Raw genomic sequence first — 60,948 nt, forward strand, 5'->3', positions numbered from 1 at the left:
TGTATCCTCAGGGGGCGGGACTTCTGTGCTATGAGAGAAGCATGCAGCCACAGAGAGTGGGGCCAGTATCGGCAGGGGGCGGAGCTGCTGTGCTATGAGACATATAGCTAACATAGACTGCTAACACCAAGCTTCACTGGAGTCTTGCATTGCAAGAGTTTGACTTTACCATCATCTCCTCCCACCCAGGGTTTAAGCTCGCCCCTCCCCACTGTCCAAGTAAGCAGGTTTTCTTTTCATGCAGCTGGTTGCGACGTTCAATACCAGGACCATCCTTCCCCTAATTATAGAGGTAAATAAGGATTTTAATCAGTTAGTGTTAGGACCTGCGATATTATGGTCATGCGTTGAAAGTGGCTCGCAGGCTGTTACGCTTTGGCCAAAGGGTTAACTAAATGACCCTTTTTCAAGAGATATATACTGTAGGTATTTCACTGTGTATTTTTGTCATATTGGATGTTGCTCTGGACTTCTTTGCTTCTTGTTCTTTACCATCCAGCACAAGAAAGGCAGTGAGCATGGCAATGCTGATGGGCTCTCCTGACAGGACATCCCTAGTGAGCCTAAAACCTCAAGAACATCCAGGCTTGTGGAGCCACCTGATGTGGTTACTGGCACAGAGCCTTCATCTTAAGGGGGGAGGTGTGACGGTGAGGGGGTAACCAGGCTCACAATAGAGGTTTAAGCCAGTTTGGTTACTTCTGATCCATGTATTGGGGTTCCAGAGTGTCAGCTCTTGAGCCCAGGGTTTGTACATGCATAACATGTAATGTGCGGTAATAAAGTATTTGATATGTTTTTACCTTTCCAGGAGTGCCAGCACGCAGAGATTGCTGGGGGGGGGGGGGGGGAGTGCCAGCACGCAGAGATTGCTGGGGGGGGGGGTGCCAGCGCGCAGAGATTGCTGTGGTAAGAGTTTCAAGGGGGGTTTTGTGGAGAAAGTGTTGTCAGAATGTGCCTAGGTAGCCGGGGTCCAGAGTTGCGTGATACCCCCAAAATCTACCCTGGAATCATTAGTAATTCCTGGATACATGTAGGTACATTGTCCCGGCAAAACCTCCCCTTGAAAACGCTTTCGCGATTCACCACTAAGGGTTCCCTGCTTCAGTACCGACCAGAAATGTAAAAGGGGCATAGGAATGTGAGGTGTCCCTGAAACAGTCAAGGGGTCCCTAGGTTAATGGGGATACCCAGTAAATGCCCAGGTCACCAAGAACCGGTATAGGGGTTCTGAGATGCTCCAACCATACATCTAAGGTTGTGAGGGGATTCTTAGAATCCATACTGAGAGCCTCATGCTACTGCACCGACACACTTTATTCGAGCAAATACCCAGTATGTACCTGGCAGATACCTGGAATGCGCCGCTCCTCACCTCTGACAAGCCCCGTTGTGTTTGCCTTCCCAGCCTGGGTTCATGCCTGGCTGACGGGCGGCTAATCTGTTAAATGATAATGATTAGGATTTAATAGGCTGCAATGCTTCGCGTGTCTACCAGATGGCATAAATTCATGAATTGTAATGCAGTATATATATATATACTGTGCAGTATTGCAGCCAGCGGGAATAAAATGCTTCAATCCCTGCTTGGAAAATACCTCAATGCACTCGGGCAGAAAACAGTCACAAACCTCAATACACCCGGGTATACCCGAATTCGTGGGACTAGCCGAGCTCGAATAAAGTGTGTCGCCAGTGTATAAGCAGCGATAAGCCCCTTATCGCCCGTTTATCGCCAAAAAAACCTACAGCGATTCAGTAAGCCCCAATAAGTTGACGATAAGAGCAAAAATCGTAAAAAATTTTGCCGGAAAAAAAAAAAACCGCCGCCAAACGCGCGGTAATGAGCCACTTATCGCCGGCCTCTCAAACACTCAATTTTAGTAGCCCAGATCAGCTTATCGAGACTGATCACCCGCTCTAGAATGGAGATTTCCTCTCCAAATCGTTCCGCCACAAAAAGTTGGCGTGAAGGTGGTGAGAAGCTGCCGATGAGCGGCGAGACGGCAATTAGAAAAAAAAATGCATTTTCCCTGCATGAAAAATGCATTCACAGGCAACTTCCTTACCGTAGAGGCTAACCGCCAAGGCAATGAAGGGGTTAACCACCATGCTTATTGTGAGTAGCGGAGGTGGGTGAGGGTGGTATTTGACCCTTGGTGGGTGTTTAGGCCTTGCAGGGGGCTTGCGGGTGGACATTTTTCATGCATCTGATTCATGCCGGAGACCTCCGGTAGTGATATTAATGGATATCAGCTCCGGAGTCTCCCGGCATGAATCCGATGCAGTAAGAATGCGTTATTTGTTCTAAGTGCCGTCTCGCCGGTACAGCTTCTCACCACCTTCCTGCCAACTTTTCCTGGCGAGGCGATTTGGAGAGGAAATCTCCATTCTAGAGGGGCCATTAGCCTCGATAAGCTAACCGGGGCTACTAGAATAGCGTGAGTTTGGCGATGTTTCGGCTTTATGGCTGCCGTCCTATCTGAGCAGAAACTGCCAGTACCCTCCTAGCGTAATTAATATTCACTTGCAACCCTTGCAGATTGCTGTAACAGCCGCGGGCGAGAGAAACTTGCTGCTAGGGAAATAGAGATTTTAATGCATTTCTAGACAGAGCGGTTTTAAAACGCAAAGTGAAACATCGGCCTGAAACTATGTCACAGGTAGAATAACAATGTGGGAACTGAAACGTGCTCGTGCTCAGCAGAGGGGATATTTTTAACATATCTCCATGTCACTAATGTCATTAGGTCACTTTGCTCCAACGTGGGACAGACTCTTTAACCCAGGTGTGCGCAACGTGGGGGGCGCGCACCCCAGGGGGCGGGAGTTTCCAGGGGGGGGGCGCGGCGGCTACAGAGGTCCTGCGCTCTCTCCCAAGGCATTTAAATTAAATGCCGGGGGTGGGGGGGTTGGGCGCACGAGGCCTCTGCAGCTTCTCCTACCTTGTCTTCTGCGACGCGTCGCCATGGTAACCTGGCGTAATTTGGCATTGCCATGGCAACGTGATGTCACATGACCCCGCAACTTCATTTGATGCCGGAGCCGAGCAGGAGGGGGTGGGGGGCGCAAAACTTTGCTCACCCCTGCTTTAACCCATTAAACATGTAACTGTCATTAGGTCACTTTGCCCCTTTGTGGGACTGGCCATTTAATACAAAGCAAATCAATGCCATCATATTAAAAAGGAAGCCATCATTTATAAGCCCCCCAAAAATCCTTCCCATCTCAGGCACTTTCCAAGCAAATAAAGATGAAACGAAACATTTACAGACAGTGCCTCTCGCAGGGAATGCGTTCCTGTGTTTCTCACTGGTCCGCTTCTTCATCATAAATACACAAATAAAATGAAAGTAACATGAACACGTGAGGACGGTTTGGGGGTCCTCTGTGTGCTATGAAAACGGAGGCCCCCGTTTCATGAATATGGTCGCGAAGTCCCTTTCTGGCAATCGAAGGGTTAATATACATTCACCCCCCCAATACAAGGCGAGGTAACGAAGTGCAGAAACACGGCGATTCGGGTTGCAGGAGCAGCGCCCCGTCCCGCTCCCCCCGTCCCCCGGATCGGGAACGTAACAAGGGGAACGAAAACGCAGCCCGCACCGCGCTGGAAGGGGGACGGGGTCTGGAGGAGAAACCCTTTACTCCCCGCTTACCTTCTCTCTGCCGCTGCTCCCTTATCTCTGGGAGCTCCGGAGAGATCAGTGGGAGCGTGTTCGGGCACGGAGGGAGCGGACACGCCCCCCGATTACCTAACGAAATAATCTGGGGCCGAAAGATACCAATCACGTCAGCATTGTGTGCGTGGAATCTGCCCGGCAAACGGAGGCGATTCCGAGGAGTACTCATTACTACTCACTACTACGGGTCACTTCAGCAGCGACTGCACCTTTAATGTAAGCAGGGTTGTGCAAACCGTGGGGCCGCGCAGCTCAAACTGGGGGGCCGCGCAGCTCAAACTGGGGGGCCGCGCAGCTCAAACTGGGGGGCCGCGCAGCTCAAACTGGGGGGCCGCGCAGCTCAAACTGGGGGGGCCGCGCAGCTCAAACTGGGGGGCCGCGCAGCTCAAACTGGGGGGCCGCGCAGCTCAAACTGGGGGGCCGCGCAGCTCAAACTGGGGGGCCGCGCAGCTCAAACTGGGGGGCCGCGCAGCTCAAACCGGGGGGCCGCGCAGCTCAAACTGGGGGGCCGCGCGGCGCATACAGATGCCACACGGCGCAAACCGGAGGGCCGCGCAGCTCAAACTGGGGGGCCGCGCGGCGCATACAGATGCCACACAGCGCAAACTGGGGGGGCCGCACGGCGTATACAGAGGCCACACTGTGCAAACCGGGGGGCGACGCGGCGCATACAGAGGCCACACGGCACAAACTGGGGGGCCGCACGGCGCATACAGAGGCCCCGCGCTCTTCCCCAAAACATTTCAATTAAGATTCCTTACCTGGTATCCGGCGACTTCATGGCAATGTGGCATCAAATGACGCCGCAATGTCAGAAACATTGGTGAGAAGGTAAGGGGGGAGCAATCAGGCAGGGGGGCGCAGACTAAAAAGTTTGCACACCCCTGGGTTAAAGGGTCAATCCCACGAAAGGAAGAAAGTGACCTAATGACAGGGACGTGTTTAATGGGTTAAAGGGTCAGTCCCACGAAAGGAACAAAGTGACCTAATGACAGGGACGTGTTTAATGGGTTAAAGGGTCAATCCCACGAAAGGAAGAAAGTGACCTAATGACAGGGACGTGTTTAATGGGTTAATGGGTCAGTCCCACGTAGGGGCAAAGTGATCTAATGACAGTGACGTGTTTAATGGGTTAAAGGGTTTGTGAATGTATGAGGTGATACACAAGCTCTGATGTGTGTCGCTGCTTAGATGACATTTTTCCGCTCTGCATCATGATTAATAATCACAGCCGCAGAGTCTCTAATAAGGTCCTGTCTGGGCTCAGCTGCTCTGGCTGATGTGTCCTAGATAATAATAATAACAGCAGTAATAGGAGCGTTTTATCTCAGGATATTACTGTTCTGTCCCTCTACAGCAGGGTTTCTCAGCCTTTTCCCCACACGGCCCCCCTATTGAAATGGTCCAATTTGTGGGGTCCCCCATCATTTTATCCATTGTCACATGTATTTAAGTTCCAATAAAACTAGGGAGAAAATGAAAAGTAGTTTCCGATTACAATACAATGTAACTTACAGTCACAGTGTTATCCAGGTGGTAACATTCAGATTTTCTGTTACATTAATGCAAAATCTTTCATCGGCAATAAATTCAGAAAACATTGCACCTTTGAGGTGAGAGACTAAAGGCAGATAATTAGTGTGTCCCCAGGGTACCATAAAAGTTGTGAGGACACCCTGGCTGAGAAACATTGCTCTTCTGTATCTCTGTCCCCTCTGTCTCCTCTATGTGACTGTCTCTCTTCTGTATCTCTGTCCCCTCCGTCTCCTTCTCTACTTTGTCTCTCTTCGGTATCTCTGTCCCCTCTCTTTCTCTATGTGACTGTCTCTTTTGTATATCCCTGTCCCCTCTGTCTCCTCTGTGACTGTCTCTTCTGCATATATGTCCCCTCTGCTTCTCTGTCACTGTCCCGTCTGTGTCTCCTGTGCTCCCTTCTCCCTGTCACTGTCCGTTGTCCCTGTCACTCTCCCTTCTCCCTGTCACTGTCCCTTCTCCCTGTCACTTCTCCCTGTCACTGTCCCTTCTTCCTGTCACTGTCCCTTCTCCCTGTCCCTTCTCCCTGTCACTGTCCCTTCTTCCTGTCACTGTCTCTTCTCCCTGTCACTGTCCCTTCTCCCTGTCACTGTCCCTTCTCCCTGTCACTGTCTCTTCTCTCTGTCACTGTCCCTTCTCCCTGTCATTGTCTCTTCTCCCTGTCATTGTCCCTTCTCCCTGTCACTGTCCCTTTCCCCTGTCACTTCTCCCTGTCACTGTCCCTTCTCTCTGTCCCTTCTCCCTGTCACCGTCCCTTCTCCCTGTCACCGTCCCTTTTCTGTCACTGTCCTTTTTCTGTCACTGTCCCTTCTCACTATCCTTTCTCCCTGACCCTTCTCTCTGTCACTGTCTCTTATCCCTATCACTGTCCCTTCTCCCTGACCCTTCTCTCTGTCACTGTCTCTTATCCCTATCACTGTCCCTTTTCTGTCACTGTCCCTTTTCTGTCACTGTCTTTTCTCCCTGTTACTGTCCCTTCTCCCTGTTAGAAAATCTCTTTCTATGTAATACTCAGGAATCAGGTTTCCAGTTCAAATCCAAAGTCTTTATTTCTTCAATCAGCTTCAGCGATTTTAACAAAGATACATATTAGATTGTTAGATGCTTCTATTCAATGTAGCAAGCCTCTGAAGAAGGTAGTGCTTATGCTATGTTCACAGTGATTCTTATACTCTCAGACCAAAGAGATATAAATCACATGTCTTAGCTAACTCGCTTTTGATGACTAAACATACTTCTTTCTAAGGAAGATAAGAAACGTGTAAGATTAAGTCCTGTGCCTTAGTCGCGCTACTGACGTCTAAGACAGGTTTAGTCTTACACAGTGCTCAGTATTGAAATACCTTTGACAAATTATTTACTAATGTTCAACTAGTTAGTTAAACTAAGACGTGGGCCAAATGAGGCAGCCACTAGCACCAGTTAGGACTTCATAGGATTAGAAACTATTCTTTAGATGTGACTCTAGCTCCGATAGGATCATTGTTACAATATGTGAGTAAACTTAATTTTTATTAAGCACTGATTATGCATGGATGGGCGTAGCTTTACATGGCATGGGAATAAGATTTCAGTTTTCCACTAGCATACCACTATGCTCCACTAGCTTTATAGATGAACTCACCTTTTCATCTGTCTTCCATGAAGTTACGATTGAGTCAGTTAAACTATGATGTGGGCCAAATCAAGCAGACACTAGCATTAGGCTAAGGCCCCACTCCCTCAGTCAGCACGCCCGCGCTGCAGACAGGCAGCGCGCTGAAAGGCAATTGACCGCGATATGCGGTCTGAGGGAACCGGAGCGGGAGGGGGGGCGGGAGTGAGAGGGGGGGTGGTAAAACTTTAAATCTGATCGTGAGGTAAAACTCTGATCGTGGTGCCGTGGTGCCGTCCACCCCCCACACACAACACATACATACATACAAACACACACACACACACACACACACATACATATACACTCACACACTTTTCCCCCGCAGCTTCTTCCCTGCTCCCGTCCCAAGCCGCCTCCCATCTAGCTCCTTCCCTCCCCTCCTTCCCTCATTGGCTGACTGCCGCACCACGTGACGCGTCAGAGCTGCAAATCACTAGGATCTTGCAGCATCGGCCGGCTGACGCGTCACAGCACGCAGTCAGCCAAGTCGGAAGGAGCCAGCGGGGACCTCCACACAGGAGGAAAAGGTCTGGTGGTCCGCTGCTGCGCGGCCGCGTGGGCCATCAGAAGCAGCGGGAATCAGGCCTAAGTCAGGACTCCTTACTATCATGCTATACCTCTCCTCTGATCATAGATGCAGCTTGTCAACAACTATACTAACACAGGTGGGGGTAGACATAGCCTTATAAGGCTTGGGAACAGTATACTCAGGTTTCCACTTAGTACCCACTGGGTGTGATTGTTAGTCTGTTAAATACAGACAAATTAGCATTGAATAGTTCTCATCAAGTCAGCAGGACTTTTCTTTTAGGAGATACCATACAACCTTGCATTGCCCCATCAGGGCATACAGGGAATAGTGAGTCCGGTGCTTCCTCATATCATATCAATAGGAGACAGGTGTTTCCTCTTGTCTATAGAACTGGCACAGCAGGGTCGCCATTGGGGCTACACCAGGGAAACGAGGAGACAAGGATAACAACATCAGATCTAGAAGCGCTATTCCAAAAAAACACCATAACTATTCAGCGCAAAATTCAAATGGCTGTAACAAACCTTAAACAAGAGGTAGCTGCCCTGGGGACTAGGACGGGAAATCTGGAAATCAAAATGGTGGAATCCAGTCAAAGACATTCCAACCTGGAAGAGGAGGTGCTAAGGATCTCTGAAGAATTCTCCCAGTTCAAAGATAACATAGAAGACCTAGAGAACAGGGAAAGATGTCAAAGTCTAAGAATCAGGAACATTCCTGAATCAGTCCCTTTGGAGGACTTACAGTCATATATCCGTGACTGTTCAAGACCCTGGTCCCAGACCTCAGAGAGGAGGTACTGTGACAGGGCTGCTTGTACTTTTGTAGAAGTTAAATGGATGTTTGCTTTCTGGCATCAAGTGCACCACTTTATCTTTCTTTCATTCTGTTTCTGTCTTTTTTTGCTGGGCCCAGCGATCTTTTTTTTGTTTCCTTTATCTGAAACTTTACTAACCTTTAATGTGGTGTCCTGAGGTCAGTCAGTACAATACAGGTCTGGTTGGAGTTAAACACAGTTTGATGTTACACAGCCATGGGCAGTCTCTGTTAAAAAGGAAAAGGGCGTTTCCTTCCTGCATACCATTCAGGGTGGATTATACCATGGTATGGAGGGGGGGGGGATTAAAGTAAGTGATACTGAATGTCATTTATTTTGCAGAGTAAAGACATGCATGGGATGTTTGTAAAAGGTACTGTTTTGGGGCTTGCTATAGAAAATTATATGTTGTGTGAAGTGTATTATGTTTGCAAATTGTGTAAGTTTTGGGGAGACAACTCCCCTGTGTGGTTTACTTCATTTGGTTGTGTCCTAATTAACCAGTAATAAAAGGGAGGGAGTTTCTTTCCCTGGGGCCTGCTGGACTCCTTGTTGCTGCTATGTGATATGAGGTTGTCTCTTTCTGCACTCCTTATTGCTGTTATGTGATATGAGCAGTGTTCGGCAAACCTATACATTTGCACGCCCCGGGCGAGTGGATTTAACATCGTGGCGAGCTCCTATTGGCCCAAGAAGCACACGTGTGGTACTAGGTGGCGAGTAGATTTTTTTGTTCGGCGAGTAGATTTTTTGGCGATTTGTCGACCACTGGATATGAGGATGTCTGTGGAACTTCAGTGAAAGGATGCAAACTTTCTAATGCAGATATTGCTGGCTATTCTGTGGCTGGAGACATCATGCTGGGAGAACTGGTTGTTGTACACCTGAATATGGAATCCCTAATAAAAAGAAGGTTCAGAGAACAGCAAAAGCCTCTTTCATTCTTCTCAGGGGCTGATGCTGCTGCTTCTTTAAATAAAGGCTGGGACACAACCTTTCACATATGGTGGCAGCGGTGGGATAATTGATGCTGAACCCAACTTCTAAACCCTATGGTCCCTGATGAAAAGGACCCAAAGGAAAGTAGCAGCTCGCCCTAACAGACGAAGATATCCAGGTGTCCTGACCAGACAAGGGCTGATCGAGCAGAAGAAATTGGTGCCGGGCGTGGAGGTAATTATGGAGGATGACGAGGGATTGGAGGCCACTGATGACACTGAGGACGTTGGAGCCAAGCCCAAGACCCATACAGTGGAAGCAGTTAAGACTGGAACGGAGGTTCACTATTTCTCAGTATAGGAGAGTAAAATTGCAGCACCCCTGTCTCTTACAAAAGTATGTTGGAGAAAAATCCTGACTGTTTTCCTCTTAAAGTGGGGGATATGTGACAGGGCTGCTTGTACTTTTGTAGAAGTTAAATGCATGTTTGCTTTCTGGCATCAAGTGCACTACTTTATCTTTCTTTCATTCTGTTTCTGTCTTTTTTTGCTGGGCCCAGCGATCTTTTTTTTGTTTCCTTAATCTGAAACATTACTAACCTTTAATGTGGTGTCCTGAGGTCAGTCAGTACAATACAGGTCTGGTTGGAGTTAAACACAGTTTGATGTTACACAGTGATACTGAATGTCATTTATTTTGAGTAAAGACATGCATGGGATGTTTGTAAAAGGTACTGTTTTGGGGCTTGTTATAGAAAATTGTATGTTGTGTGAAGTGTATTATGTTTGCAAATTGTGTAAGTTTTGGGGAGACAACTCCCCTGTGTGGTTTACTTCATTTGGTTGTGTCCTAATTAACCAGTAATAAAAGGGAGGGCGTTTCTTTCCCTGGGGGCTGCTGCAATCCTTGTTGCTGCTATGTGATATGAGGTTGTTCTCTTTCTGCACTCCTTGTTGCTGCTATGTGATATGAGGTTGTTCTCTTTCTGCACTCCTTGTTGCTGCTATGTGATATGTGGATGTCTGTGGAACTTCAGTGAAAGGATGCAAACTTTCTAATGCAGATATTGCTGGCTATTCTGTGGCTGGAGACATCACGCTGGGAGAACTGGTGGTTGTACACCTGAATGTGGAATCCCTAATAAAAAGAAGGTTCAGAGAACAGCAAAAGCCTCTTTCATTCTTCTCAGGGTCTGATGCTGCTGCTTCTTTAAATAAAGGCTGGGACTCAACCTTTCACAGGTACTAATGATGGACAGACATTAAACAAGAGATAGCTGCTCTGGGGACTAGGACGGGAAATCTTGAAATCAAAATGGTGGAATCCAGTCAAAGACATTCCAACCTGGAAGAGGAGGTGCTAAGGATCTCTGAAGAATTCTCCCAGTTCAAAGATAACATAGAAGAGCTAGAGAACAGGGAAAGACGTCAAAGTCTAAGAATCAGGAACATTCCCGAATCAGTCCCATTGGAGGACTTACAGTCATATATCTGTGACTGTTCAAGACCCTGGTCCCAGACCTCAGAGAGGAGGTACTAATGATGGACAGAGCCCATAGAGCCATAGCCCCGCGCAGCAACATCCCAAACAGAAACGCAATAATAAGAATGCACTATTTCACAATGAAGGAAATGATCCTGAATGCCTGCAGGGTGAGAGGAGGCACGCACATTATATTTGAAGGGACCCCTATCCAAATTTTCAGTGACTTAGCGAGAATTACAATTGAAAGAAAGAGGGCGATGAAACCGGTGACATCAGCCCTCAGAAGCAAGGGAATCCGATACAGGTGGGGGTTCCCCTTCCGCCTAATCATCATGGAAGAGGGCAAGCAGATTTCAATACGGTCTCCGGAAGAAGCGCAGGGGCCGATGGAGAGCCTGGGCTTTAGCCCAAGAAGAGGGAATCCCCAGCAACAAGATCAGAGGGAGACCCAAACTATAGAGTCAGACGACGGCACAGGAACCCTCCGAAATCCAATGAGCAGTTGGGTGAAAAGCCATAAAAGCAAATAACGAACTGTTAGAAATTAGGTTGAAGTAGTTAAAAGGTGTATCACCTTAGTTAAAAGGGTGGATAGGATTAAGTGGCTGAATAAAATTAAAAATAAAAATGCTGTGCCTAGAAAGCAGAAGGTCGAGGAGAGACGGAAGGGGATGACAATAATATGAGCCTTCAGTGGAGATAGGGGTACAAGTCCTCAGATATGGTCAAAGTCATGTTGCAATATTTAAGAGTTCTATGAACTCAGTTAAAAGGGTTGATAGGATTACGAGGGAGAATTTAGTAGAAAAATGTTGTTTAAAATTGGTAATATCTTGACAATATAAAACCTGACATGTTAGAAGTTGATATTCTTGGTTGGAGGCATAAAAGTAACAACTAGAAATGCATCCTAGGAGGGCAAGTTATACAAGTTTTACAATGTTATATTTAAATTTGGCTGGTCTGAGGAGGGGCGTGGGGAGGAGGCCCATTCTGGAGCCACGGCCTTCATGCCCCACTATAGAGCTCAGAGCTCGACACAACGGAAACAGAATCTGGTATGGCTATGGAGTGTAGGTACTAAAGGTGCCACCATGATTGTTCTCCTGTTTTGTGCATTTAAATGTGTTTGTCTTTTTCATGTGCCCAAACCCGCCCACCGCCGTCATCGAGGAAATACTGCTGCAGCCATCTAGGAACCGAGAGCTCACATCAAAAGGGTAATAAATGGCCGTAAACACTAAAATTAAAATTCTCAATGAATGTAAAGGGCTTGGACTCAAATTCTAAAAGGAAATTGGTCTTAATGGAGTTTAAGAGACAAAACGCAACATTGTAATGTTGCAAGAAACCCACTTTAGCTCACTGGACCCTCCTAATACATTTAAGAAAAATTTCCCAAGGGCCTACTCTGCCTCAGGCCAGGGTATGCAAAGTTTTTGGTGTGCGCCGCCCTGTCTGGGAGTCCCAGCGTTCGCACCCTCACTTAGAACCCAGCGTCAAATGAAATTGCGCATCATGTGACGTCACATGACCGCGCAGCGTCATTTGACGTGCGTTGTCATGAAGACACGGCTGGCAGCAGGTAAGGGACGTTACAGAGGCCTCACGCCTCCCCCGGCATTTCATTTAAATGCCTTGGGGAAGGATGCAAGGCCTTTGTAACCGCCGCGCCCCCGCTATCCGATGCCTCAGATAATACTAAAAAAAAGAGGTGTTGCAATCCTTATTAAAAATAATATCCCCTTCTTATAGAAGGAAGTGAGAAGAGATAGAGAGGGAAGATTCCAGGGGTGCAGGGAACACTGGCGGGGGTGGACATCACCCTAATAAATATCTACGCATCAAATAACCACCAAGTTGAATTTCTGGAGTCCACCCTGAAGGAACTGAAGAACTGGGTAGGCGACTCTGTCATTATCGGTGGGGACTTTAACAGGCCAAAGGGTACACAAACGCAAAATATCCATCATATAGACAACAGAGACAAAAAAAACTCAGAGCTATAATATAATAGAGGATTTCCAGCTAATAGACACCTGGAGATTTGGGAACACTAACCAAAAAGACTTCACATTTTACTTGACCCCTCACAACTCATACTCCAGGCTAGATTACTTTTTTGTTAGTGTAGCCATGCCTGGTTTTGGCTACCAGTCGGCCCTCCCTGACATGTATGCCCTGGTACCAGTACAGGCCATGTCAGGACCAATCCAGGGATTTTCCCCACAGTAAGCAGCTCTCGTGAGTGGCAGGGGAGGAGGTGGGACAAGCCTGTGTTCTGCCCAATCCTGGGCTCAGACCGTGTACTTTTACCCCTCTGTACTTAAGAGGCTGCACAGCTAAATGTAATCTGTGTCTCTTCCCCGGAAAGAGACAGGTACTCACACAGGGGTGTAGCTGGCATTGGCATCCACTGTCCCCTCCCCTTGTGGAGTGGGGTGATACCTTTTCCCCTGGCTCTATTAGGGAGTCAGGGAAGAGTAAGGACTGCCTCTGGTGCCCTTGCCCAGGGATGTATGTCTAGGGACCACCCAGAGGTTGGAGACCTGTGTGAACTGTACTGAGCATATGCAGTTTTGTTATTCTGTGCTGAAGCAGAAGGAATAAAGAGGTTCCAGTTAATATACTGCTGCCTAGTGTGCAATATATCTGATGGAGTGGAGTAATTCTTCAGCAGCAGATGTAGCCGCAGAGATAAAGACCAGTGATGTACCCCAGAAGCCTGTCCAGACGTCCCCAATTCCATCGGCGGACCACTCAGCAACCTGTCAGCCAACAGGTAGTCAGCACTACACACCATGTAACCAGACCCAGAGGGTGGGGGAAACAGTGTTACATTAGTCCAAAACTAAGCCAGGCAATCCTGAAAATGGACATAGGCCCCATAATGTGGGCAGACCTTGCCCCTATAGAGATCCAAATAAGAACACACCTGGCACCCTTACAACACTTTACATGGAGACGTAATGAATCCTTACTCAGCCACCCAGATATCGAGAACAGAATGGCGGATTCTTTCAAAGACTACTTCTCCAACAATGTAGGAAGTGTGGAATCTGAGACTGTGTTATGGGAAGCACATAAAGCACGTATAAGAGGGACCTGCATAGCATTAGCGACACACAAGAAAAAGGAGAGGACTGGAGCCATATAAGCAGTAACAGTAGAAATCACAGAGCTAGAGAAGGTACATGAGGCAACCCCCAATAAAAATATATTAAAAAAGCTGACAGCCCTAATAGGAGAGCTCAAAAATGTACAAATGGAGGCAGTGGAGAGGGCCTTGAGATGTACAAATGGAGGCAGTGGAGAGGGCCTTGAGATGTACAAATGGAGGCAGTGGAGAGGGCCTTGAGATGTACAAATGGAGGCAGTGGAGAGGGCCTTGAGATGTACAAATGGAGGCAGTGGAGAGGGCCTTGAGATGTACAATTGGAGGCAGTGGAGAGGGCCTTGAGATGGACGAGACAACTTCTCTATGAAAGAGGTAATAAAGCCGATAAATTATTAGCGAACAAACTAAAGGGTCTAAAAACAAAAACAGGGGTATACACAATAAGGACAAAGACAGGGAAAGTCACCCGTGACCCTGAGGAAATAGCAGGCGAATTTACTCAATTCTACTCAGACCTATATAAGTTAGGGACTAGCCAGGGGCAAAATGACTCCAAAAAAAGAGAAAATAAGAGACTTCCTGAGAATCTGTAACCTCCCAGAGCTGTCTGAGGAGGAGCTGAAGAGCCTTACTGCCCAAATAACAATAGAAGAAATTGGAAAGGTAGTTACGAACCTAAAAACCATCAAAATCCCCAGGCCCGGATGGGTTATCTAATATATATCAGAAAAAATATTTTAAGATCCTAGCCCTGTATTTACTTAAACTACTGAATCCCTTTATGAAGGGTGAGAAAATCCCACATACGATGTCAAAGGCTAACATTGTAGTAATACATAAGGAAGGGAAGGGCCCCTTCAGATGCGAAAGCTACAGACCAATTTCCTTGCTAAACAGTGATCTTAAAATGTACAGCATAGTACTGGCAAACAGAATCAATATGGTGCTGCTGAGGCTAATAAACCCAGACCCGGTAGGATTTATAACGAGCCGGCAAGCCTCGGACAACACAAGAAAAAGTGTGAATATTATTGACCATGTACAAAATAAAAGGGTAAAACAGACAGAAAATTCTATACCTTACCAAATGCTATGCATTTTCCCCAGAGAGGCGCTGGGTCATGCATATGAGAAATCACCAATTTAGTACTAAATCCGCCTCTGTTGAAATCTGATTATTATAATCTCTGCTCAGACTTAAATACAATTATTTCCCATTGAACACAACCTAAGCTCAGCCCATCGTAAATCAGCTGTGAGATTGACAGTTTTACGACAGAGTAAAACACCTCCTACCAAAGGACGTTTAAAACTTGTCCAAGGGGACTCTTGCCCAGCAGGGGACCAGCTTCCCTACCAGTGGAACTGCGGCCTGTGCTGCTCTCTAATATGTTCTAGTATCTAGTTCATGACAAATTGAGAGGTGATTGAAAACCACCGTATCATGGCCGTTTTCAGAGGACTGATGTGTAGGGCTCCTGGGTGTGTTTTGGGATCCTGGGGACCCAGAAACTCGGAAGGGGACTATGGCATCACGGGTCCAACCACTGGTAATTCTGTTCACAGTATGGCGGGTAGTGTCGGAGGAGGGGTGCTTGACCTCAGGCAGCCTAGAACCTCCGTTTGAAGAACTGCAGCGAATACTTAAGCAGCCCCCAGCACAGGGAGCCGCAGAGTGCTCTATCTGAACTGTTCATGTATGTGTAGCGTCCCGGGGGCGGGGGCGGTACTCGAAGATCGGGAGGCCAAAGCCTCAGTTTTTGTAATGGGTCCTCATCACAAACAGGACGGGACTGTGAGGCTGAGGTGGGGATGTTGGTATACACCGACCTACAACCGCGTAACCGCGTCCGGAGTGCAGAGTGGTAGTCGTGTAGTCGGGTCAGGGTAGGAGAGGTCAGATTGGTCATGATACTCGCCGTGGTCAGGATTGGAGAAGTCGGGTGGTCGTTGTGCGTAGCCGGGGTCCAGGAGTAGAGAAGGTGGGAGTCCAAATACAAGCCGAGGTCAAGGGCCAAAGAAGGCAGAGGTCCAGGTACAATCCGAGGTTCCCGCCAAAATCGGGAGGACAGCGTTGGGAGGTTTTCAAAGTTGCAAGCTTTCTGTTGCAAAATTGTGCTTGGTTCAGCACGAAAATGAAGCTCGGCCCACAATAAGGGCTGGGCTTGGTGCAAAAGCAAAGCCGCGCCCACCTACTGTGAGTGACTTAGCGCGAAAGTGAAGCTGCGCCTATCTATAACGTGCCTGTGCTCCTGGATCCCCCAGGGGGAGGAGTCAAGTAATGTGTCACCACTAGGGTCGTAGCTGGATGTGAGCTACCGCACCCTCAGTTGTGCGTGGTGAGTCAGCAAAGCAGGAGCTAACTACGAACTGTTCCTGTTTGAATCATCCCTATTATGGCTGAGTGTGCGATCTCACAATATACCCTGCCAGGAGGCTTCCTGTTTGTGAGAATATAGGGGGAAGACTTCCTACAGTGCATCTGTTCCATCTGTGACTTTCCTGGGGGAGAGGTGAGCCTGGAGTCAAGGTGTAAGAGGTGCAGGACTCCCCATCTTAACCCCGAGGTGGGGCTACCAGTCACACCGAGCCGCAAAGAGATAGCGCGGGCCTACCTACACCCGCATGATGCATGAACTGTGGAATCGGGAGCGGACGCTCCAAGAGAACTGTGTGTCTCGGGCCCGGGTTAGTCAAGAAATTTACCTTGAGAGATAACTGCCCAGGAGGAGGCTGAGGCACTTCCGCTGGTGGTGTCCCGGTCCTTTTCCCCAGAGGCGTGTCCAATGCTACATCGGAAGAAAGTGAAGGGGGGCGCTCCATCGTGATGCTCCGGCCAGAGTGTCACCCAAGTACTGCTGCCGTGGAGATGCCAACCCCCAAGGGCGAGCGGGAGCTGAGTCCCGTATCTGTGATTACATCGGAAGTGACGGTGCACCCTGAGCGGAGGAGCACCAAGGCCTTCGAGGTTCCTCGTGAGGCGGCGTCGGATGTGCCTGCTCCTGGCCGGTAGACCCACGCAGATGCCCAGGGCCATCGAAGCGGTGAGGATGAATTTCCTTCCCAGGTTCCAGTGGAGGGTTCAATCGGAGTGGTACCGGACGGTATTTCTTTCCACACCACAGACATCAACACCCTTCTGGTGCGACCGGATGTGGTCATCACTGAGGCGACCGCCGGGGCGGAGGAGGACCTTGGTACACCCGCTCCGGTGAGTAAGGCCCCGACTGACTTATTCTTGCAGCGGCACCATGACCGAGCCAATGGCCGAGGACGTAAGGTCCCTACGAACCCTGACCAGCATACAGTATTGGCCTAATGTGCTTGGCACCTCTGAACACACTGCTGTGCCTGAGGCTTCCACAAATATTGCCCAGGACAATCAAAGGGTAACGAAATCTTCCCAGGACTGGAGAAACTGAGCTGGGTTTGATGATAATCCTGCTGGGGGTGGGATGCAAGAATATGTGATATTTTCTAGTGAAGGGTAAGAAAGGTCAGGAACACTCTCTAGGGCAGCTTCCGAGTCTGATGTGTCTATGTATAATGCAAATGTGGGGAAAGTATTGCCGTGGTGGGGCCCCATGTTTCAAGGGTATGTTCATCATATGAACCGGATACGGATCTTGCTGATATCGTGGATCATTGGTGGGAGGAAGGGGAGCTCTCTGAGGAACAGACGGCAGAGGCTCTCAGACAAAGAGATAGGGAATTTAAACTAGGGTTGATACAACCAACCGGTTTAACAATAACCTATCAAGGACAGCCCTCGCATGAACCACTATTCTGGGTGCTACCGGGCCAGGCCTGTGGCCAGAAATTAACCAAACTCACCTGGGCTGACAGATTAATAGTTCAGAGGTACCTTCAGTCCCATGGGTTTGATTATCCCTAAGTCCCTGAGCCCATAATGAGGGAAATAGAGGCCAACAGAGAGGAGTGGTTGAGGGATGCGGTATCTCTAGGAACTACAATGAGGAAAAGCTATGTTACCTCTTGCGAGAATGGCGGGTGGGGAGAAACATCTATATGGACCGGGTGGAGTATGTCTCTGAACGGGGTCCGAAGAGAGTGTATTCCATTAATGTGCCCAATGGGGAGGGCAGGTTAGTTAAGAAATCTAATACAAAGCACTACTATTATTGAAGTGGGTGCGGTTTCTCCATGTTAGGGAGGGATCCGGGTGTATTCTTTTATGTTATGTCATGAAATGTTATGTCATGAACTGTTATGCATTGTCCCATGTTATTCAATTTAGGGATGGTCTGCAAATTGGGTTCTCAGCGGGGTCCGTGAGATTCCATCAGGGGGAGTGTGTAGCCATGTATCCTCTTGGCTACTAATGTGCCCTACCTAACACATAAGCCCTGGTACCAGCACAGGCAGTGTTAGGGTTAAATCTATGCCCTTGCTGCTGCAGCAGTAAACAACTCCCTTGAGTGACAGGGGGGTGGGCCTAAGGCCTATGTGCTGCCCTATCAGGGGCTCAGACCTAGGACCCTCCTCTTGGGTACAAAAAGGACGGCAGATCCAAATTTAGTTGTTGTTGGAAGTGTGGCGCAAGGGCTCTGGCCACCTTCCTTCCTCTCCCTCAGGGGAGTGGGATACTGCCTCTTACTCTACCAGGGAGTAAGGAAGCAAAGGATAGACCTTTGGGGCAAAGTGAAGGAGCGGATCAATGCGCTGAGAGGTGACTCTACCCCTGAAACTATCCGTGGTGTAACGGTGGCGCAAACATCACATCGCTTGCATCGGGGAAACCAAGGAGCCCTGCTGTGGACCTCAACTACCCCAGATAAGTACACCCTAAGGCAGAGACACAACTGATAACCAACGCCTTGTACTATCTTCAGATCCGCTCCCCAGCTGATGCATCTGCTTACAGCTTTCTCTCAACTGAATGTTACTTTTACCCATTATGTGAGTGCAAGTCCTGGTGACTACTCTCTTCTCTTTAATAAATATTGCATACAGTATTATCCTATGGAGCTGGCGCCTCTCTCTCTCTCTCATCCCTGTTTATTATAAAAATAACTATGCACTTAACACACAAAAATCTGTTGTAGCAAAAAGTGTCCGAAAATGTAAATACTCTCTCCAGAGCGTGCAACAGTCCATTCAGAGTCCCAAAGCATCACTTATTAAATGTTTTAATATATATACTGTAAACATACAGTGCTTACATTATAGAAAAGATAATTACAAGAACATATAATTACAGTAAATGCAAAACAGTTTCTTGAAATAACAGGATAAAACAGAAATCTATAAACGTTACATTACCATATGTTAGGATTTTGCCTGGAGAGGTCACTGGTGTAGAAATATGACGTGTTTGGTCCAAAACACACCTAACACCCCCCTGTGTAGTACAGGCATACCCCGCATTAACGTACGCAATGGGACCGGAGCATGTATGTAAAGCGAAAATGTACTTAAAGTGAAGCACTGCCTTTTCCCACTTATCGATGCATGTACTGTACTGCAATCGTTATATACGTGCATAACTGATGTAAATAACGCGTTTGTAACAGGCTCTATAGTCTCCCCACTTGCGCACAGCTTCAGTACAGGTAGGGAGCCGGTATTGCTGTTCAGGACGTGATGACAGGCGCATGCGTGAGCTGCCGTTTGCCTATTGGGCGATATGTACTTACTCGCGAGTGTACTTAAAGTGAGTGTACTTAAAGCGGGGTATGCCTGTATGCGATTTATGACAATCATATACTACACAGGGGGGGTGTTAGGTTTCAGTCACAGATAACATTCCTACAGTATATGCACTGTTTGTAAGTTTGAACCTTGCTGCTTTATTCAATGTAACATCGTTGGAAGAAGAGATCAGTGTATCTCGAAAGCTAACACAAATAAAAGCATTTTGTTAGCCACAGAACGGTATCGTCTATTCATTTATAAATCTCTCTCTCTCTCTCTCTCTCTCTCTCTCTCTCTCTCTCTCTCTCTCTCTCTCTCTCTCTCTTTCTCTCTTTCTCTCTCTCTCTCTCTCTCTCTCTCTCTCTCTCTATGTATATATATCTATATGTATATATAGATATATATATAGATATATATATAGATATATAGATATATACAGTGCTTGACAAATCACCCAAAAATCTACTCGCCGAACCAAAAAATCTACTCGCCACCTAGTCCCGCCCCAACCCTGCCTCTAGTCCCGCCCCCAACCCCGCCTCTAATCCCGCCCCCAGCCCCGCATTTAAAAAAAACTATAAATGAAATAAATTGAATAAATTCCTAGTAAGAACATTCGTTTTTGACATAAGTTTATTTATTGTATTACATTATACTACAATTAGTCCTTGTGTGTGAGTGTTTGTATAAATGTCGAATCTAGAAAAAAAAGCCAGATGTGAATGACTAGTTTCCTGCACCCCTTAACTAGTGCCTGGATGCCCCCGCTTCACAATATTTAAAGCAGCAATCCCACCTGGGATCTTACCTGATCCGCAGACCCTCAATGTCCAGGTACCTCATTCCCGCAATGTTATACATTGGAGGGGAGGTGTTCCCTACCTGTCTTCTGGGTTACGGGGGATTCCGATGTCTTCTGTGTGAAGCTTGAGTCAGATCTGGAAGAAAGCAGTATAAGTTATTTCAGTGTAGTATAGGGCAGTTAAGATATACAGGGTAACTAAAATATCCAGATCCAGATTGTGAGGCAGAGAGAGGGTGAGACAGAGAGAGGGTGAGACAGAGAGAGGGTGAGACAGAGAGAGGGTGAGACAGAGAGAGGGTGAGACAGGGAGAGGGTGAGACAGGGAGAGGGTGAGACAGGGAGAGGGTGAGACAGGGAGAGGGTGAGACAGGGTAAGAGAGACGGAGAGAGAGGGTGAGATATGGAGAGAGAGGGTGAGAGAGACGGGAGAGAGGGTGAGAGAGACGGGAGAGAGGGTGAGAGAGACAGGAGAAAGGGTGAGAGAGTGAGAGAGGGTGAGAGACGGAGAGAGGGTGAGAGACGGAGAGAGGGTGAGAGAGAGGGTGAGAGACGGAAAGAGGGTGAGACAGAGAGAGGGTGAGACAGAGAGAGGGTGAGACAGAGAGAGGGTGAGAGACGGGTGAGAGAGACGGGAGAGAGGGTGAGTGAGACGGGAGAGAGGGTGAGAGAGACGGGAGAGAGGCTGAGATAGACGGGAGAGAGGGTGAGAGAGACGGAGAGAGGGTGAGAGACGGAGAGAGGGTGAGAGAGGGTTAGAGACGGAGAGAGGGTGAGAGAGAGGGTGAGAGAGAGGGTGAGAGAGAGGGTGAGAGACGGAGAGAGGGTGACTGTGGGGGGGTGGGTTGACTGGGTGGGGTGATTGGGGGTGTGGGGTGACTGACTGGAATTGGGTGGGGTGACGAGGGGTGTCTGACTGGGTGGGGTGACTGGGTGACTTGGCAATGGGGCAACGGGTGGGATGACTGACTGGGTGGGTGGGTAGGTGACCCATGGGAGGCTGACTGGGTGGGTGGGTAGGTGACTGGGTGGGTGAGTGACTAGGTGACTGGGTGGGTAGGTGACTAGGTGACTGACTGGGTAGGTGGGTAGGTGACTGACTGGGTGGGTGGGTAGGTGACTGGGTGGGTAGGTGACTGACTGGGTGGGTAGGTGACTGACTGGGTGGGTGGGTGACTTTGGGTGACGTGGGTGACTGGGTGGGTGACAGGGTTTGACTGGGTGGGTTTGACTGGGTGGGTTTGACTGGGTGGGTGACTGGGTGGGTGACTGACTACCTGTGAGCATTTAGCCCCACCCCCAGCCTGTCTCTCTCCTCTCCCCCCCAGTCTCTCTCTCTGCACTCTCCCTACTCCAGCCTGTCTCCTCCTTGCATCTCTGTTCACCGCCCCCCCTTACCTCCGTTCACCCCCCCCCCCACACCCCCACCTCTGTTCACCGCCCCCCCTTACCTCCGTTCACTCCCCCTGCACGTCGACTGCCCGGCGGGGCCTAAACGGGAGGCAGCAGCAAGAGCGGAGCGAGGCGCCTGCTGCAGGGGGGAATAGATCTGGGACCCGTCAGCCCGACATGGCGCTGGCGCTGGTGGCGCCGGGTTCGGTCCACCGCAGCCTCCTGCTCCAGCTCTACAGTGGGTAGTGTGAGTCCCCGTCGTCGTCCCGTCCCCCACCCCCCCTGGTACCTGCTCGGGCCCGGCCCACTGCAGCCTCCCGGAATAGCGGCCCCAGCTCTGCAGGGGATGGTGTGAGTGTGCATGAGCGTTCCCCCTTCCCTCAGTACCTGATCAGGCCCGGCACACAGCAGCCTCTCGCGGAACTGCAGCCCCAGCTCACTAACACACACACACACACACTACAAGGAACAGAACGAACACACACACACACTACAAGGAACGGAACGAACACACACACACACACACACACACACACACACACACACTACAAGGAATGGAACGAACACACACACGAAACGGAGCTGGGAGTCCCACTCACCAGAGGTATGTGGGTATCTGGGGCCTGCGACATCGAGGTCTGCGGGTGACATTGGGGGGCCTGCGGGGGCATTGGGGGGGAAATTGAGTATGTGGGGGCATGCGGGGGACATCCTCCCCGATGGGAAACATGGCCGGACGGGGACGCGCTGGATCCAGCAGCTAACTTTGCTAGCGCGCGCGCCCACCGGCTGCATCCATGGGGACGGAAGTTAGAGCCCCTGGCAGCAAGCGGGGATCAGGGGCAGGGGAGGGGGGAGAGAGAGGCTGACCCAGAGCTGCCAGCCGGCCCTCTTCCCCGCGTCAGACCAATTAGGGAGAGGATTTATTTATTTATAAAAAAATTTTTTTTTCATTTTGTCGCGAGCAGGGGAATTCATAGAGCTTCAGCACGGCTCGCCAGCGGCCTAAATCCACTCGCCACGGGCGAGTGGTTATTATTATTTGTCGAGCACTGGATATATATATATGTATGAGGGTGTGTGTGTATATATATATAGATAGCTGTATGAGGGTGCTTGTCTGTGTAGGTGTATCAGAATGAATACAGTTATGTGAGTGTATGTTTGTATGTCTGCCTGTATACAGTTGTGTGTGTTTGTATATAGTTACATTATAGTGTGTATAACTTTGTCATGTTAGTATATAGTTGTATGAGTGTGCAAGACTGCGTAGGTGTATGCCTATATGTGTAAATATTTGTGTGTAGGTATATCCGTACGAGTGTGTATATGTGTGGATGCCAGTTATATATAACTGTGTGTGATTCTCATTAGTGTCTCTATAATGTCCCCTTTGATTTCATCACATCTCACTGACCTGCTGCTGCAGCTGCGGTTATCTCCAGACTGCAGCTTGAGAGGTATGCAGGTACACACAGACACACACACACACACACACACACACACACACACACACTTACTCACTGAGAACAGCACACACACACAAATACAGACACAGATACACACACACACACACACACACTTACTCACTGAGAACTGCACACACACACAAATACAGATACACACACACACACACACACACACACACACACACACAAACTTACTCACTGAGAACAGCACACACACAAATACAGACACACAAATAAAAAGATACACACAGAGACTGACACTCAGTGAGATCAGCACACATACAGACCACACAATTGCACACAGGCACACACTTTGAGACAATACACACTGACCCACACAGACACACATACTGAGATCAGCACAAACTTAGACCAACACAGACACAGACAATTAGAAACACACAGTCCTATTTACTTTCAGACAGACAAACACAACAGTACACTTACAGACACACAGCCCATATACTCAGAGTCACACAGACAAACATACACACAGAGACACACACAGTCACACACCGACTTAAAGTCACAGACACAAACACGGATACTTACTTAGACACACACGAAGCACAGGCACTTATAATGACACACAGACACACACCACATCTTACACTCCACCTTAACAACACCTGCCTTACAGAGACCCTACACAACACATATTTCACACACCTAGCCCGGCAAGGTAACACCCTAATTTGTGTACCACGATGATATAAAGTGACTTACCCAAGGTCACAAACACTGACCGAGCGAAGACTTCTCATCACACCACAGAGGCTCATACACACTGTATACACATTACCCTGCTCTCACACAGGACCTTCTCTGCAGAATATACCGTGATTTCCACACCGACCATCACACCAGCTTCACCTTCAGAGACATAAGGTATTCCTGTGTATCCTCACTATCTGAACATTGTGTGATCAATGTTTTTCTATTATTATTTATTATTCATAATAATTGTATAACATTTTTTGCATTCATTCTGTAATGTTTATCTGAAAAGGTATTCTATCATTTCACATTTTTTATGTACTAATCTAATTTTTATTTAACTTTATCATTTGTTTTTAATATTCTACATATTTGTTTGTCTGAAAATGTTATCAATTGATTTAACTTCATAATCTTCCTTTGTAAAACAATGTTTATGTGTTTGTTTATCTTTATAAATGTTACAATTGGAATGAATATGTCTTTTTATAATTGTATTTACATACATAAAAAATAGTTGAATGTATTTATTTCTATAATAATTGTATCATTTGCTTTAAGATTATATTTTTTACCTCTTCAATACTGTCCATTGTTTGTGTTAGGTAAAGCTATACAATGTTATATTCATAGTCAATGTTTGCAAAGAGGAGATTTAATAACAACATTTTATTATTAAAAAAAGTTCCATAAAATAAATGTATAAAATAAATAATGCTCCTACAAGAGAAATATATATTTATATTTGTTTTTTTTAACAGGGTTTTATCTCATAGAAAGGGACAGGACTGGGTTGTGAGAAGGTCCTATAAAAGCATATTCTTATAACAGGGGTTCTTCACATAGAAAAAGGCACGCCGGGCTGTGAATGAGATGTTTTTGTGAAGGGGGTGTTCTTATAATAGTGGTTACTCCTATATATAGGGGAATGTTGGCTTTATCAGATGATTTTCATATAAACATGGTGTTCTTATAACAGGGGTTCCTCCCATAGGAAGAGGCACATCAGGGCTATGAGGTGTTCTTATAACAGGGGTTCCTCCCATAGGAAGAGGCACATCGGGGCTATGAGGTGTTCTTATAACAGGGGTTCCTCCCATAGGAAGAGACACATCAGGACTATGAGATGTTCTTATAACAGGGGTTCCTCCCATAGGAAGGGGCACATCAGGGCTATGAGATGTTCTTATAACAGGGGTTCCTCTCATAGGAAGAGGCACATCAGGGCTATGAGATGTTCTTATAACAGGGGTTCCTCCCGTAGGAAGAGACACATCAGGGCTATGAGGTGTTCTTATAACAGGGATTCCTCTCGTAGGAAGAGGCACATCAGGGCTATGAGGTGTTCTTATAACAGGGGTTCCTCCCATAGGAAGAGACACATCAGGGCTATGATGTGTTCTTATAACAGGGGTTCCTCCCATAGGAAGAGGCACATCAGGGCTATGAGGTGTTCTTATAACATGGGTTCCTCCCATAGGAAGAGGCACATCAGGGCTATGAGGTGTTCTTATAACATGGGTTCCTCCCATAGGAAGAGGCACATCAGGGCTATGAGGTGTTCTTATAACAGAGGTTCCTCCCATAGGAAGAGGCACATCAGGGCTATGAGGTGTTCTTATAACAGGTGTTCCTCCCATAGGAAGAGGCACATCAGGTCTATGAGGTGTTCTTATAACAGGGGTTCCTCTCGTAGGAAGAGACACATCAGGGCTATGAGGTGTTCTTATAACAGGGGTTCCTCCCATAGGAAGAGACACATCAGGGCTATGAGGTGTTCTTATAACAGAGGTTCCTCCCATAGGAAGAGGCACATCAGGGCTATGAGATGTTCTTATAACAGGGGTTCCTCTCATAGGAAGAGGCACATCAGGGCTATGAGATGTTCTTATAACAGGGGTTCCTCTCATAGGAAGAGGCACATCAGGGCTATGAGGTGTTCTTATAACAGGGGTTCCTCTCATAGGAAGAGGCACATCAGGGCTATGAGATGTTCTTATAACAGGGGTTCCTCTCGTAGGAAGAGGCACATCAGGGCTATGAGGTGTTCTTATAACAGGGGTTCCTCCCATAGGAAGGGGCACATCAGGGCTATGAGGTGTTCTTATAACAGGGGTTCCTGCCATAGGAAGACACACATCAGGGCTATGAGGTGTTCTTATAACAGGGGTTCCTCTCGTAGGAAGAGGCACATCAGGACTATGAGGTGTTCTTATAACAGGGGTTCCTCCCATAGGAAGAGGCACATCAGGGCTATGAGGTGTTCTTATAACAAGGGTTCCTCTCGTAGGAAGAGGCACATCAGGGCTATGAGGTGTTCTTATAACAGGGGTTCCTCTCATAGGAAGAGACACATCAGGGCTATGAGATGTTCTTATAACAGGGGTTCCTCTCATAGGAAGAGGCACATCAGGGCTATGAGGTGTTCTTATAACAGGGGTTCCTCTCATAGGAAGAGACACATCAGGGCTATGAGGTGTTCTTATAACAGGGGTTCCTCTCGTAGGAAGAGGCACATCAGGGCTATTAGATGTTCTTATAACAGGGGTTCCTCCCATAGGAAGAGGCACATCAGGGCTATGAGGTGTTCTTATAACAGGGGTTCCTCCCATAGGAAGAGGCACATCAGGGCTATGAGGTGTACTTATAACAGGGGTTCCTCCCATAGGAAGGGGCACATCAGGGCTATGAGGTGTACTTATAACAGGGGTTCCTCCCATAGGAAGGGGCACATCAGGGCTATGAGGTGTTCTTATAACAGGGGTTCCTCTCGTAGGAAGAGGCACATCAGGGCTATGAGGTGTTCTTATAACAGGGGTTCCTCTCATAGGAAGAGGCACATCAGGGCTATGAGGTGTTCTTATAACAGGGGTTCCTCTCATAGGAAGAGGCACATCAGGGCTATGAGGTGTTCTTATAACAGGGGTTCCTCTCATAGGAAGAGGCACATCAGGGCTATGAGGTGTTCTTATAACAGGGGTTCCTCCCATAGGAAGGGGCACATCAGGGCTATGAGGTGTTCTTATAACAGGGGTTCCTCTCGTAGGAAGAGGCACATCAGGGCTATGAGATGTTCTTATAACAGGGGTTCCTCTCATAGGAAGAGGCACATCAGGGCTATGAGATGTTCTTATAACAGGGGTTCCTCTCGTAGGAAGAGGCACATCAGGGCTATGAGGTGTTCTTATAACAGGGATTCCTCTCGTACGAAGAGGCACATCAGGGCTATGAGATGTTTTTATAACAGGGGTTCCTCTCATAGGAAGAGGCACATCAGGGCTATGAGATGTTCTTATAACATGGGTTCCTCTCATAGGAAGAGGCGCATTGGGGCTGTAGATAGATTTTCTTAAAAGGGGGGTGCTCTCATAACAGGGGCTCCTCCCACAGGAAGTACAGTGGAGCTGTGAGGAGATACTATTATATGGGTGTTCTTATAATAGGGGTTTCCCTTATAGGAAGTGGCACATAGGGGCTGTATGGAGATGTTTTTATAAAGGGATGTTCTTATAACAGAGGCTCCACCATAGGAAGTGACAAACCGGATCTGTAAGGAGATATTCTTATCAGGGGTGGTGTCCTAGAGGAACATGGTAACTTGAGCTGTGTGTGCTGTTTTTTAACAACAGGACATAAGACGAATGGGAATGGGAGAACGACTCAACTCCTCCGCTTCCTCGGAGATGTCGAACTTGTGGAACCACAGCTGGGAGTACAACTACTTCCTGTTTGAAGAGGAAGATCCAGAGATTGGCGGGAAGGTCCTTTTCACCGCCAGGCTCTTCATCGGTCTGATGCTGGCCTGTGTCATGCTAGTCTGTGGGGTGGGGAATCTCCTCTTCATCCTGACGTTGGCCATGCACAAGAAGCTACGGAGCATCACCAACTTTCTCATCGCCAATCTGGCTGTGTCTGATCTCATTGTGGCTGTGGTCTGCTGCCCGTTTGAGATGGACTATTATGTGGTACGGGAGCAGTCATGGGTTTTTGGCCATGTGCTCTGCTCTTCCATCAGCTACTTGAGGATGGTGTCTCTCTACGTCTCAACCAATGCTCTCCTGGCCATTGCGGTGGACAGGTGAGTGTAAGATAGAGCCTTTCATGTACATAGCACTTCACAGCAGTAATACATGTGATAATCATATAAATAACAGATAATATAAATGATACATATCGGATATTGAGGGGAAGGGCATTCCAGAGGTGTGTGGCAGTCAGGTGGTGCACTAAATGTGGCATATACTCATGTAACCGGTTGGCCAATATCTTGGCAAATAACTTCAAGTCAGTATTTATAGGGGAGATAGGGGGGTAGCTCGAACAGCTAGTGGGGGCCTTTCCTTTTAGGTATCACTACTATATTGACTGAAGACATAGTGTCTGGAATGGGCTCTGCCTCCATAAATTTATTAAATAGCATGGATAGCTGGGGGACTATAATTTTGGAGAAGTTTTTGTTGTATATACCAGAAAAACCATCCGGACCAGGAGATTTAAGGTTTTTGAGGCCTTTAAATGCAGACACTACTTCTTCACATGATATTCTTTGGTTAAGTTTCAATATCTGTTCTGGTGGTAGTGTGGTAAGGTGACTTGACCGTAGGAAATGGGAGAGACTGGTTTTGAGGGGTGGCTGTAAGGCCGTAATAGTCCTACCATATAGATCTTGATAACATTTTCGAAATTCTTCTACTATTTTGGCCGGGTCATGCGACAGGACCCCATCCCTTAGTTCTATAGCCTGGACTCCTCCCAGACTGCCCGGGCCTCTTAACCTCCTGGTTAGCATAGTGTGGGCCCTGTTCCCCCTCTCGTAGTATTTCTGATATGTCCATCTCATAGCTTGTTCTGTTTTATTTGCCAAGCAAAGGTTTAATTCCCTTCTGGTTCTAATTATTTTTGCCAATATCTCGGCCGATTGAATAGATTTGTGACTCTTTTCGAGTTTCGCTAATTCCACGGTTAACTGCTCAGTTTTTTTTATCCTAATTTTTTTTCCTATACGAGGCTACTCCCATAAGTGCACCTCTTATGACAGCTTTGTGGGCCTTACCAAACAGTGGAAATTGGGACCTCGGGTTAGTAGCTGTTTTCTGGATACAAAGGAGAAAATACCTCGCTCCAACCACTTTGAATAGCTGTTTCAGCATTTGTAGATATGTGTGCTACCAGGGTGATCAAATATATCCAGAGATAAATGAGTTGTGTTAAGATAAACTTAGCTGTAAAAATTCCCCTCTGATAGGCAGTACTGTCCTGACTTTCTATAGATGGAGAAAGCTCCTAGATGTGGAGCTAATGAAACAGGAGCAGTAATGTGGGTGCTACCTGATAACGAACAGTATGTACATAACTTATTTTTCCAGTACCAGTAACACTAAACACTGTCAGAACTGGTGTGCAATTACGTAACAAGAGTTAACTGTGGATTAAGCTATGTATGTACTGTTCATTATCAGGTAGCACTCACATCACTGCTCCTGTTCCATTAGCTCCATATCTAGGAGCTTTCTCCACCTGTAAAAAGGCAGAACAGCACTGCCTATCAGAGTGGAATTTTTGCAGTACCAGTAAGACTAAACACTGTCAGCACTGGTTTGTAATCGGATGTATGTTGGCTTTAGGAATTTTATCCCCCAGTCTAGCATCTGTCCAGATCATGTCAATCATCGAGTATGATTTATGGGGAGCCGAATAGAACGTATAGTCTCTTTCCGTAGGGTGAAGAGAACTCCATATATCCACAGTCTGTGACTCCACTAACAGTTTAGCCATCAATCTTGATTCTTGCGAGTCGGGGCGACTTGTTCCTGACTCAGGAGTGCCTGATCTGTCTAATTTAGGGAATCGGACAAAGTTGAAGTCACCTGCCACAATCAGAAGGCCTCTTCTCAATTCCTGAATTAGGTTTAGCATTTTTTTTTTTTTCAAATTCGGGGACCTAGCTGACTTTGGGGCGTACATGTTGACCAGCGTGACCTCAGTCCCACTTATCCGACCAGTCAGGAGAATAAATCGCCCTTCTTTATCCGTTTTCTTAAGTTCTAATTGAAAGGGGGTGTTGTTACTGAACGCTATGGCCACACCTCTTTTTTGGACTGCCGCAGATGAGTAAAATACCTGGGAGAATTGTTTATGTAGAAAGGTGGGTAGATATCGCCTGGGAAAGTGAGTCTCCTGCAAAAAGATAACGTCTACAAGCACTTTTTTATAGTTCGAGAAAGCCATCCGGCATTTAGCCTGGCTGCTGAGCCCTTTGACATTATGGGATAGTATTTTAAGGGTACCCAACAGTACGGTGGTTGAAAGCTAATCGTTTGAGCATTTCTGGTACCCTTAGTCTAACTGATTTAGGAACTGTAAAATACATGTTATTGAAAACGTTTTGTTGGAACCTTATAGCCTTATTGTTATTGAAGGTGAAGGGAGACACGTAGGGAAAGAGAGAACAATAATAACTGTACAAAACTAACACATTAAAAGGAAAAAAGTTTGGGATCACTGGGTGGCCCAAACAGTCAAACAATAACTCGGGGCAAATACCCGCAACGTTACCTCTGTGGCCGCCCATCAGCAGCCCCAGGAACTTATATCTTAAACATTTGACAACTTCCTTTACTTAGATTATGCCACCTACCTCCCCCTACATTTGGTAAAGGAACCCATATTTAAGTGACGGTGGGGTCTGGCACAATACTCATTTACCTGGTTACAAGTGCATGAAAACAATCTATATCATACTGTCCAACAGAGGCAACCGCTTGTAGCACTACCCCAATGTGATCAAATCTTCGACTCGTCAAGGCTCAAAGTGCTTTACATGGAGCTGGGTCATAAGCGGGATCATGAATGGCACCTTCTCCATTATACTCACAGTCCATGGATAGTGCCACTTATCTTATGGGTTGTGTTATTCCTTTTGTTTTCTCTTTATGGAGGAGGGGAGATCCTTGTATTTTTATCTTTTAATTGAGGAAACAATATAATTGCTCTGTACCATTTTAAAGTTATTAAATTATCTTTTCTTTTTGCTCTATTTTCTATTTAACATTTCTTTTTTTTTTTTTTACTTATATTTTTTATTAACTTTCACACATAAATGGGGAGGGGGAGGATACAGAAATATGAAGAGGGGTGGGGATACAACCAAATTTTGTGTTGAATTTCTTACAAACAACATACAACATTTGGTAAACACCATATTTTACATTCAGCGCTCCCAAATCCTCTCTCCCTCCGGGAGCGCGCCCCTATCCAGCATCCCAGGGCTCCCAAATCCTCTCTCCCTCTGGGAGCGCGCCCCTATCCAACTTCCCAGTGCTCCCAAATCCTCTCTCCATCCGGGAGCGCGCCTCTATCCAGCATTACAGGGCTCCCAAATCCTCTCTCCCTCCAGGAGCGCGCCCCTATCCAGCATCCCAGGGCTCCCATATCCTCTCTCCCTCCAGGAGCGCGCCCCTATCCAGCATCCCAGGGCTCCCATATCCTCTCTCCCTCCGGGAGCGCGTCCCTATCCAGCATCCCAGAGCTCCCAAATCCTCTCTCCCTCCAGGAGCGCGCCCCTATCCAGCATCCCAGGGCTCCCATATCCTCTCTCCCTCCAGGAGCGCGCCCCTATCCAGCATCCCAGGGCTCCCAAATCCTCTCTCCCTCCGTAGCGCGCCCCTGTCCAGCATCCCAGGGCTCCCAAATCCTCTCTCCCTCCGGGAGCGCGCCCCTATCCAGCATCCCAGGGCTCCCATATCCTCTCTCCCTCTGGGAGCGCGCCCCTATCCAGCATCCCAGGGCTCCAAAATCCTCTCTCCCTCCGGGAGCGCCCCCCTATCCAGCATCCCAGAGCTCCCAAATCCTCTCTCCCTCCAGGAGCGCGCCCCTATCCAGCATCCCAGGGCTCCCATATCCTCTCTCCCTCCGGGAGCGTGCCCCTATCCAGCATCCCAGGGCTCCCAAATCCTCTCTCCCTCCGGGACCGCACCCCTATCCAGCACCCCAGGGCTCCCATATCCTATCTCCCTCTGGGAGCGCGTCCCTATCCAGCATCCCAGGGCTCCCAAATCCTCTCTCCCTCTGGGAGCGCGCCCCTATCCAGCATCCCAGGGCTCCCAAATCCTTTCTCCCTCCGGGAGCATGCCCCTATACAGCATCCCAGGGCTCCCAAATCCTCTCTCCCTCAGGGAGCGTGCCCCTATCCAGCATCCCAGGCTCCCATATCCTCTCTCCCTCCGGGAGCGCCCCCCTATCCAGCATCCCAGAGCTCCCATATCCTCTATCCCTCCGGGAGCGTGCCCCTATCCAGCATCCCAGGGCTCGGAAATCCTCTCTCCCTCCGGGAGCGTGCCCCTATCCAGCATCCCAGGGCTCGGAAATCCTCTCTCCCTCCGGGAGCGCACCCCTATCCAGCACCCCAGGCTCCCAAATCCTCTCTCCCTCCGGGAGCGCGTTCCTATCCAGCATCCCAGGGCTCCCATATCCTCTCTCCCTCCGGGAGCGCCCCTATCCAGCATCCCAGGGCTCCCGTATCCTCTCTCCCTCCGGGAGCGTGCCCCTATCCAGCATCCCAGGCTCCCATATCCTCTCTCCCTCCGGGAGCGTGCCCCTATCCAGCATCCCAGGGCTCCCGTATCCTCTCTCCCTCCGGGAGCGCTCCCCTATCCAGCATCCCAGGGCTCCCAAATCCTCTCTCCCTCCGGGAGCGCGCCCCTATCCAGCATCCCAGGACTCCAAAATCCTCTCTCCCTCCGGGAGCGCGCCCCTATCCAGCATCCCAGGGCTCCCGTATCCTCTCTCCCTCCAGGAGCGCCCCCCTATCCAGCATCCCAGGGCTCCCAAATCCTCTCTCCCTCCGGGAGCGCGCCCCTATCCAGCATCCCATGACTCCCAAATCCTCTCTCCCTCCGGGAGTGCACCCCTATCCAGCATCCCAGGGCTCCCAAATCCTCTCTCCCTCTGGGAGCACGCCCCTATCCAGCATCCCAGGGCTCCCAAATCCTTTCTCCCTCCGGGAGCATGCCATTATCCAGCATCCCATGGCTCCCAAATCCTCTCTCCCTCAGGGAGCGCGCCCCTATCCAGCATCCCAGGGCTCCTATATCCTCTCTCCCTCCGGGAGCGCGCCCCTATCCAGCATCCCAGGGCTCCCATATCCTCTCTCCCTCCGGGAGCGCACCCCTATCCAGCATCCCAGGGCTTGGAAATCCTCTCTCCCTCCGGGAGCGCGCCCCTATCCAGCATCCCAGGGCTCCCAAATCCTCTCTCCCTCCGGGAGCACGCCCCTATCCAGCATCCCAGGGCTCCCAGATCCTCTCTCCCACCAGGAGCGCGCCCCTATCCAGCATCCCAGGGCTCCCAAATCCTCTCTCCCTCCGGGAGCGCCCCTATCCAGCATCCCAGGGCTCCCATATCCTCTCTCGCTCTGGGAGCGCTCCCCTATCCAGCATCCCAGCGCTCCCATATCCTCTCTCCCTCTGGGAGCGCTCCCCTATCCAGCATCCCAGGGCTCCCAAATCCTCTCTCCCTCCGGGAGCGCGTCCCTATCCAGCATCCCAGGGCTCCCATATCCTCTCTCCCTCCAGGAGTGCACCCCTATCCAGCATCCCAGGGATCCCATATCCTCTCTCCCTCCGGGAGCGCGCCCCTATCCAGCATCCCAGGGCTCCCAAATCCTTTCTCCCTCCGGGAGCGCGCCCCTATCCAGCATCCCAGGGATCCCATATCCTCTCTACCTCCGGGAGCGCCCCTATCCAGCATCCCAGGGATCCCATATCCTCTCTCCCTCCGGGAGCGCGCCCCTATCCAGCATCCCAGGGCTCCCAAATCCTCTCTCCCTCTGGGAGCGCACCCCTATCCAGCATCCCAGGGATCCCATTTCCTCTCTACCTCCGGGAGCGCGCCCCTATCCAGCATCCCAGGGCTCCCAAATCCTCTCTCCCTCCTGGAGCGCGCCCCTATCCAGCATCCCAGGGCTCCCAAATCCTCTCTCCCTCTGGGAGCGCACCCCTATCCAGCATCCCAGGGATCCCATTTCCTCTCTACCTCCGGGAGCGCGCCCCTATCCAGCATCCCAGGGCTCCCAAATCCTCTCTCCCTCCTGGAGCGCGCCCCTATCCAGCATCCCAGGGCTCCCAAATCCTCTCTCCCTCTGGGAGCGCGCCCCTATCCAGCATCCCAGGGCTCCCAAATCCTCTCTCCCTCTGGGAGCGCGCCCCTATCCAGCATCCCAGGGCTCCCAAATCCTCTCTCCATCCGGGAGTGCACCCCTATCCAGCATCCCAGGGATCCCATATCCTCTCTCCCTCCGGGAGCGCTCCCCTATCCAGCATCCCAGGGCTCCCATATCCTCTCTCCCTCCGGGAGCGCACCCCTATCCAGCATCCCAAGGCTCCCATATCCTCTCTCCCTCCGGGAGCGCTCCCCTATCCAGCATCCCAGGGCTCCCATATCCTCTCTCCCTCCGGGAGCGTGCCCCTATCTAGCATCCCAGGGCTCCCAGATCCTCTCTCCCACCAGGAGCGCCCCTATCCAGCATCCCAGGGCTCCCAGATCCTCTCTCCCTCTGGGAGCGAGCCCCTATCCAGCATCCCAGGGCTCCCAAATCCTCTCTCCCTCCGGGAGCGCCCCTATTCAGCATCCCAGGGCTCCCATATCCTCTCTCGCTCTGGGAGCGCCCCTATCCAGCATCACAGGGCTCCCAAATCCTCTCTCCCTCCTGGAGCGCGCCCCTATCCAGCATCCCAGGGCTCCCAAATCCTCTCTCCCTCTGGGAGCGCGCCCCTATCCAGCATCCCAGGGCTCCCAAATCCTCTCTCCCTCTGGGAGCGCGCCCCTATCCAGCATCCCAGGGCTCCCAAATCCTCTCTCCCTCCTGGAGCGCGCCCCTATCCAGCATCCCAGGGATCCCATATCCTCTCTCCCTCCGGGAGCGCACCCCTATCCAGCATCCCAAGGCTCCCATATCCTCTCTCCCTCCGGGAGCGCTCCCCTATCCAGCATCCCAGGGCTCCCATATCCTCTCTCCCTCCGGGAGCGCGCCCCTATCTAGCATCCCAGGGCTCCCAGATCCTCTCTCCCACCAGGAGCGCCCCTATCCAGCATCCCAGGGCTCCCAGATCCTCTCTCCCTCTGGGAGCGAGCCCCTATCCAGCATCCCAGGGCTCCCAAATCCTCTCTCCCTCCGGGAGCGCCCCTATCCAGCATCCCAGGGCTCCCATATCCTCTCTCGCTCTGGGAGCGCCCCTATCCAGCATCACAGGGCTCCCAAATCCTCTCTCCCTCCTGGAGCGCACCCCTATCCAGCATCCCAGGGATCCCATTTCCTCTCTACCTCCGGGAGCGCGCCCCTATCCAGCATCCCAGGGCTCCCAAATCCTCTCTCCCTCCTGGAGCGCGCCCCTATCCAGCATCCCAGGGCTCCCAAATCCTCTCTCCCTCTGGGAGCGCGCCCCTATCCAGCATCCCAGGGCTCCCAAATCCTCTCTCCCTCTGGGAGCGCGCCCCTATCCAGCATCCCAGGGCTCCCAAATCCTCTCTCCATCCGGGAGTGCACCCCTATCCAGCATCCCAGGGATCCCATATCCTTTCTCCCTCCGGGAGCGCTCCCCTATCCAGCATCCCAGGGCTCCCATATCCTCTCTCCCTCCGGGAGCGCACCCCTATCCAGCATCCCAAGGCTCCCATATCCTCTCTCCCTCCGGGAGCGCTCCCCTATCCAGCATCCCAGGGCTCCCATATCCTCTCTCCCTCCGGGAGCGCGCCCCTATCTAGCATCCCAGGGCTCCCAGATCCTCTCTCCCACCAGGAGCGCCCCTATCCAGCATCCCAGGGCTCCCAGATCCTCTCTCCCTCTGGGAGCGAGCCCCTATCCAGCATCCCAGGGCTCCCAAATCCTCTCTCCCTCCGGGAGCGCCCCTATCCAGCATCCCAGGGCTCCCATATCCTCTCTCGCTCTGGGAGCGCCCCTATCCAGCATCACAGGGCTCCCAAATCCTCTCTCCCTCCGGGAGCGCCCCTATCCAGCATCCCAGGGCTCCCATATCCTCTCTCCCTCTGGGAGCGCCCCTATCCAGCATCCCATGACTCCCAAATCCTCTCTCCCTCCGGGAGTGCACCCCTATCCAGCATCCCAGGGATCCCATATCCTCTCTCCCTCCGGGAGCGCGCCCCTATCCAGCATCCCAGGGATCCCATATCCTCTCTCCCTCCGGGAGCGCGCCCCTATCCAGCATCCCAGGGCTCCCAAATCCTCTCTCCCTCTGGGAGCGCACCCCTATCCAGCATCCCAGGGATCCCATATCCTCTATACCTCCGGGAGCGCGCCCCTATCCAGCATCCCAGGGCTCCCAAATCCTCTCTCCCTCCTGGAGCGCGCCCCTATCCAGCATCCCAGGGCTCCCAAATCCTCTCTCCCTCTGGGAGCGCACCCCTATCCAGCATCCCAGGGATCCCATATCCTCTCTACCTCCGGGAGCGCGCCCCTATCCAGCATCCCAGGGCTCCCAAATCCTCTCTCCCTCCTGGAGCGCGCCCCTATCCAGCATCCCAGGGCTCCCAAATCCTCTCTCCCTCTGGGAGCGCACCCCTATCCAGCATCCCAGGGATCCCATATCCTCTCTCCCTCCGGGAGCGCTCCCCTATCCAGCATCCCAGGCTCCCATATCCTCTCTCCCTCCGGGAGCGCGCCCCTATCCAGCATCCCAGGGCTCCCATATCCTCTCTCCCTCCGGGAGCGCGCCCCTATCCAGCATCCCAGGGCTCAGAAATCCTCTCTCCCTCCGGGAGCGCACCCCTATCCAGCATCCCAGGGCTCCCATATCCTCTCTCCCTCCGGGAGCGTGCCCCTATCCAGCATCCCAGGCTCCCATATCCTCTCTCCCTCCGGGAGCGTGCCCCTATCCAGCATCCCAGGGCTCGGAAATCCTCTCTCCCTCCGGGAGCGCACCCCTATCCAGCATCCCAGGCTCCCAAATCCTCTCTCCCTCCGGGAGCGCGTCCCTATCCAGCATCCCAGGCTCCCATATCCTCTCTCCCTCCGGGAGCACGCCCCTGTCCAGCATCCCAGGGCTCCCAAATCCTCTCTCCCTCCGGGAGCGCGCCCCTATCCAGCATCCCAGGGATCCCATATCCTCTCTCCCTCCGGGAGCGTGCCCCTATCCAGCATCCCAGGGCTCCCATATCCTCTCTGTCAGGAATCGGCGTTCTCCACGCTCCCCACACAAAACACCGCCTTCCCGCAGGGAGTCCCTGGATACACAAAACAAACCTGCCTTATCGGCTTCCACGGCTCCCCGCCCCTGCCGCCGTCGCGGGATCACTCCCCTCGGCGATTCCTCTGCTCAGCGCCGGGCGCGCCCACGCCCTCCTGCACGCACACCTGCACGCACACCTGCACCATCCACTGGCTCGGTTCACGCGCGTACACGAGTTACGGAGCACGCTCAGTCTGCACACTCTTATTCCCGTCCCCCGGACCTCAGGCTCCGCCCCCGCACACTGCACGGGCGTACTCAGGTTACCAACAAGACTCACCTGGCCTGTTATGCCTGCACCAATCTGCAGTGTCTCCCTTTAGCTCTTCCTGTCCCGCCTCCGTTCCTAATTGGACCTTCCTGCTTTATCTAGCTCCTCTCTGCTCTCAGTCTTTGCTCGACATAGTCTCTGTATGGAAGTACTTCTGGATTCTCTCAGTGTTTTCACAGGTTCTGCCGCGGCTTGTACGACTACCCCCTCTGGCTCTCGATCTCGGCACTCCTTGGACAACGCTCACTCTGGTAACCCCTTGAACACGGCTTGGACAACGACCTATCTCCACTCTCCACTCCCTGACTTCGGCGAGGCATCATTCACTCTATCTCTACAACCGGTACCGGCAAGTATTGTCTACCTTACTACACCTGGCCTGGCAACGCTTCATACCACACTCCGGACACGCTCCCTTTGCTGCGGGTGCGTGTATTACCACTTCCCCCTTCAGCTCAGGGGACGGGTCTGGTCTGCGGGCAGCACCGGCGTAACATTATGTCGAGCCCACAAGACGCAGACCAGACCGAACTTCAACAGTTTCTCTCCAATCTGCTTCAGCAAAACCAGGCCATGGCGGATCAAATTGTGGCACTTACACGCCAGGTCGCAGTACTCTCAGACAGGGTATCGACCGCGACCCCGCCAGATGTAAGCCCCCACTCCGCAAGCGCAGTTAGCAGCTCAGATGTAAGGATTCCTCCCCCCAAGCCTTATGCAGGTGAACCGCAAGATTGTAGGGGTTTCCTAAACCAGTGTGAGGTGCAGTTTGAAATGGCCCCCCATCTCTACAATACTGATCGCAAGAAGGTAGCCTACATTTATAACCTCCTCACTGGCAGCGCCCTGGCTTGGGCTTCCCCGGTTTGGGAGCGACGTTCTGACCTTACCCAAGATTACCCGGCATTTAAAGCCGAGTTTCAACAAGTATTCGATTCTCCCGCTCGTCGGGAGATGGCATCTGTTTCTCTCCTCCAGATCACGCAGGGACGGCGAATGGTGACGCAGTATGCTGTGGAATTCCGGACTCTAGCAGCCGAGACTAACTGGGGACAAGAGGCTCTCGTCTCCGTATTCTGGCAAGGCCTGGCAGATCCCATCAAGGACGAACTCTCTCGCCAATCCAGGCCGGATCAATTGGAGGTCCTCATTGATTTGGCTGTCTGAGTGGATCAACGTATCCAGGTACGCCGCTCTGAGCGTCAGCGCACTCGCTTCCATAACTTTCAAGTTCCGTTCTCCAGTACTCCCAGCAACACTCCTGCTCCCCCAAGTGCTACCATATCTCTTCGTCCTGCACTGGAGTTGCCAGAGCCAATGCAATTGGGGGTACAACGCATCCGCCCACCGATACGGCAGTTCCGCCACGCCGGGGGATTGTGTTTCTACTGCGGATCCATGGAACATCTGGTTCGGGAGTGTCCACTGCGTCCGGGAAACGGGAACACCCAGTGAGTACAGAGGGGCTCTCTCTGGGTGTAATGTCTCCACGTCCCCTTTCTAAAGGTGAAATCCCTAAGAAACTTACATTTCCAGTCTCCCTTTCAGGCGATAAGTTCAAGACTTCTACCGCCGCTTTCATTGACTCAGGAGCTGGAGGAAACTTCGTGGATCTTGAATTCGCCAGGTTAAACCGCATACCACTCGTGAGAAAGAAGGTTCCCATCGCACTCGTCGGTATCGATGGACGTCCTCTTACCCCGGCCCACATCTCCTTAGAGACGGCTCCTTTGCTTCTGTCCTCACATCTGCACAAGGAGAACTTAGTTCTCGATGCCATTCACGCTCCTGGGATACCCATCACCCTTGGTCTTCCTTGGCTACAGCTTAACAATCCTCTCATTGACTGGACTTCCTCTGCTCCCATTTCCTGGAGGCCGAGGTCAGGTGAGACTCATCAACTGCTGGCCAATACCTCTGTTCCCGAAGTTATTCTACCTTCCGTTTACCATCAATTCCGGGACGTTTTCAATAAGGTACAGTCAGACCTCTTGCCGCCACACAGGACATACGATTGTCCGATCGACCTAGTTCCAGGTTACTCCCTACCCAAGTCCAAGACCTACCCCTTGTCGTTACCAGAATCTCACGCTATGGATGAATATATCCAGGAGAATCTCAAGAAAGGCTTTAGTCGTCACTCCAATTCCCCAGCAGGGACTGGATTTTTCTTCGTCAGGAAAAAAGACAGGTCGTTGAGGCCTTGCATCGACTACAGGGGTTTAAACCACATAACTATTAAAAATCGTTACCCCCTTCCCTTTATTACCGAACTGTTTGATAAATTACAGGGGGCCAAGATTTTTTCCAAGTTGGATCTACGTGGTGCCTATAACTTGGTGCGCATCAGGAAGGGGGATGAATGGAAGACGGCCTTCAACACGCGTAGTGGACACTACGAATATCTGGTAATGCCTTTCGGCTTATGTAATGCTCCCGCTGTCTTCCAGGATTTCATCAACGACGTCTTTCGTAAGGTACTCAATATTTTTGTTATTGTATACTTGGATGATATCCTGATTTTTTCCAAAGATCTCCAGGACCATATACGCCACACCTCCTACGTCCTTTCCCGTCTCCGTGAACACCATTTGTACGCCAAACTGGAGAAGTGCACCTTTCATCAGACCTCTACTCCGTTCCTGGGGTACATCATTTCCGATGAGGGCTTTATGATGGACTCCGGTAAACTTCAAGCAGTCACTGAATGGCCAAGACCCAACTCTCTCAAGGCCATACAACGTTTTTTAGGGTTCGCTAATTATTATCGTAAGTTTATACGGAGTTTTTCCACCATTGTGGCACCCTTTACTGCGCTCACCAAAAAAGGAGCTGATCCTTCTGCTTGGTCATCCGAGGCCATCTCCGCCTTCGAGACACTCAAGGAAGCCTTTATATCCGCACCTATTCTCCGTCATCCCAACATTGAACTTCCCTTCGTCCTGGAGGTCGACGCTTCTGATTGGGGCGCTGGTGCCGTTCTTTCTCAGAGACCCACGCCCCAAGATAAGTTACATCCCTGTGCATATTTTTCCAAGAAATTCTCGTCTGCCGAGAGGAACTATGACGTGGGTAACAGGGAACTTCTGGCCGTGAAGATGCCTCTTCAAGAGTGGAGACATCTGCTGGAGGGGTCGAAAGAGCCGTTTACTATTCTCACGGACCACAAGAACCTTCTTTACATAGAGAACGCTCGACGCCTTGGTCCACGACAGGCTCGTTGGGCTCTTTTTTTTTCTCGATTCGATTTTCACCTTTCCTATATTCCCGGGACCAAGAACGTAAAGGCAGACGCACTCTTCTGTATACATTCTTCTGAAGAGAGGCCAGAGGAATCTTTGGAGACTATCCTTCCGCATGAGAGGATTCTCGCCACGTCTTCTTTCAAGAATCTTGACAAGATTTTGCACTCCCAGAGACGCATTCCCAAGGACTTGGTCGTTCCCGACAATAAACTCTTTGTACCTTCCAAATTTGTTCCAGAGGTACTGTCTTGGGGTCACTCCTCTAAATGTGCAGGTCATCCAGGTTTTAAGAAGACTACTGATCTCATTCGTCAGAATTTCTGGTGGCCAAGGATGTCTCAAGATATTCTGGAGTTTACCTGCGCCTGCCCCACGTGTGCTCAAAGCAAGACTCTCCGTCAAAAGCCTCAGGGTTTTCTGTTACCCCTTCCAGTTCCCGACCGCCCCTGGTCCCACATTTCGATGGACTTCATCGTGGAGTTGCCCAGGTCCAGAGGAATGAACACTATCTTGGTGGTCGTGGACAGGTTCTCGAAGATGTCCCATTTCATTCCACTTAAAGGATTACCCACCTCCCCCGCCCTTGCTGATATTTTTACGGAGCAGATTTTCCGGATTCATGGGATCCCTTCGTCCATTGTTTCTGACAGAGGTTCTCAGTTCGTATCCAAATTTTGGAGAGCTTTCACAAAGAGATTGGGCATCTCTTCTTCTTTCTATTCCGCCTATCATCCTCAGTCCAATGGACAAACGGAGAGAATCAATCAATCCCTGGAGAAGTACCTGAGATGTTTCATATCCTATTTCCAGGATGATTGGGCTCAACTCCTCTCTTGGGCAGAGTATGCCGTCAATTCTGCCAAAAACGAGTCCACCCGGGAGTCACCCTTCTTTATAAATTATGGGTTCCATCCTCCCTGTCTTCCCATCCCCAACATCCCTTCTGGAGTACCAGCCGTAGATGAACGCATTTCTTCCCTCCAAACCGCATGGTCCAGGATTCAGTCTACCCTTCTCAACTCCTCCCGCAGATCGAAACTACAGGCCGAACGTCGTCGTCGTTCGGCGCCCAGTTACAAACCAGGGGATTTGGTATGGCTCTCCTCTAAGAATATCAACCTCAAGGTACCATCTCCTAAACTGGCACCTAAGTTCCTGGGTCCCTTCCCTATTTGCGAACAAATCAATCCCGTGGCATTCCGGCTCCAACTACCACCCAGTATGAAGATTCCCAATGTCTTTCATGTGTCCCTCTTAAAACCATTTATCTCCACTCACTTCTTTCCGGATCAGACTCGTAAACCGGATCCCATTACTGTACAAAATAACGAGGAATATGAAGTTCACTCTCTTTTGGATTCTCGCCTATCCAGGGGTCAGCTCCAGTTCTTGGTGCAGTGGAAGGGCTTTGGCCCTGAAGAGAGATCCTGGGTACCTTCAAAGGACATTCATGCCCCGGCCCTTCTTAAGTCCTTCAGGAAATTTTTTCCAGAGAAACCGTTCTTGGATCGTCCTGAGGCCGTTCCTGAAGAGAGTGGTACTGTCAGGAATCGGCGTTCTCTACGCTCCCCACACAAAACACCCCCTTCCCGCAGGGAGTCCCTGGACACACAAAACAAACCTGCCTTACCGGCTTCCACGGCTCCTCGCTCCTGCCGCCGTCGTGGGATCACTCCCCTCGGCGATTCCTCTGCTCAGCGCTGGGCGCGCCCACGCCCTTCTGCACGCACACCTGCACGCACACCTGCACCATCCACTGGCTCGGTTCACGCGCGTACACGAGTTACGGAGCACGCTCAGTCTGCACACTCTTCTTCCCGTCCCCCGGACCTCAGGCTCCGCCCCCGCACACTGCACGGGCATACTCAGGTTACCAACAAAACTCACCTGGCCTGTTATGCCTGCACCAATCTGCAGAGTCTCCCTGTAGCTCTTCCTGTCCCGCCTCCGTTCCTAATTGGACCTTCCTGCTTTATCTAGCTCCTCTCTGCTCTCAGTCTTTGCTCGACATAGTCTCTGTATGGAAGTACTTCTGGATTCTCTCAGTGTTTTCACAGGTTCTGACGCGGCTTGTACGACTACCCACTCTGGCTCTCGATCTCGGCACTCCTTGGACAACGCTCACTCTGGTAACCCCTTGAACACGGCTTGGACAACGACCTATCTCCACTCTCCACTCCCTGACTTCGGTGAGGCATCCTTCACTCTATCTCTACAACCGGTACCGGCAAGTATTGTCTACCTTACTACACCTGGCCTGGCAACGCTTCATACCACACTCCGGACACGCTCCCTTTGCTGCGGGTGCGTGTATTACCACTTCCCCCTTCAGCTCAGGGGATGGATCTGGTCTGCGGGCAGCACCGGCGTAACACTCTCTCCCTCTGGGAGCGCGCCCCTATCCAGCATCCCAGGAATCCCATATCCTCTCTCCCTCCGGGAGCGCGCCCCTATCCAGCATCCCAGGGCTCCCATATCCTCTCTCCCTCCGGGAGCGCACCCCTATCCAGCATCCCAGGGCTCCCATATCCTCTCTCCCTCCGGGAGCGCGCCCCTATCCAGCATCCCAGGAATCCCATATCCTCTCTCCCTCCGGGAGCGCACCCCTATCCAGCATCCCAGGGCTCCCATATCCTCTCTCCCTCTGGGAGCGCGCCCCTATCCAGCATCCCAGGGCTCCCATATCCTCCCTCCCTCTGGGAGCGCGCCCCTATCCAGCTTCCCAGCGCTCCCATATCCTCTCTCCCTCTGGGAGCGTGCCCTTATCCAGCATCCCAGGGCTCCCATATTCTCTCTCCCTCCGGGAGCGCGCCCTTATCCAGCATCCCAGGGCTCCCAAATCCTCTCTCCCTCCGGAAGCGCGCCCCTATCCAGCATCCCAGGGCTCCCATATCCTCTCTCCCTCCGGAAGCGCGCCCCTATCCAGCATCCCAGGGCTCCTATATCCTCTCTCCCTCCGGGAGCGTGCCCCTATCCAGCATCCCAGGGCTCCCAAATCCTCTCTCCCTCCGGGAACACGCCCCTATCCAGCATCCCAGGGCTCCCATATCCTCTCTCCCTCCGGGAGCGCGCCCCTATCCAGCATCCCAGGGCTCCCAAATCCTCTCTCCCTCGGGAGCGCACCCTTATCCAGCATCCCAGGGCTCCCATATCCTCTCTCCCTCCGGGAGCGCGCCCCTATCCAGCATCCCAGGGCTCCCATATCCTCTCTTCCTCCGGGAGCGCGCCCCTATCCAGCATCCCAGGGCTCCCATATCCTCTCTTCCTCTGGGAGCACGCCCCTATCCAGCATCCCAGGGCTCCCATATCCTCTCTTCCTCCGGGAGCGCGCCCCTATCCAGCATCCCAGGGCTCCCATATCCTCTCTTCCTCCGGGAGCGCGCCCCTATCCAACATCCCAGGGCTCCCATATCCTTTCTCCCTCCGGGAACACGCCCCTATCCAGCATCCCAGGGCTCCCAAATCCTCTCTCCCTCCGGGAACACGCCCCTATCCAGCATCCCAGGGCTCCCATATCCGCTCTCCCTCCGGGAGCGCGTCCCTATCCAGCATCCCAGAGCTCCCAAATCCTCTCTCCCTCTGGAGCGTACCCTTATCCAGCATCCCAGGGCTCCCATATCCTCTCTCCCTCTGGAGCGTACCCTTATCCAGCATCCCAGGGCTCCCATATCCTCTCTCCCTCTGGGAACGCGCCCCTATCCAGCATCCCAGGGCTCCCATATCCTATCATACTTCCTGGTCGTGTGATTAAGAAATGAGGTAAGTTTCTCCATTAATTGAACATCATTGACCCTTCTAATAACCTCTCTTCTGGAGGGCGGGGGTGTCTTTTTCCACGCCGCGGCTACAGCGCATCTAGCCGCTGTTAGAATATGTAAAATCAATCTTTGTGTATAATGATTCACATCTTCCATAGGTGTAGCTAGGATAATCAGGGTTGGGTCTAATGGGATTTTGATATCAGTCACATCTTTCATTAGTTTCAAAACTGTCCTCCAATACCCCTGCATTACTGGATAATACCACCATATATGTGCCAAATCTCCTAATTGCCCACAGCCCCTCCAACATCTATCCGAGGTCCCCGGGATCATCTGCTTTAATCTTTTGGGGGTGTAATACCAACAAAGCAATATTTTATTCAAATCGTGTAAATCTAGGAAATTCCTCATCATGGAGGCCCTGACATACAAAATGTCGGACCTGTATATACCTAAATAGCTCCATTTGGGGCAGACAAGACTTTCTCGTCAATTCCTCAAAAGACATTAATTTGTCCTTTTCTAATAAATCTCCCGCGTCCAGAATTCCTCTATGTTTCCAAACTTCAAAACCTTGACCCTGAAAGCCCGGGGTAAACCCTGGGTCAGGGGTGCGCAAACCCTGCAGCGTCATTTGACGCGGATACCAGGTAGGGTGTCAGGGGGGAGCCTCCTGGAGCAGGTAGGACCTCAATGGCTGGAACAGTGGGGAGCAGGCAAGGAGAGTTGGGGTCACGGGCTGAGGTCGGTGGCAGGCGGCTAGTTGGTATGTCAGGGTCACACGCAGGTCAGAGGCAAGCAGGAACACCGGGGTCACACGCAGAGGTCGGAGGCAGGCAGCAAGCAGGAACGTCGGGGTCACAAGCAGGGTTTGGCAACAGGAGGGCAGGAGCAGAGCAGGGACTGAGACTAGAGACATAGACTACAGAGCAGGGAACAAACAGGGACAAGCCAGATACACTAGCAACTGCCTTTAATTGCAAGGACAAGAACAGAAACAATAAGTAAAGAATACAACAGAGTCCTGGATATCAGTGCATCTGGATCTTGAATGAAACAATGGCAATATTTAGCCACTTAAATTCTGAGCCTGCTTGAAGTAGGACTATAGCAGCATCCGTGAGTATAAATGAGAACTCACAATGATAAAGATCATAAAATGTGTGATTATTATGATGAACAATGTTCTCTCTGGCAGGTGAAGAAATCAAGGGCTGTATAGCTCTGACTCCCCCATCTGTCTACATGGGAACACACGCTAGAGCATGGTACACTAGCCTGTGTACATAAATGTGACAAGTATTATGATAATGAAGATAACTCACATTTTGTGATGCTTCTCCGGTTCCAGTGCGTGCTTCAAGCTGAAGGCGTCATATAGGAGTTCCAAGGGTTGATACAACGGAGCACAGCATGCAGAAAAAGTATTCTGGAAGCCAGAGGGTCACGTGTAGGATGACTTAGCTCAGATAGTGTCAACTCGCCCTCTTTTCCAAGCACGACAAGGTCTGTTTCGTTTCTTACTTTATTTGGAGAAACAAAGGGTGAACTGCGCTCTAATAATCGTGATTAGTGTTATAATGTGATATTAATGTGATATTAATATAATAAAAACCTGTTACTTAATTGGTGAGGATATGCTGCTATATTCAAGGAATGGCTCCACAGACCAGAGCTAGAAATACAAAGACAAAAGAAACAGCGCAAAAAACCTCATAGTGTAGTATATAAAAAATTATATTGTGGTAAAACAGGTGAGTATTGCACGTACATCAAATTCAATAGTTACTAGCAGTACATGTTTTGGACATGTTACCAGTCAGCAACAGATGGTGGGTAAAGATCACCGGATGGCTCCCCTTCTCCTCTCCCGTTTCGTTCAGGATGCCGCGATGCAGGGCAGCAGCCCCTCAGCATGAATACAGCAGTCCGGTGGAATACAGCTGTCTCTCCACGTGTAAACCGTGGCTGTTTGCGGTAGGAGCAGGCTCTCAGTCACTGACTTCAGGCGTGCGTCTGCACGTGTGGCGTCTGCTTGCAGCGCGCTTCGGATGACGTCATCAAGCGGCGCCGATCACTCTGCAGTCTCCGTTAATGCAATCTATGCCATCTAACTTCCGTGGCTGGCTGAGACTGCAGAGTGATCGGCGCCGCTTGATGACGTCATCCGAAGCGCGCTGCAAGCAGACGCCACACGTGCAGACGCACGCCTGAAGTCAGTGACTGAGAGCCTGCTCCTACCGCAAACAGCCACGGTTTACACGTGGAGAGACAGCTGTATTCCACCGGACTGCTGTATTCATGCTGAGGGGCTGCTGCCCTGCATCGCGGCATCCTGAACGAAACGGGAGAGGAGAAGGGGAGCCATCCGGTGATCTTTACCCACCATCTGTTGCTGACTGGTAACATGTCCAAAACATGTACTGCTAGTAACTATTGAATTTGATGTACGTGCAATACTCACCTGTTTTACCACAATATAATTTTTTATATACTACACTATGAGGTTTTTTGCGCTGTTTCTTTTGTCTTTTTATTTGGAGAAAGCAGGGAAAAACAGTGTCTTGTGTAGAGGTGTAGGTCTAAATATCTCTGTGTGTGCTTAGTAGTAAAGGGAGGTGAAAATATAATCCTGCAGCACCATTACAGGAGTTACAGCGAGGTACTCACGAGTCCAGAGGAATGGTGGAAAGGAAATGGCAATGTATGCTGGGTAGTAAGATAGTCTGGGGACAGACCATCTGTGGGCAGAGCAGAGGGGGAGAAAGCAGACTAGCCCATTTCAGAGAAAGGCTGGGGCTGCTATGGCAACTCACAGGAGTGTCTGGGGGAGCTACAACATGTAGCAATAATGTTGCATCTCTAATGCAGCAAGCTGCTGGGAGAGGGGAAATGGCACTGTGTTTATCACACAAGCACTGTGTTTGTGTGCAGAACCAAACACATACAGCCGGCACTAATAAGCTGACAAGCAGAGCTGCGAGGAAAGGGGGGGGGTGAAACAGAAGTGCAGACAGGAGTATTCCTGTTCCATGACAAAAAGAGAGTGGGGGCTACGATGCCAAAATAGATTTAAATAATTTATTAATAGAGTGACACCATGGCGTTAAGCCGGTAGAAACCACTCTAACGCGTTTCGCGCAAACAGGCGCTTTGTCAGAGTGTGGGTAATCAAAGTGTATTGGTGATATAAATAACTAATCCCCCGCCAAACGTGACTCCACGCTTAGTGCGTCACGTGTGCCGCACCATTGAATCGTGACGTGAATGAGCGCCAGAGCCAATCCTGCAGCTACAGCGACAACCTCAGGGTGGGGATGAAATTACAAGCTTAAACATAAGTCTAATGCAATAAACAGAATAATATAATAAATTTATAACCAGAGCTAGACCACAACATAGAAGACAGTCCAATCAGGTTTTTCAGCGAGCTCTCCAGGTCCACCCAGGCATAGACTCCTCTCGGGGAGTGTCAAAACACCATTTGTTTCATATGGGAGGCTATATAATATTTTAGAATATACCACCTCCTTCCTTGGTGTCCAACATAATTGGCTTAGCTATCCTCGGTTGTTTATGTTTCCGATAAATGAAACTGTCACACAAACAGGACAAGACCGCGGGGCTGAGGTGGGGATGTATATAACCGCCGCCCTAAAACCACAGAGCCAGGTCCGGAGTGCGTAGTCAGAGTCGTTAAGCCGGGTCAGGGTAGGAGAGTTCGGATATGTCGTGGTACTTGCCATGATCCGGGGTTGGAGAGGGAAGAATGGTCGATATCCGTAAGACGTGGTCAGGGAGAGGAGAGAGCAGGAATCCAAAGACAAGCCAAAGTTCAGGATTAGAGAAGAGGCGGGTAAAAGCAAGGGTCAAGGCACAGGTTCAGACAAAGCACTGGAACAGACAGACAGACAGGCGTCAATAATTATAGTTATATAAAAAGTTATAATCTCTGGTAAAATAATCCCTAGATATTTGAAATGGGTCTTTTTCAATTTATAGTCAACATGCCGTTTAAGCACCTCGACCTCCTTTTCCTTTAGCGTCAAATTTAGAGCTTCTGATTTTCCCATGTTTACTTTATATCCAGAGAGCTCACCAAACTCCCGAAGGGTGGACTGCAAGTTCGGGAGAGATATCAATGGGTTAGCTATAGTACGGATAACAACATTGGCAAACAGCGATATTTTATAGCACTCATCTTTTATTTTGATCCCTTGTATATTTGGGGAGGCTCTGATGGTGGCCGCTAGAGGCTCAATTGTCAGAGCTAAAAGAAGGGGGGAATGGGGGCACCCCTGCCTAGTCCCATTCTTAATTTTTATTAGATTCCCCTCCCCTCCTGGGATCTTCAGGGTAGCTGTTAGCGACTGATAGAGAGCACGGACTCCCTGTAAAAAGACTCTGGAGAAACCAAACGCCTCTAATATCTTATCTAGAAAATCTCACCTTATCCTATCAAACGCTTTCTCCGTGTCTAGACTCGGCAACATAGCTTTCAATTTGGATTTGTGTATTTGATCAATAACATTAATAATTTTTCTTGTGTTATCTGACTCCAGGCGCTCGCTCACAAATCCCACCTGATCATAATGAATTGGTCTTGGGAGTATTGGATTCAGTCGGTTGGCTAGAACTTTGCAATAGATTTTCAAATCCGTGTTAAGCAGTGAGTGGCCTGTAGCTACCACAACATGACGGGTCCTTTCCCTCTTTAGGGATCACCACTATATTGGCCTTTGTCACCTGTGGAGGGATTTGTTTTCCGCTGAGAAAATCATTAAACAGATCCAACAGACAAGGTTCTAAAATTCCTAATAAAAATGTTATAGGGGAGATTTGAGAAACCCTCTGGGCCCGGAGCTTTCGATGGTTTCAAACAGCCGACCACTTTTCCCAGTTCTACCGGAGTTATTTTTGCGTTTAAAATCTTAAGTTCTTCCTCTGTCAATTTCAGGAGGGCACAATCTCTCAGATAATCCTCAATCTGGTTCAAGCCCGGGACTTTAGCATTCGGGGTCGAATTGTCTAGATCGTAAAGATCTGTATAAAATTTAGCAAATTCCTCTGCAATCTTTGAAGGGTTGTAAGTCACTCCTCCGCTTTTTAATCTAATAGCGGGAACTGAGGCCCTCGCCCTGATCCCTCTAAGTTTGTTTGCAAATAGACGGTCTGCCTTATCTCCCTTGTTATAGAACATCTGCCTAGTCCACTTAAGGACCTTCTCTACATCCTCCAATTGTAATCTCTTAAATTCCTCCCTTACCTGGTTCAAAATGTTATATATTTTCCTTGACGGGTTTTTTTATGTGGGCTTTCTAACTTTATAATTTTTTCCGTTAAATATTTTTGTTTTTCCATTTTTATTCTCTTTCTGTGTGATGCTATTGAAATAAGCTGTCCTCTAATCGTGGCCTTATGTGCCTCCCACAGAGTCGCTGATGAGTCTAAAGACCCATTGTTTGACCGAAAATAATTTTTAAGTGAGTCTCCAATTTGTGCGCTAATCTCTGGATAATTTAGTAAAGAGTCATTCATCCTCCAATGAAATGACTGAATCTTAGCGAATGGCGGATCAAACAGAATGGCCACCGGGGCGTGGTCCGACCAAGTAATAGGCCCTATATCTGAGTGGACCAATACTTCCAGGATATTTGGAGATACAAAGATATTATCGATCCTAGAATACGAGTCATGCGGGGGCGAGTAGAAGGAACGATCTCTCTGCCCTTTATGTGAGCAGCGCCAGCCATCCAACAGGCCAAATTCTTTGAATAGCAATCTACATTTCTGTGCTGCACTGTAAGTCATTGCACAGTGTGAATGCCCTGGATGTGTGGACCTGTCCACGTCCAGGTCTGGGACCATATTAAAGTCACCTCCTACAATATATAGCTGTTCTTGGTTATCCCCATTGACTCCAATGTTTCCCTTAGAAGATCAATTTGTCCCTCGTTAGGCGCGTTTATGTTCACTAATGTAATATGTTGGCCTTAGAGAAGGCCATGGACCACCAGTGACCTCCCTCCCTGGATACCCTGTTTTATCAAAATGGCAACCCCCCCTTTTCTTACTGGTGAAAGACGAATAGAATGTGATAGGATATGTCCTGCTAAAAGTGTTAGGGGGTTCTTGGGAATCGAAATGTCTCTTGTAGAAAAACAATATCCGCTTTCAACTTTCTAAATTCTTTTAATGCCAGTCTACGTTTACTATTACTATTAAGACCTTTGACATTCAAGGATACTAACTTCAATAGTGTTTGACTAGTCATTTCCTATATTGTACCTCTCTCTCTCATGTGAAAGTTGTGAATAAAAAACTTTAATGGTTGTAGGGAAAGGGGGGAACTGAACAAAAAACAGGGGGGGGGGGAATTTCCCAAATCGGGAACTTGGAGAACAAAAAAAACAAAAATAAAAATAAACTTGAAAAATAAGATGAGTGTAATCAGCCACTCATCCCAGTTTTGCGGCCAGTCCCTACATGGACTGGCCTAGCGGCATATGGCCCTACTGGGGTCGTCCTAATATCGGACATGCTAGGCTCCTAACTCACCGCCACTACTAAATATCCCCCCCACCCCCCCACGACCTGCACCTTTGTTTTACTTGACTTTAAACCATAATCATTGATTATTTTTCCCGGGCTCACAAAAAGTTATTTCCTCTGCTCCAAACAGATCTCAGACTCTCCTCTCTCCTCCGTAGAATTAGTCTTATTGTCCATAGAATAGATAAATAGTCTTGGTGGCCGGACCTGTAAATCAAAGAGAAGGGAACAGAGAGAGACAAGACAACAGAAAACAAGACAAAAAAAACTAAACAAAACTCCAACATGGGCTTCTTAGAGGACCATGGATTGTAGGCTCATCCGTCGGGTGGACCCTCGGCTTGGTGACCGGCATATAGAAATCACCCATAGAGCATCTAAGGTGCTCGGTCGGTTTTACTTGTTCGCTCCTCGGGTACTCGTTCCCTCAGCTGACCTGTCATCCAAACCCTTTTTCTGGGATTTGCCTTGTAGGTCCGTTCTACACTTGGGCTCCAGACCTAGCGCCGAAAGAAAAGCTGAAGACTCCTCCGGATAACGCAACGAGGTCTATCGTCCTCCTTGGTTGACAATAAGGCGGAAAGGAAAGGCCCACCAATAACGGATTCCCTTTTCTTGTAAAATCAATGTTACCGGTCGTCATCCTCTTTACCTGTCTATAGTCATCCTTGACAAATCCTGGAAAATATGGATAGGGGAGTTTTCAGTCGATTGATCCCCTGTTTCTGCTTCCCTTTATTATCTTGTCTTTAGCCGCGCCATGGCAACGCGGCATCACATGCCACTGTGGGGTCATGTGACGTCCCGTTACCATGGCAATATGACATCATGAAACCAGAATGCCGGAGCGAGTAAAGGGGGTGGGGGGGGAGGGGGCAAGCGGAGAGGGGGACAGCCGGCAGGGGGGCGCAGGGAAAAAAGATTGCGCTCCCTGGTTTAGACTGCAGCGTTTTATGTGAGTTCATTCTAAGGCTATCAGTTTTATGTGTATATTAGTCACTGTTTGCCATAGTTGGGAACACATTATCTCTAGTAACAACACCCTATCATTACAAGAGATTGTTACTAGATTATATGAGAACGGCACTGTGCCTCATATACACCCTTCCCCGACAAGAGCCAGGCGATCCCATCAGGTGACACAGTTGCACTCTCTAACATATTAAAGTGTCACCAGGGCTATTATTGGTAGCTATTTTATTTTAATAAGTCTATTTTTATAATAATAATAATGTAGCACATGTACCCCCATCCTCTAGGAGATACTTGATGCAGCTACAGGTGTTGTGGTGCGGCGTACCTGTGAGGGTTCAGGAGAGCTGAGTTGTCTGTGGTGATATGGAGACCAGGACAGGCCTTTGATGATCACTGACGTTCTTTACTTGGTGCTTAGCGCCTCCAGCTGTAGTGGGCTCCAGGATGCCCAGAGATCAGTCCCCACTAAAGCTCACTTCTTCCCTCCTGCCCAGGGACTGACACTCAGACAGGAGTATGATGAAAGCAAAGGGGTCTTTATTCAGCAGTCACTGCAGATCTTACTTACAGCAGTGCATAGGTCTCAGAGGATCCCAAGCCTCTGGATGGTGCTGGCTCTCATAGTGTGGAGCCTTAGATCTTCCTGAGCCAGCCAGCCATGAGGGTCTGGCTGACCTCTCTCTCCCACAGGGAGAAGAGTCAGCCCCCACACTGCCACTTTGATTGACGAGTAGGATAGCACTAACTAAATTTAGAACTGCCTCTCTGAGGAACCAGACTGGGAGGTCTCAAGGTCTGTACAAATACCTGATAGGCTATACACAGGCCATGAGTCACCAACACACTTTTGTTACTCAGAGAGGATCACGAGGGGGGTCAAAAGCCCACAGAATGGCCTGTCACAGCCTAGACCGCTAAGACTTATGTGAGAGGGGGGAAAGAGAGGTAGAATAGACTAACCATGTTACAATAATATAAGTCTATCATTATTATATTTCTATTATTAAAGGTATATTTTTATGTTTACCCATTATTTCAACATTGCATTAAAACTAGCTACTTCCAAGCTACCCCTTATGTAGGGGTAATTAGCGTGTGCACCAATAAGGGATCACTTTACTCTCTAGCTACCTTTTTTGTGTTCAATTATGTTTGCCTACCCCGGTAGCACCCCTTCACTGCTAGATTACACCTAGTTCATTTATCTAGGCTGGTGTAGTGAAGTTTCTCCCCTCATCTTTCCCTCTCACTTCCTAATATAATACTTGGCCTACATTCCGCAGTGGGTAGAAGGAGGATGGCTGTGGATTAAGAACGCTCAAGCAGAGCTCTGGTGTTAAGCAGCCATCTTGAAGGCATCTCTCCTGGAAGTTGTGACAGGGATGTGTTTAATGGGTTAAAGGGTCAGTGTCACGTAGGAGCAAAGTGACCTAATGAGTTGAGCCCCCTGGTTTAAAGGGACAGTCCTAGGCAGGCGCAAAGTGACCTAATGTGAATGGCAGATTGTGGGACTTCGTCTCCTACAGGTAAAAAGCAGCCCTTCTAGCCGCCTAGGTGATGGGTGACCATGACCAGGGGGCAAGGCCTCCCTCACTGCGGATTGGCCACTGATGCGGCCGGTGGCGGGAAGAGGAGGAACAAAGGGGGTAGCTTAAAGGGCACAGCTGGGAGTGGGTGCGCTCACTTTACTCCTGGCTGTGACGAGTTAAATAGACCCGTCGGTGGCAGCAGTTGGGGGGGTAAGTGCTTGTCCTTGCCAGACGGGGCACAAGGCTGATAAGCCCGGTGGTAGAGGCGAGTGGGCGGGGCGGATGGGTCATTTCTGCCAGCCGACGCGTGACAACGGCCGGCACACGTGGGCACGGCTACGGTTGACGGGGCCAGCGGGTCAAAGCCCGTCTGACCCTGCACTTAACCTATTAAATGAGCATTCTGGCAGCGACTAGCAGTTACGGTATTATTATATAATAAACAAAAGCCGCGGCCTTTTTATACCTCCAGACCGAGTCTGTCGTTACGTGTTTGTGTGGGTACTGGTAAAGGAAGGGAGGGGGGCTTTCTCGCAGCCTCCCTGGTCATGTCACTCTCCACATTTTATGTTTGTTCTGCTTGGGAAGTAATTATTACATTGTCATTAACCAAAAAGCTAAGGTATGAGGAGGGTAAGTAATTAATAACATTGGAAAATGATTATTCAGTTTCATATGCAGGTCCTTAGTTTTCTTCCTTCTCTCTGGATCCCCTAGGTATCTGGTCATCGTACACCCCCTGAAGCCGCGAATGAAGTTGCAGACAGCTTGCAGTGTGCTGCTCCTAGTCTGGCTCACCTCCATCTTTATTGCGGTCCCCACCGCATACTTTGCCACTGAAACCGTCTTTGACGTTACCCGTGAGCCTGGTGGGAAGATCTTCTGCGGCCAGATCTGGCCAGCCGAGAGAGCCTTCTTCTACAAATCCTACTCCCTCTTCCTGCTGGCTGCGGAATTTGTTGCTCCTGTGGTCACCATGAGCCTGTGCTACCTTCGCATCTGCCATGAGCTGTGGTTCAAGGACCTGCCAGGCATTCAGACGAAGCAGCTCAGAGGTCGGTTGCGGGAGAGGAGGAAGACGGTGTTGGTGTTGGTGGCAGTGCTTTCGGCTTATGTCCTCTGCTGGTCACCGTTTTACGGCTATGCTATTGTGAGGGACTTCTTCCCCGGCCTCCTGCTGCGGGAGAGACACTCCATCGCTCTCTACTACATCGTGGAGTGCATCGCCATCAGCAACAGCATGATCAACACACTCTTCTTCGTGACCGGGAAGAATCGGCCAGGATGTTGTTTGAAAAGGCTACTGAGCACCAGGGAGAAGAGCGCCTTTTCCACTGAGAGGAATATTATGTTAAAGGAACGCAGAACGTCTGTCCATCCCACTGCAGTGTGAAAAAATATCTCAGACAAGGTGGTGTTCAGTAATACGAGACGTCCGTTGAGTATTTTTCAACCACCACGCAAGATGTGCAATTTCATCTCCACTAGGGCTGAGCATGTGACCATAGCTTTAGAAAGTTAGGCATACACCCGAGACTACAGATTGAGTAGTTTAGAAAATAACACGACAAACTGTAATTATACTATTTTAATTAAAACACTGATCAGAGTGAGAAGGCCTTCCGTGACTGAAGGTCTGATATCATTTATAGTCCCGCTCAACAGTAAATCATCCTTCCTTTACCCACTGAGCTGACTAGGAATCGTTCCTTGACAACAACCATTTATTTATCTTCTGACCATAGCATAGCATCAATTGATCCACTGTCCAGCGCAAAGTACTGTATAGTGCCACACTGACCAGTAAAGGACATCATTCATTGGCCCCCAAATCTGTGCAGGCCAGTATTAATTGATCCATGGAAACGGATAGTGTACCATTAATTGCCCAAGTAAATAATGCGTCATCACTTCTTGATCAAGTAACTACAGCATATCATTACTCATTAACCACGTGACTACAGCATGTCATCATTCATTGACTAAATGAGCAAAGTAGGCCATTATTGGTTGACTCACTGAGAAGAATATGCATGATACAATGACCAAATCAGAATATCTTTAATAGACCCAATGCTCAGAATACAACTGACAAATGACTGGATTAGGGCACCATTGATGAACCTATATACCAAAGTTGAGCATCATTCTTCCCTCATGCCACGGGTGGCCCATTGACTGCTCAGAAGAACTGTTCACCTATCCTCAACCGAGGATGAACCCCTATCACTACAATTCAAATGAACCTTTGGTCATCTAGCCAGTTGATAGTTCATGGGACTATTATTTTCTCACGCCAGAGAACAGACCCAATGGCATTCGTCTGTGGATGGTGATCTAGTGGCCATATTTAACTTGTTATTAGAAGCATGCGACATGCCAAATTCAAAGGATTGTCACAAAACACATCATCCCATTAGTATTAAACTTAGTGATTGTGACCATTGTAATACATTATACTGTAGATGCACGCACACTACATTTCAGAGGCAGTTAATCGACGTAAGTATGCCATCCGTACAGAATTAATCTTCTGGTGGACAGGAACAGGAAACCATGGAGACTTGCGGTTTCCAAGTTAGTTTTGTACAATACCATTTATTAATAGTGACAAGGCAAAGAGAAGGTATGGGGCAATGTTAACCCTCTCACTGGCAGAAGACTACCTTGGTGGTTACAACCTCTCCCCAGTGACGTGTACGTGATCTCCCCCTAATAAACAAGCAAAAATAGCATGACGTTCCCTGTACTTCATAAGGGCCCCGGGCGTGCCAGCCCTAATGATGTACAAAGAACGTCATAAGGGCAGCCTAAGGTTAATAAAAAAATATTGATTTATTGTCACATTGTCTAGAAAAGGAATGACCCTTTGACCTATGTCAAATCTCAGCACAGCAATATATGTGCATATGTAATAGACAGTAAAATATGTTACAATGATTCATGTGTATATAACAATGGGCTATATATACCATTTAATATATTTATTTGGGAAATACCTTCTAGGGGCAAAGTGTACTAATGGCAGTGGCATGTTTAAGGGGTCAGTCCCTCCTAGACCCAAAGTGTACTAATGGCAGTGACATGGTTAAGGGGTCAGTCCCTCCCAGGGGTAAAGTGTAATAATGGCAGTGACATGGTTAGGGGGCCAGTCCCTCCTAGGGGCAAAGTGTACTAATGGCAGTGACATGTTTAAGGGGTCAGTCCCTCCTAGGGGTAAAGTGTACTAATGGCAGTAACATGGTTAAGGGGTCAGTCCATCCTAGGGTCACAGTGTACTAATAGAATGACATGTTTAAGGGGTCAGTCCCTCCTAGGGGCAAAGTGTACTAATGGCAGTGACATGGTTAAGGGGTCAGTCCCACCTAGGGGTAAAGTGTACTAATGGCAGTGACATGGTTAAGGGGTCAGTCCCTCCTAGGGGCAAAGTGTACTAATGGCAGTGACATGGTTAAGGGGTCAGTCCCTCCTAGGGGCAAAGTGTACTAATGGCAGTGACATGGTTAAGGGGTCAGTCCCTCCTAGGGGTAAAGTGTACTAATGGCGGTGACATGGTTAAGGGGTCAGTCCCTCCTAGGGGTAAAGTGTACTAATGGCAGTGACATGTTTTTGTTGTTGTTGTTTTTTTAAACATTTCTTTATTATCTGCGTGCACGGTTGTAACATGCAATACGAGCAAAACATAGTGAACATTCAGGCAACCGTAAGCTCACAGCATTTTATATTTTCTAACAACTGTTGAACTCTAAATGATAAAAAAAATAATGATGATGGGGATGGGGAGGGGGGAAGAAAAGGGGAGAAAGAAGAGAGGAAAGAAAGCGTTCTGCAGGTCCTCACATCTCGCCGCAAACTCCTCCGCGTACAACACCCTACAGTTCCTTTAGTCTATCCCAAGACCTGTGTAGCAGTGCAGTGGACACCCAGTCTGAATATCTAAAGGGGCCCATAACCTCTTTAAATGTATCAGGAGGGAGTGTGTCCAAAAAGGGTTCCTACTTACTCAGGAATGTATCTGTTCTTTTCATATTGTCTCCAAACGAGTCAAATTTTTCCCTCATCATAACTGCGAACAGATAAGATTCTTATTGTCCAATTGTTGGGGCGAATGGTTTTAGCCAGTTGACCAGAATCAGCTTGCGTGCCAAAAGAAGAATCATTCCCGCCAGCTGCAGCAAACTGACCGTCAAGGTCTTCCAGCCTTCCATATATCCAAATAACATTGGTTTAAAGTCCTGGGGAAGCTTTGTTTTTAGCAGTTTGTTTAGAAACCTTAAGGTTTAATTCCAGAATTTCTTTATTTGTCTGCAGTACCACAGGCAATGTGAGATATTGGCGCTGGTACTGGCGCACTTTTTACACCCAATTGGAGAAATGTGTTGATGTGAAAATCCCTCAAATGTGCATCCAGAGTAATGGAACTGGCACTCCCGTAGCCTCTGACCAGGACCTCTTGATCTATCAGATCAGGGAAGAACATCTGCCACTTATTTAGTAAAAAAACTCCAGAGACCCACAGTACGGGTCTCTATAAGGGCGGTATAGATAAGTATAGAGGTAAAACCTGTCACGGTAATTTATGACAAGATTTTATATACACCAAATAACTGGGTTGAACTGAACGAGGCTTAGATATAATAAAGTATATTTATTCCTTAGATAGGTGAACACAACAAGATAGTACAATTAACAGACAAGAAGGTAACACTTACTTAGGGGTTGGAATGAAGAAGTAGTCAAATGGCAATTCTCCAGCAATCAGGTAACAATCAAGATGTATCAAGAAGACCAAGACTGTAGGGTTGACAACAGTTTATATATCTTTGCAACCCTATTCTTATTATTGAGTGCAGACTATTGGAGAACAATTACCTGCACCCAATCTCAAACGTGGGAACATTATTAACCCATGCTCCCCAGCTAGATGACACATGCGTACTGGGACCCTGAGGGTCTCATTTCTGTAGCCCCACACCCAAATCAGGGGCGCCGGGCAGTCTGCCAGATGGGGGATCTGGCAGGATATTCTTTGTTTGTAGGTGTGAGTTATATCACCTACAAACCACTCCAGCTTCACGCTTCTCCGCCCTAATGTAAACAGTTAGAGTGGCTAAGTCTTTTGATCAGGGCCTGGTTCTTAGACATTGGGTCGCCCCCCTGTCCATTTGCATTCCTTAGTGTGCAGGAATCTTCGCAGGCTTTTGTCCCCGCTTTGAAATACAGTATGGTTCTGAATATACAACCATATTAAAATATCCGGTTCGGTTAGGTCCAGCGGGTCGAAAAGGCCCATTTCTTAATGCCGGAACTGACTCACCATCGTGGCCAAATTTCAGCCCGCTGCGACCTACAGAACCGGATATACACAAATACAAAATAAACTGCTTATTCTTTTAATACAAATTTCTCCGCTGTAGAATAAATCTCAGTTTTTCACTTATTCCCCATTGAAAACAACAGGCTCCGCCTCTATATACTTTCAATGGTGAACCTCCGCCATTGGCGTCTATGGGAGTCTGCCACCATAGACTTACAATGGGGCACCGCTGCCGTTGAAGCCTATGGGGCTTCTCCGCCATAGCCGGTCAATGGGAAACGGCCGCCATTGAAGTCTATGGGAAAAACTCACAAACCTTTATGGTGGTCCATACTCCGTCGGGTTGGTCGGAGAGGGTCGGGAATGGTTCTGTGGTCATGCCGGAACAGTGACTGCAGGCACCCCAAACCTCGGCCCCCTTGACCCCCCAAGAACCGGAGATATGGGTTTATGGTTTTCAGGGTTTCGGATTTAGCTGTTTTCTCGTGCTGCTTCTTCTGCCGCTATTGAAACCTATGGCGCGACCCACTCAGCCAGCACGACCCTTTTCGGGGGTCCTGGATTCTTGGACCCGGTGGTGGTCAAGTGGGGGGAGGCCTAGGAGCTAGGGGCAAAAATAATTTTATTCCTGGGTGTCCTAGAACCTAAGATTCCCACGCCACTTGTCGTTGAACTTGAACTAATCGTGATGAAAGCTCTTTTTCAGATAAAGTATCCGCTTTGCGGTTTTGCGGTTTGGACGGCTGCCAACCTATTCCTGGAGATCGCCGTCGAGGAATCTCCATTGAAGTCAATGGGCCCATTGACTTACAATGGGAAACCGCTGCTCCTCTTCTCGGACGCCACCTGCTGGTCTTCAAGGGAAACAGGTCCAAAACAGCTATGGGACTCTGCAAAATGGTGCCTGAAAAGGCGGGAAAATTAAACAAAGGGCTATAATCACTTTCTAGCTATTACCCCTTGTCCTCCCAGATGGATCCCAGTGTGTGTGTGGTACAGACACTTATATGGTGGAAATACATTACAACAGGGGAACATACATTTTCATGTCATAGCAAGGTGCAAACCACATTCCTGGACCGCAGTCCAGTTAACCCCTTGCCTCCCTGGTGAGGTCAGGGGATGGCCATATGGGGTGCAACCCCTTTAATTCTGGGCCAATCCCCCTCTCTCTCTAATAATCCAAACATTAGGCAGTCTATAGAGCTATTAAACAGCTTAAAACACTTAATGCTCCGGGACCTGATGGTTACTCGGCTGTATATTTTAAACATATGACCGTAGAAATAACACCACACCTGGTAGAGGTATATAATCAAATAATGTCATTAGGAGAAAGCCCCGTAGGTTTCGGTTAATAGTAGTAGTAGTAATCAAACTAATCCAAAAGAAAGATAGAGAACCGGAAGAGCCGGCTTCCAACCGACCAATTTCCTGTCTCAATCTGGACTACAAAATATTCACCAAAATTCTAGCAGACAGACTTAAACATCTTCTCCATGGCGTGATACACTCAGACCAGACTGGCTTTGTAAAGGGTAGACACTCAGTCACCAATATATGGAAACTCTTGACAGCCATTCAATTTTATGGAGAGGCCAATAGACCTTCCCCTGCCCCAGACAACCACGGATCGGCCTGTGCTCTCACTCTGGATGCACAAAAAGCATTTGATATGATAACCTGGCGTCATCTATTTCAGACCCTAGAGAGCTTTGGGCTCAAAGGGAAGTTTACAGAATCCCTTAAAACTATCTATGCCCAATCGAGTGCCTCAATCTCTTTCAGTAGTAAATCATTGTAACTGTTCAAACTGTATAGAGCCGAGGTGCACAACCCTGTCGCCAATCACCACAAGTGGCAAACTGGCCATGAAAATCTGGGAATTTCGCCTTGCAAGCTCCCACAGTAAAATAAACTTTTTTCTGACGTCGTGTGCTGGTTTCTGTTTCCGCTTTCTGAATGAGTCATTGACGCAACACAGCCATCCAATACTCCCCTCTGCCTTCAGTTGGAGTCTAGACCCAACTTTGAACTGTTCATTTTAAAAACAAATCAAATTTCTCCCCGAGAGATGGATAAGTGGGTGATTCAAAAACGAAGTGAACCAGCAGCAGGGGATAGTGCTGAGGTGAGGGAAGCAGCAGCAGGTGATAGTGCTGAGGTGAGGGAAGCAGCAGCAGGGGATAGTGCTGAGGTGAGGGAAGCAGCAGCAGGGGATAGTGCTGAGGTGAGGGAAGCAGCAGCAGGTGATAGTG

At 49.4% G+C, this 60,948-nt stretch overlaps 1 protein-coding gene across 1 annotated transcript; it reads left to right on the forward strand.

Moving 5' to 3' along the window:
• The first annotated feature begins 27,482 nt into the window (after positions 1 to 27,482).
• LOC142465618 (prokineticin receptor 1-like) lies at positions 27,483 to 54,766 on the forward strand. Its single transcript, XM_075569720.1, has 2 exons — positions 27,483 to 27,877; positions 54,091 to 54,766. The coding sequence occupies exons 1-2, from the start codon at positions 27,483 to 27,485 to the stop codon at positions 54,764 to 54,766; spliced, it is 1,071 nt and encodes a 356-aa protein (XP_075425835.1).
• The last annotated feature ends 6,182 nt before the right edge of the window (positions 54,767 to 60,948 follow it).

Source organism: Ascaphus truei, chromosome 14 (assembly GCF_040206685.1).
Source record: "Ascaphus truei isolate aAscTru1 chromosome 14, aAscTru1.hap1, whole genome shotgun sequence".
Taxonomy (NCBI): domain Eukaryota; kingdom Metazoa; phylum Chordata; class Amphibia; order Anura; family Ascaphidae; genus Ascaphus; species Ascaphus truei.

Bases quoted from the DNA above. Each gene is read 5' to 3' on its own strand.
- LOC142465618 (XM_075569720.1), top strand. From the start codon at position 27,483: ATGTCGAACTTGTGGAACCACAGCTGGGAGTACAACTACTTCCTGTTT. The intron at 27,878-54,090 runs GTGAGTGTAAGA...TGGATCCCCTAG, and splicing joins CTGGCCATTGCGGTGGACAG to GTATCTGGTCATCGTACACC.